The 72,089-nt window shown below is 34.7% G+C and overlaps 1 protein-coding gene across 1 annotated transcript; it reads right to left on the reverse strand.

Annotated features, from left to right (window-relative positions):
• Positions 1–51,275: 51,275 nt before the first annotated feature.
• On the reverse strand, positions 51,276–58,704 carry SYT4 (synaptotagmin 4; the record flags this gene model as incomplete). Its single annotated transcript, XM_082640910.1, has 4 exons — positions 51,276–51,857; positions 53,237–53,357; positions 55,051–55,865; positions 58,671–58,704. 4 exons carry the CDS (start codon positions 58,702–58,704, stop codon positions 51,550–51,552), a joined length of 1,278 nt encoding a protein of 425 aa, XP_082497036.1. The 3' UTR covers positions 51,276–51,549.
• Between the last annotated feature and the right edge of the window lie 13,385 nt (positions 58,705–72,089).

Here is a 72,089-nt window from a genome sequence, read left to right on the forward strand (position 1 = left end):
AATTATGTCTGTGCAGCACTAATAAAATCAATCGAATAAGAATACCAATTTTGCTGATAACATTACAGTATATCTCTGTTTCCCTGTGACAAGGTGATGGGAAAGATGAACTTAACTCTGCCCATACTTTTAAATATAACTGTTATTAGGGAGTTTTTACTTTAATGTTTGTAGATTTTACTTTCAAAGTCAATAATAACGAATTCCATTAGTAATTTATAAATGTCATTTTCACTGTAGGTTGATTCTGGATTAAATCCACCACAGTTCTATAACTGTCATGCCAAAGATGAACCCTTAGGAAATGTCCATCCACAAAGCTGTAAGCTATTTTCAATATAAAATTTTAACTTGCTGCTTCTCACCATTCTTTTCGTTAACTAGTAGTCATACTGCTTTTCAAACAAGCAAATAGGAGTATTGTAGGACAATGGACCAAATATTAACAGATATTACTGTGTTGAAATTTTATTTTCACTTTAAAATGTAGACAAGCTGGAAAAACTTAAAAGGACATTTCTGTTTTGAATCAACTTCCATCTGTCTCCATGAACTCAAGCTACATCCAACGTATTTGAGACCACTGGGAGAGGAGTTCAATTTAAATTAGAAACAATTTTAATTTGAAAACCACCTGATGGAAAAAAAAAACTTCTATAAATACACACTGAGACACAGATACACACATATAAGCTAATTTATTGGAATTAAGTGGTTATTGATTAACATAATAGAGTTGGGGGTTGATCTGGTCTACTGAAATGGTTAAAACCAATGTCTTTCAAAGGATTTCAAACTAACTTAGGTTACTTTTTCCTTTTTATTAATTTATTTATTACCTTTTACTTATATACTTAAACTTAAAAAACAGACTCATAGATTTTTATTCAGGTATATAAATGGATGGGATTATGAGTATTATAAATGCATGAGATTAGCATTTAGATTGTGGCAGATCCCTGGAAGCAGAATTATTAAGTCAACATTGTTAAAATGCCTATTTTCCTTGAAAATGGATTTCTTCACAATGGAGGTTTATCTCATGTCCAAAGAGTTGAAGCAGGTCTCTATAATTGCTTATTACACAGTTTGAAGTAATAAAATATTTGTGTGGATTCATGTCTTCTCCTCTAAAAGTAAACATATGTCCCTCATTAATAATCTACCAGTATCAAAGTCATGCTGCTACATAAATAAAAGAAAATACATAAAATTAAAATTCCAAAGCAGTTGTTCATTATGACTTACTGCACAAAGTCTCTAAAATTACCAGTTCATATGCCTAGCTCAGGGAAAATTCAATTTCCGAATCACAGAACCAAAGGTCTTGGTGTTTAATAGAAACAAAATAATCACCTGGTAATAAAGAGTGGGTCATCAAATTAGATGTTGCCTGTGAAGGATTTTGACATTATTACAACCACTATTAGTATCACCATCATCACCATTGTCATCATTACTAATATTTTCCAGACATTGTTTTGACACTCAGGAAGATTATCACCCTCATTCAAGAGAACAAAACCCTAAACTTTGATGTCTCATTGAACATTGAAATCTCATCCAAATCCTGGTTTAAAAAATAAATATCAAGCACAAGAATATAGTGTTACCAGATTCAATTGAGAAGAACCTGAATAAGTAGAGCTTTGTTCAATTATCACATTTTGACATATAGTGTACATCATTCCACTTACTGTTTATTAATTTATAGGTGATTTGTCTTCCTGATTCATTTTTCCTAGAAGACAGATGTAATGTTTTAAGCATAAATTATCAGATTAAATTCTCATATAGCCATGCTTTCTAACTATCGTAAAAATATTCCTAGTCATAGCCAGAAGTGTAAAGGGGCCCCATGAAACCAAAGTATAAGCTTGGTACATCATCCTGGAGCATTACTTTTAAAATGCTAAGTAATATGAACTATTATTTTGCTATTGTATTATGGGTTAGAATGCTAAGTTTATATGAACTCTAATGATAAGAGAAATTAAATCATCGTTCTTATGGATTATTTGAAAAACATAGAAGAAAATTAATTGTGTTGGTGACTGGTGAGTGTAGATAAGAGTCAAATTTTCTGAATTTATGTCTTCTCTGTGCCACTTGCTTTTGCTGTGATCTCAGGTAAATTAGTCTTTCCAACTTCTAGGTCCCTCATCCCCAAAAAGGGATTATATTAAGACCTAACTCATGGAGTTATTGTGAATATTACATTGTTTAACTCATGCAAGATGCTTAATATAGAATCTGGACAATACTAAGTACACATTCTTAGGCATTGTGGGTAATATATAGATCACAGAATCCATTTTTTTTATTTTTTTATTTTTTTTTTATTTTTTTGCTTTATAACAAATTTAATCAGTTATACATATACATATGTTCCCATATCCCCTCCCTTTTGCGTCTCCCTCCCACCCTCCCTATCCCACCCCTCCAGGGGGTCACAAAGCACCGAGCTGATCTCCCTGTGCTATGCGGCTGCTTCCCACTAGCTATCTACCTTAAGTTTGGTAGTGTATATATGTCCATGCCACTCTCTCGCTTTGTCACAGCTTACTCTTCCCCCTCCCCATATCCTCAAGTCCATTCTCTAGTAGGTCTTTGTCTTTATTCTTGTTTACCCCTATGTTCTTCATGACATTTTTTTCTTAAATTCCATATATATGTGTCAGCATACAGTATTTGTCTTCCTCTTTCTGACTTACTTCACTCTGTATGACAGACTCTAGGTCTATCCACCTCATTACAAATAGCTCAATTTCGTTACTTTTTATGGCTGAGTAATATTCCATTGTATATATGTGCCACATCTGCTTTACCCATTCATCCGATGAAGGACACTTAGGTTGTTTCCATCTCCGGGCTATAGTAAATAGGGTTGCTATGAACATTTTGGTACATGACTCTTTTTGAATTATGGTTTTCTCAGGGTATATGCCCAGTAGTGGGATTGCTGGGTCATATGGTAGTTCTATTTGTAGGTTTTTAAGGAACCTCCATACCATTCTCCATAGTGGCTGTACCAATTCACATACCCACCAGCAGTGCAAGAGTGTTCCCTTTTTTCTAAACCCTCTCCAGCACTTATTGTTTCTAGATTTTTTGATGGTGGCCATTCTGACTGGTGTGAGATGATATCTCATTGTAGTTTTGATTTGCATTTCTCTAATGAGTAAAGATGTTGAGCATTCTTCCATGTGTTTGTTGGCAGTCTGTATATTTTCTGTGGAGAAATGTCTATTTAGGCCTTCTGCCCTTTTTTGGATTGGGTTGTTTGTTTTTTTTGTTATTGAGCTACATGAGCTGCTTATAAATTTTGGAGATTAATCCTTTGTCAGTTGCTTCATTTGCAAATATTTTCACCCATTCTGAGGGTTGTCTTTTGATCTTGTTTATGGTTTCCTTTGCTGTGCAAAAGCTTTTAAGTTTCATTAGGTCCCATGTGTTTATTTTTGTCTTTATTTGCATTTCACTAGGAGGGGGGTCCAAAAGGATCTTGCTATTATTTATGTCATGGAGTGTTCTCCCTATGTTTTCCTCTAAGAGTTTGATAGTGTCTGGCCTTACATTCAGGTCTTTAATCCATTTTGATCTTATTTTTGTGTATGGTGTTAGGGAGTGATCTAATCTCATACTTTTAAATGTCCCTGTACAGTTTTCTCAGCACCACTTATTGAAGAGACTGTCCTTTCTCAACTGTATATTCCTGCCTCCTTTATCAAAGATACGGTAACCATATGTGCGTGGGTTTATCACTGGGCTTTCTATCCTGTTCCATTGACCTATCTTTCTGTTTTTGTGCCAGTACCATACTGTCTTGATTACTGTAGCTTTGTAGTATAGTCTGAAGTCAGGGAGACTGATTCCTCCAGCTCCATTTTTCGTTCTCAAGATTGCTTTGGCTATTCGGGGTGTTTTGTGTTTCAATACAAATTATGAAATTTTTTGCTCTAGTTCTATGAAACATGCCAGTGGTAGTTTGATAGGGATTGCATTGAATCTGTAGATTGCTTTGGGTAGTAGAGTCATTTTCACAATGTTGATTCTTCCAATCCAAGAACATGGTACATCTCTCCATCTATTTGTATCATCTTTAATTTCTTCATCAGTGTCTTATAATTTTCTGCATACAGGTCTTTTGTCTCCTTAGGTAGGTTTAGTCCTAGATATTTTATTCTTTTTGTTGCAATGGTAAATGGGAGTGTTTCCTTGATTTCACTTTCAGATTTTTCATCATTAGTATATAAGAATGCCAGAGATTGCTGTGCATTAATTTTGTATCCTGCTACATTACCAAATTCATTGATTAGCTCTAGTAGTTTTCTGGTAGCATCTTTAGGATTCTCTATGTATAGTATCATGTCATCTGCAAACAGTGACAGCTTTACTTCTTTTCCAATTTGGATTCCTTTTATTTCCTTTTCTACTCTGATTGCTGTGGCTAAAACTTCCAAAACTATGTTGAATAAGAGTGGTGATAGTGGGCAACCTTGTCTTCTTCCTGATCTTAGTGGAAATGGTTTCAGTTTTTCACCATTGAGAATGATGCTGGCTGTGGGTTTGTCATATATGGCCTTTATTATGTTGAGGAAAGTTCCCTCTATGCCTACTTTCTGCAGGGTTTTTATCATAAATGGGTTTTGAATTTTTTTGAAAGCTTTCTCTGCATCTATTGAGATGATCATATGGTTTTTCTCCTTCAATTTGTTAACATGGTGTATCACGTTGATTGATTTGCGTATATTGAAGAATCCTTGCATTCCTGGAATAAACCCCACTTGATCATGGTGTATGATCCTTTTAATGTGCTGTTGGATTCTGTTTGCTAGTATTTTGTTGAGGATTTTTGCATCTTGTTCATTAGTGATATTGGCCTGTAGTTTTCTTTCTTTGTGACATCCTTGTCTGGTTTTGGTATCAAGGTGATGGTGGCCTCGTAGAATGAGTTTGGGAGTGTTCCTCCCTCTGTTATATTTTGGAGGAGTTTGAGAAGGATAGGTGTTATCTCTTCCCTAAATGTTTGATAGAAGTCGCCTGTGAAGCCATCTGGTCCTTGGCTTTTGTTTGTTGGAAGATTTTTTATCACAGTTTCAATTTCAGTGCTTGTGATTGGTCTGTTCACATTTTCTATTTCTTCCTGATTCATTGTTGGCAGGTAGTGCCTTTTTAAGAATTTGTCCATTTCTTCCAGGTTGTCCATTTTATTGGCATAGAGTTGCTTATAGTAATCTCTCATGATCTTTTGTATTTCTGCAGTGTCAGTTGTTACTTCTCCTTTTTCATTTCTAATTCTATTGATTTGAGTCTTCTCCCTTCTTTTCTTGATGAGTCTGGCTAATGGTTTGTCAATTTTGTTTATCTTCTCAAAGAACCAGCTTTTAGTTTTATTGATCTTTGCTATCATTTCCTACATTTCTTTTTCATTTATTTCTGATCTGATTTTTATGATTTCTTTCCTTCTGATAACTTTGAGAAGTTTTTGTTCTTCTTTCTCTAATTGCTTTAGGTGCAAGGTTAGGTTGTTTATTTGAGATGTTTCCTATTTCTTAAGGTAGGATTGTATTGCTATAAACTTCCCTCTTAGAACTGCTTTTGCTGCATCCGATAGGTTTTGAGTCATCATGTCTCCATTGTCATTTCTTTCTAGGTATTTTTTAATTTCCTTTTTGATTTCTTCAGTGATCACTTCGTTATTAAGTAGTGTATTGTTTAGCCTCCATGTGTTTGTATTTTTTATAGCTCTTTTCCTGTAATTGATATGTAGTCTCATAGCATTGTGGTCAGAAAAGATACTTGATACAATTTCAATTTTCTTAAATTTACCAAGGCTTGATTTTTGACCCAAGATATGATCTATCCTGGAGAATGTTCCATGAGCACTTGAGAAAAATGTGTATTCTGTTGTTTTTGGATGGAATGTCCTTTAAATATCAATTAAGTCCATCTTGTTTAATATATAAAATTAAAGGTTGTGTTTCCTTATTTATTTTCATTTTGAATGATCTGTCCATTGGTGAAAGTGGGGTGTTAAAGTTCCCTACTATGATTGTGTTACTGTTGATTTCTCCTTTTATGGCTGTTAGTATTTGCCTTATGTATTGAGGCGCTCCTATGTTGGGTGCATAAATATTTACAATTGTTATCTCTTCTTCTTGGATCAATCCCTTGATCATTATGTAGTGTCCTTCTGTGTCTCTTCTAGTAGTCTTTATTTTAAAGTTTATTTTGTCTGATATGAGAATTGCTACTCCAGGTTTCTTTTGGTTTCCATTTTCATGGAATATCTTTTTCCATCCCCTTACTTTCAATCTGTATGTGTCTCTAGATCTGAATTGGGTCTCTTTTAGACAGCATATATATGGGTCTTGTTCTTGTATCCATTCAGCCAATCTGTGTCTTTTGGTGGGAGGATTTAGTCCATTTACATTTAAGGTAATTATTGATATGTATGTTCCTATTCCCATTTTCTTAATTGTTTTGAGTTCATTATTGTAGGTCTTTTCCTTCTGTTGTGTTTCTTGCCTAGAGAAGTTCCTTTAGCATTTGTTGTAAAGCTGGTTTGGTGGTGCTGAACTCTCTCAGCTTTTGCTTGTCTGTAAACGTTTTTAATTTCTCCATCAAATCTGAATGAGATCCTTGCTGTGTAGAGTAATCTTGGTGGCAGGTTTCTCTCCTTCATCAATTTAATTATGTCCTGCCACTCCCTTCTGGCTTGTAGAGTTTCTGCTGAGAGATCAGCTGTTAACCTAATGGAGATTCCCTTGTGTGCTATTTGTTTTTTTTGCCTTGCTGCTTTTAATATGATTTCTTTGTGTTTAATTTTTGACAGTTTGATTAATATGTGTCTTGGCGTATTTCTCCTTGGATTTATTCTGTATGGGACTCTCTGTGCCTCCTGGACTTGATTAACTATTTCCTTTCCCATATTACAGAAGTTTTCAACTATAATCTCTTCAAATATTTTCTCAGTCCCTTTCTTTTCTCTTCTTCTTCTGGAACCCCTATAATTCGAATGTTGGTGTGTTTATTGTTGTCCCAGAGGTCTGTGAGACTGTCCTCTGTTCTTTTCATTCTTTTTTCTTTATTTTGCTCTGCAGCAGTTATTTCCACTATTTTATCTTCCACCTCACTTATCCATTCTTCTGCCTCAGTTATTCTGCTATTGATCCCATCTAGAGTATTTTTCATTTCATTTAATGTGTTTTTAATCGATGCTTGATTCATCTTTAGTTCTTCTAGGTCCCTGTTAACTGTTTCTTGCATTTTGTCTATTCTATTTCCAAGATTTTGGATCTTTGAAATAGAATCTTGGATCATCTTTACTATCATTATTCTGAATTCTTTTTCAGGTAGACTGCCTATTACCTCTTCATTTGTTAGGTCTGGTGGGTTTTTATCTCACTCCTTCACCTGCTGTTTTTTTTCTGTCTTCTCATTTTGCTTATGTTACTCTGTTTGGGGTCTCCTTTTTGCAGGCTGCAGGTTCGTAGTTCCCGTTGTTTTTGGTGTCTGTCCCCAGTGGCTAAGGTTGGTTTAGTGGGTTGTGTAGGCTTCCTGGTGGAGGGGACTAGTGCCTGTGTTCTGTTGGATGAGGCTGGATCTTGTCTTTCTGGTCGGAAGGTCCACGTCTGGTGGTGTGTTTTGGGGTGCCTGTGGACTTTTTATGATTTTAGGCCACCTCTCTGTTAATGGGTAGTGTTGTGTTCCTGTCTTGTTAGTTGTTTGGCATAGTGTGTCCAGCACTGTAGCTTGCTGGTCGTTGAGTGAAACTGGGTGCTGGTGTTGAGATGGAGATCTCTGGAAGATTTTCGCCGTTTGATATTATGTGGAGCTGGGAGGTCTCTTGTGGACCAGTGTCCTGAAGTTGGCTCTCCCACCTCAGAGGCACAGCACTGACAGCTGGTTCCTCAATTTGGGACGATTTGTTGTCTATTCATGTATTCCTCAGATGAAGAGTAAATCAAGTTTATTGTGGAGCTTTAATCCCTCCTTCTGAGGCTGCTGGGAGAGATTTCTCTTTCTCTTCTTTTCTCACAGCTCCTGGGTCTCAGCTTTCGATTTGGCCCCGCTTCTGCATGTAGGTCACCAGAGGGTGTCTGTTCTTCACTCAGACAGGACAGGGTTAAAGGAGCAGCTGCTTCAGGGACTCTGGCTCACTCAGGCTGCTGGGGGAGGGAGGGGCACGGAGTGCGGGGCGAGCCTGCAGTGCCAGAGGCTGGCGTGATGCTGCACCAGCCCAAGCAATGCCATGCGTTCTCCCAGGGAACCTGTCCCTGGATCCCAGGACCCCGGCAGTGACGGACTGCACAGGCTCCCGGAAGGGCGGCGTGGACAGTGACCTGCGCTCGCACACAGGCCTCTTGGCGGTGGCACCAGCAGCCCCAGCGTCCCACGCCCGTCTCTGTGCTCCGCGCTTTCAGCCACGCCTCGCGCCCGTCTGTGGAACTCCTTTAAGCAGTGCTCTTAATCCCCTCTGCTTTCGCACCAGGAAACCAAGAGGGAAGAAAAAGTCTCTTGCCTCTTCAGCAGCTCCAGAGTTTTCCCGGACTCCCTCCTAGCTAGCTGTGGTGCATTAGACCCCTTCAGGCTGAGTTCTCACCGCCAGCCTCAGTCCTCTCCCTGTGCTCTGACCGATGCCCGAGCCTCAGCTTCCAGTTCTGCCCACCCCAGCGGGCAAGCAGACAAGCCTCTCTGGCTGGTGAGTGATGGTCGGCACCAATCCTCTGTGCAGGAATCTCTCCGCTTTGCCCTACCCAGGTACGTGGGGAGTTTCTTGCCTTTTCGGAGGTCTGTGGTCTTCTGCCAGTGTTCAGTAGGTGTTCTGTAGGAGTTTTTCCCATTTTCTTAAAGAGGAGATAACTTCATAAAAACACATTATGTGGAGAAACACAATGTCATACACAAAATAGAGTGAAGTGCCAGAGAAGCCAAGTAAATGTCTATATTATAAGAAGTCATCTTCTCCTCTCCTCGAGCTAAAACTCCAGAATAAAGTTCAATTCATTCCCACACCAGTCACTGGGAATTCACTGGTAAGGAAGTAAACAAGAACTTTGTTCTTCCTTCTAGAGGGAGAAGACACAAAAATACACATAAATATCAATGACTAAATAAGCACTACCAGATGCTGATATTCCCTTGTTTGATCATAAAAAACAGAGTAATTAATCAGGGCTTCCCTAGTGGTGCAGTGATTAAGAATCTGCCTGCAAATGCAGGGGGCATGGGTTCGAGCCCTGGTCCGGGAAGATCCCACATGGCACAGAGCAACTAAGCCCATACACCACAACTACTTAGCCTGCTCTAGAGCCTATGAGCCACAACTACTGAGCTTGCATACCACAACTACTGAAGCCTGCATGCTTAGAGCCTCTGCTCTGCAACAAGACAAGCCACTGCAATGAGAAGCCCATGTACCACAAGGAAGACTAACCCTCACTTGCCGCAACTAGAGAAAGCCTGCATGCAGCAACAAAGACCCAATGCAGCCAAAAATAGATAAATAAATAAATCGATGTATTAAAAAAAAACACACACAAAGTAATTACTCATACAACTACACTAAAATATAATATTTTGAGTGTGCCTGTGAATATATCTTGAGAAATGAGTAGCTACACAAAGATTTAACTTAGTGATGTACATCCAAATGGGCTCACCTGAAGAACCTCTAGGATTACAAATTTTCTAAAATGATTATGGATTTATCAAAGGACATAAGGAAGCCAACCAGAGTTAAAACATTTCAACTTGAGTTTATTAATTTACCAGGAAGGAAATACATACTAGTGAAGAAATAATTTATCAGGTAGTCCATCATGGACCACAAAAGTCACAATTACTTTAAATGTTAAAAAGTGGAAATTCATGGTGGTCATACATATTAGCACCCTGGATAGGATAGAATAAGTCCATAGATTTGCACACAGTTAGTTAAAAGTTAGGCCCAATAAAAGTCGGGTGTCCTGTAGTGAATCAAATGCATTGTCCTTTGTTAATCTCAGCTGTTTAGAAGCAGTTGTGATGAATAACAATATTCAATTTTTATATCTCCTAGGCTAGTGGTTATTAAATTGTGTTCCTGACCTGCACCATCAGCATCACCTGGCAACATGTAGCAAGAAATGAAAATTCCCGGACCCCACCAAACACCTTCTTAACCAGAAACTCTGGGGTAGGACTCAGCAATCTGAGTTTACACAAGTTCTGTGGATGATTACGATGCAGGAAAATTTTTGAGAATCACTGTCCTAGGTAAACATTTCTGGAAGTGATTTTTTCCCTTTTATAGTCATTTTTGTTGTTGTTGTTGTTAGATAACACAAAATAGTACATTAAAGAAAAAATCTAGAGTTTCAGTTTGTCAATAGCCTTTAGTATCTGGGACACATTCATTCAAATGATAGTTGGTTCCTTTTGATTCTGATTTTCAAAAATCGGTGTTTCTGCCTTAACCTTGTCCTACGGTTTTCATTCTGATGACACCCCAGCTAATTCTCAACTGTCAGGTATCAACTTTGTGTGGGAAATCTACCATATTTATTTTGAAAGTTTTGATCACTTTCTTCTGGACTAAATTATCCCATTTCCAACATTCTACTCACATGCATTCCAATACAGGTGGATATAAATAAATCTAAATCTGAAATAAGAATATTTAAACAGAGTTTCTAACTTTCAGCAACCTTGGAAATAACTGTTTTAAAAGAGAAAGAGGGCTTCCCTGGTGGCGCAGTGGTTGAGAGTCCGCCTGCCGATGCAGGGGACGCGGGTTCGTGCCCCGATCCCGGAAGATCCCACATGCCGCGGAGCGGCTGGGCCCGCGAGCCATGGCCGCGGAGCCTGTGTGTCCGGAGCCTGTGCTCCGCAACGGGAGAGGCCACAGCAGTGAGAGGCCCGCGTACAGCAAAAAAAAAAAAAAAAAAAAAAAAAGAGAAAGAAAGGCTGTTGAAGGAGGCTCATTGAATACTCAAACCAATAACCTTGAGACCAGTGAAATCTTGGTCAACCTGGCTCATATTTTTGGGGATTTTGACTCTTCCCTCACCCTTTCACAGTTTTCATAAAGCTGTATTTTTTAAAAATGAAGAACATCTTTATAAATATCTCATTATGATTATCATATTCCTTGAATAAATTTCTAGAAGTATAATTTTAGAATTTCTTGATCTAACAATCTGACCGATTTTACCTCATTTATGTGTGGAAATTATGCTGATGTATTCTTGCCAAAAATTACCTACCTAGCAAGCTATCCAGTGAAAACAGAACAGAAAAACTTATAGACCAAATTAAGATACTCAAATCACACATGTTTATTACATCAATTTAAAACATACAACAAGAATCAAGGAAAACAAGATGTGGTAACTTAATAACTTTGGAGTAGAGTACATGTATTGTATAAACACTATTCTGCTTATTATGGATGATTTATGCTTCCCACCACCCACAGCCCCGTGATTAATATGTTGAAATCCTAACACCCAAAGTGGCTGGAACTGGTGTATCTAAGGAATACTTATTTGACTTTATCTAAGGTCATAGAGGTGGTGTCCTGATCCAATAAGATTATTGTATTTATAAGAAGAAACATCAAAGAGCTTAGGTACCAAGGAAAGATCATGTGGGCACACAGCAAGAAGACAGCCATCTGAAAACCCGTGAGAAAGCCATCACAGGGAACCAAATCGGCTATCACCTTAGTATTGGACTTCTAAGTCTCCAGAATTGTGAGAAATAAGTGTCTGCTGTTTAAGCCACTCAGTCGGTGGTATTCTGTTATAACAACCTGAGCAGACTAATCTACTGTCTGAATCTTGTGTCATGAAATTGTCACAAACCTTTTCACTCTCAGCCTACCACACTAGTGGTGTGGTGACAAGAATCAGAGCTGATGTTTAACATAGGAGGCTCACAGTTGCAAGAGGCTCTATTGCAGAATAGAAGGACAGAAACACCTGCCACAGCTATAGCTCACAGATTAATGTGCTTAGAAACTCTAGGTTTTATCTGCAGGAAGAAGAATTGCACCATTATAGATGTCACAAGTATAAGTTTGCCAGGTAAAATACAGGTACCAAGTTAAATTTGAGGAAAAAAATGACAAAATATATATTTTTACTATAAGTTTATCCCAAATATTGCATCATTGTTTATCTTTATCTTAAATTCAAATCTAATAGGTTGTCCTATATGTATTTTTATTTGCTAAATCTACAACCTTAAATCAGTGGATGTCTATTTTGGCTTAAAGTTGTCAATCTTGAGCTGTCATGATCTGCTTCCTATAATTAAGAAGTACTTGGTATTTCTATCTTTTTATATTTATAAGACACTTTATTGTTCCATCCTTTTATCTATATTAAAAACAAGTGTGCTCCATTTTTTCTATTTATGATAATATGTCTCACAAGCTACTAACATATCTATTATGTATATTTATCACTTCTCATGAGGTTCATCTATCCAATTGTGTTTTGTCCTTAATACATATGAATAAAATACTCTCAAAGAAAACAACAAGCACATGTTGTACAAATTTATATGTATTTTATGATGATGATTATGCTGAACATGTCATTTCCATCCCCAACAATAATTAACTTAGGAACAGAATACATGTTTGACTCATATATTGCAGGCAACCCTGTCCTACCACAGCATCACCCTTTGTTGAAGCCTAAACTTTCTTTCAAGATTCAGCATACCAAGTTTGGACCAATACCTGCAAAAGCAGGTGAAGGCTTTCCTTCTCCATGGGGGAGGAATATGGAAATATAGAAATAAAACCATTATCAGGTGGGCCTTGAGCCTACAAAATCAGTGAGACTTTTTCTCCTAATTGTCCACCTGTTACTCCCATCTTAAAATACATTAGTGGAAGTAACAGATCTTAGTAGGAATATGACTATCCTTGCAGCTTACAAGTCAGCCCAAGGATGCATTCCTTAAATACACAGCACTTTTCAAAAGGTAGACACTTTATATGACTTACCTTCCAGTGGAATTTTTATCTTGCATATCCTCCAACATTACAAAGTTGTCTTCTATACATCCCAGGGAAACATCACTTTCCTCATTCTAAATTAGGTCTAACTGTTATATACTTTCACACCACTATGTACTCTTCTTTATAGCATTTACCTAAAAGGAAGATTAGGGCTTTTTAAAAATTAATTGCTTAACTTCTTTGTCTGACAATAGTATATAAATGTTTATTGCAGCATTATTTATGGTGGGAACAACAAAGTACAGAATGTTCATTTGTGGACTATTGTGTTTTTATATCCTCTACACCTAAGACTGCTATGTGGTGCATGCATAAAGCTAAGCTGAGATATATTCCTATTAGGCCTGACAAAAGTAGGAATCCAAATAAATTAGATTAATGTTCTTATACAATTTATAGTCTTATTTTAAAGATTATCTCCAAGAATGTCTCTAATGTGTTTAGACAAAGCAGCACCAATAGAATAAGTATGCCCCCTCTCAAATGGAGTTTTCTGAAGACTTTATTTTAATTTAACGTTTGCATGTCTACTTAAAAATATTATTATTTTCTGATAATAGTATATAAAAGTTATGATTCTTTTACATTTGGGCTAATTTTAATTTTTATTGCACTAGAGACCTGAACTTAAGTGGTGCTTATTTATGCATTTCAGAAAAACCTAATTCACTGGTGATGCTCTCCAAAAACTCAACAAAACAAAACAAAACCTAATTTGAGCAAAACTTCAAGAAACTAGTACCTTAACTACTATGAGTTGATAACAAGAAGAGATGCCATATGCAGGTAAAACTACAAATGCTTCAGAATTAAGTGAGAAGACAGGTGCAGTCAAGTTATATCATCATCAGTTCCCAAGATATTTTACATTTTTCTAAACTTGACTGCCTGAAACATAAGTTAGGAACAAAATAATGTCATTAAAATTTTGTCAGCATGTCAGGCTATAATTTCACCCTGTGTTTAACACAAATCTCTGGTAAAACTTTTGGATGCCATTTCTGCATAATTCTCAAATGTCCTTGTTTCTACCAGAGTTGCATATTTCTGTTTTCTGCTTCCAAATCACTGCTAACAACAAAATGACAATGGAAAAATGAAAGAAATTTGTACATCTGAATGAGAATTAAACCATTGTAATTCACCATACCAGGTAATAATATTCAACATATTTTCCATACATTCCTGTTAGCTTCCATAATAGGAATAATCAATATAAATAGACAGAAGAGGTTGATAATGTAAATATGGGCCACAAAGAAGAAACTGACTCTAAAAAATTAGTGAAGACAACATTTATACTTCCTGAAAATCCATCATAATTTTTAACCATTTCAAAGACACCTAGCTGATGACATGAAGAACAGGTTAGTTAAAGCTCCCTAGCTGCCGACATTGCCAACAACTCAACAATGTCTTCCACAGATGGCCCTGCTATTAGTTCATTGAGAACTGTATGAGCCATTTATCCTCCTACACACAACTCATCACTTGGATTGAGGAACAGAATAATAAGCTAATGTGCTCTGTGACAGGAAACCATGTCTATCCTAAGTGGCATCCAAACATCCTCTCTGCTTGAGTGCAACTATTATAATGAATAAAATTAATGATGTAAGACAAAACTCAGCAAAAATTGGTAATAAAGTTTTGGAGGGTTGCAGTCTTATATTCAAGAGGATGAGTATGTGTTTATACATATGTATGTGCATGATTTTGTGTAGGAAAGAGATAGAAAGAGAGACAGAAAGAAATAAAGACAAGAATAACAGACAGGGAGTTCTTCAATGGTAGAGATCTAATGTAATTATGTTTTCAAGCCAAGAACTGTGCTTGGCACACAGGAAGTTATGGAAGTAAAATATTGTTGAAAGGATAGACCATAGGTGATTTATGAGATAACAGAGGCATTACTGATTCAGTCATTTACCATGGAAAGATCACATCTTAAAACAACATGGTTTTGTTGTTCAATAAAACAATTTAAAAGCTAAAAGATTAATGCTTTGAGTCTGTAAATTAAGATTTTTATGATGTTTAAGTTTCTTTGAAATTAAGTTGCAATAAAAGCTGTGTAAAATGAACATAACACTTCAATAACAAATGAAAAAAAAGTAACTTAAATCTGGCTGCATTTCAGTGATGATTCCCGTGTTAAAGAGTTTGTAGTATTTTAAGTGAAGCTATTATCACTAGGAACCTCACAAATGAATATAAACAGGGTATTGCCCCTAAAGACTGTTTTTTAAACACCTGACAAATGTTCTTTATTTACATTTTCTTCACTGAGTAAGTTATTCCAGCACTAAGCAATATCTGTATCGTGAATATTAGTCTGCTAGTCTCAAAAGGGTAATAATTTTCTAATTTCAGCTCTGTTGAAGAGGTATACTTAATGTGTCAGGTGTTAAGTAGATTGATGAACTTTACCAATTCTTGCTTATAATTAGTAGAAAATGATTATAGAATCATTGAATCTTAGAGTTGGAAAATGATCCAGTGTGATCATTTTCATTAGAGAAACAATTTATGCAAGAAAAACTTAGGCAGTAATGCAATAAAAGAGAAGATAAGTATTTGATTAGCATAGATACATTTTACTTGTTTAAATTAGTAATTATTTATTATAAGACTAGTCAATAGGAAGAATGAGTCTATTTTATGCTCACAAAAATTTCAAATCTAGAGGCTTATACATAAAATATCAGGTTTATTATTCACTTCTATAATTTGTTTAGGTTGGAAATCCTGATTTAACAAGCTGTACTATAACAATTGGTGACCTTTTTAATCTATTTGAAATATGTGATTACCACTTCAAGGAATCTCATAAGCAACTGTCCTCCATGAGGTGATACAGTGGTTCTGCTACTTTGAACTTTTGGTCCTGTTATCTCAACCATTCGCCAACTGCATGATTACTGCAGTAAGTGAAGAGAGACTGAAGAATCATATCAGTGGCTAAATGCTTTAGTGTATAGATGATACTTATCACTTCTGCTCCCAACCCATTGGTCAGAATTAATTGTATGTCTGTCTTAATGCCAAGGGATATAGAATGATAATTCTCTCTTTTGTCCAGAAGTGGATATGTGAGGGCAGTAGATACATTCTAGAATAGATTTATTTATTTAAAGTTCATGTTCAGTTGACTTTAATAGATGTTTCCAAATTATCCTCCAAAGATGATGTATTCTATATTCTCATCAATAAACTTAAAATGTAATCTTTTGAAATGTCAGATATCTCAGTGCCCTTATCTGTCAGATATTCCTTCAAAATTTCCAAAGAGTAAATTTTATTTAGTTTTGCTAGTTGAGTCTAATTTTAACCAAATTACTTATAGACCCAGCACATCTTAATGGTGATATTTTAAAATTTACTAAATTCTTATCAAGAAGTACCCCAAATTTAACTTATTATAACATGCTATTATGAAAAGGAATCTGGTTCCATGTTCACCTGTTATTGTACAACAATCAAAGACAAGAGAGAGCCTAGAAGGCACACCTGAGCCTTTTTCCATGTTCAACATATGTGAGTTTTCCTTGTGGTCTCAGATTTCTTCAGTTAGTTGGCCTGAAGAGGCAAAACCAATAAACAAAAAAAAGAAACAAAAGACAAAAACAAGTAGAGAGCTGAAAGCTTTCTTACACAATGAAACATTTGCAAGAAATTCAAATGCATCTACAGGGGTAGTGAGAGAAGTTTTATTCTATAACCTATATGGAAAAAAAATAAACCTGGCATCTAAATCAATCTGTCAGTCATTTCTTGTTTATTAACTTTAACGCATAACACACTTGTAAATTGATCTTATTAATTCAATGCCCTAAATTATTAGGAATACATTAAAAACTGTTAAATAAGCACTTGTGGGTAAGCATATGAAGGAGCACTATTTGAAGAGTGTTACCTAAGGATTTTATGGAGAGATGTTCATTTCATTAGAATATAAAAATTTAGAGGTATGGAATAAAAAAAAAAACACCCAAGAGGTCAAATAGATTTTTAAACAGCATAACTAACAGATGTATTATCAGAAATTATTTAAAGTAAGATCGAATTGGGGTTTTGATGTCATTTGAGTGGATTTATTTTCACTTTCCAATTTGAAGTATTTCCCTTTGTGGCTAAGACAGAAACAAACTACAACATTTGCATAGTTCAACTTTTTCTTAATTTATTCTCATTGTTTCTTCTTTCTCTGCCTCTGAATCTTCATTTGCCTCTTTATATATTTCTTTTTCTTGAGATATACCACAACATAAGACATATAAAATTAAATGATTAGGCAGTTATCTTGAGACCAATGATTATTTTTCCAATTATTTTAAATGTCACTTTATAATTTATTAAAATGTTGAATATTTTGTAAACATTTATAGATAGCATATTTTGATGCCAGTATCATAGCATGTTGAGTATTGTGACATCAATTTTAATATATTAGGTAATAGTCTAGTTCAAAAACTTTGGAAATTTTTATGTATATATTATTCTTCATGAAATTTAGGTTTTATTTCATTAATTTGAAAAAGCTTTTACTGACATGTAAAGATATTATTTAGTAGATCAAGTTAAACATAAATGTATCTATAGTATTCTTACTATCTTAGAAACAACATTATTTTTTCCAATATTATTTTATATTCCTGGATATAGTGTAATTTTCTTCACATATGTAGAAAAAAATTAAATAAAAATGCACTGTGAATATTATATGTCATAGAATATAGTATATAATTGTATGCTATTCAAAGAAATATATGTCATATTGACATAATAAATTATCAGTTTGCATAATTTTTTCCCATAGCTTATAAATTATACCCTGGAAAGATAATGATTTTGATAACTGCATATTTTTGACTGTTTGATCACATTACTTAACATTTTTATCATTTAAAAAATTTTTCAGTGATTTTATTAAACTTCCCAAGTGAACAGTAATGGTTATTTTATCATCTTCTTTTCCTCTTTTTACTTTTTTGTGTCTAATCATAGATCTTCCACTAGAATGCAAAATAATAGTACATACATTTTTCTTTTCTCTTTGATTTCATGTCTGCCCTGTTCAATGAATCTAGTCATTTAGAAAAATTATTCATATTAAGAGGACATTTTCTTATTGCTATATTTGGTAGATATTGAAGTTTATTAAATATCTTTCTAGCTTCTAAATATTATCCTGAAAACTTATTTTCCTTTTCCAAAGTTTGAATGTAAAGAATTATAATAATATATTTCCTAATATTCAGTCTTTCATTTTTTGTAATAAGTCCTAATTGATCTTGCAACACTATTCTAACATTGAATTTACTAATATTTTTTTATGAAATTTGCATCTCTAGATACAAAATTGACATTACATACATTTTAACTTAGTAAAATGATTTGTGCATTTTATTTTTTAATTTTCCAGGCTCTTAAGCACTGTAAAAGGCAAATAAATTATATGGTCTTCAAAGACGTTATAAAGAAACTTGCCTCAATATTATCTAGTATTGTCTTTTTAATTTGTTTTCAATTGGTTGATCTAGTCATTTTGTTTTTGATAACTCTTTCTTGAATCAATGTTAATAATTGATATTTTTCTATACAATTCTTAATTGTATCCATATTTTCAAATTTATTACATATAGCTGAATATGATCATTTAAATTTTTCTATCTTTGCTTCATTGGTAAACTATTAATTTTTTTACTATTCAGTGTTTTATTTTCCCAATTAAAAATATAGTAGCCTCTTTTGTAGTTTTATCTATCTATTCAAAGAACTAGCTCTTGGATTGAGTATCAAGTCTTCTCTTTGTTCTGGTGAAAAACCATTAATAATAAAATATTTAATTTGCTTAATTAAATTAATTTGCCTTTAAATTTATTATTTTATGTTCCCAGGTCTTCTAGGATAATGATAAATGGGATGAATTGTCTTTTATTGCACTGATGTATTCTGCCAATACATAGATTTAAATGTTCTTTCAAACCGCAAAATCCTTGCCATTCACCATTTGGTTTTCCATTGAACAAAAACTTATCAGTATCTTGGTGTTCCATTTTTAACCTCCATTCTTTTCTTACTTATGTTTTTACCTTTTTAAAAAAATATTTTCATCATTTATTTTTTTGAGGAAGAAGAGATAAAACTGTCTTTACAGTCTGTAATCCTGTACTGGAGTTTTATATAAACATCACTTGATTTTTTCCTACATTTTATGATTATTTTTCCTTAATCATCTTGTTTCAAACTGAAATTAAAAAGTGATTTTTGATTTCTTATCTACCATTTACAATATTTTGTTCAAAGTTTTGTCCTTTTGATATTAATTTAAATTTTACAGACATTTCCTGTGATTAATGTTTCTTTTTCACCTTATATTTATTTTTATTCTCTTTTTACATTTGGGCTTTTCATAGTGCTCACTGTTTAAATAAATGAATAATGAAGAACAGACCCATTACTGGCTTTCTTTGTTTTACTTATTTATATTTGGTGTGTTTCTTTTTCTTTTTTTTTTTTTTTTGCGGTACGTGGGCCTCTCACTGTTGGGGCCTCTCCTGTTTTGGAGCACAGGCTCCAGACCCGCAGGCTCAGTGGCCATGGCTCACAGGCCTAGCCATTCCATGGCATGTGGGATCTTCCTGGACTGGGACACAAACCCATGTCCCCTGCATCGGCAGGTGGACTCTCAACCACTGTGCCACCAGGGAAGCCCCTGGTGTGTTTCTTTTTAATCAAGTTATTTTAAATATAATTTACACTAGATTAAACACACACATTTGAAAAGTAGAAACCAAATATAATAAAATTTCTGGTATGCAACAAAAGCAGTACTAAGAAGGAAACTTATAGTCATAAATGACTACCTTAGGAAAAAAAAAAAAAAGGTCTCAAATAAACCACCTACATTTACACCTCTAGGAACAGGAGAAAAAAACAAACTAAGCCTAAAGTTAGCAGAAGGGAGGAAACAATAAAGATTAGGGCAAAAGTGAATGAAATTGAGACTATTAAACACAATAGAAAAAGTCAATGAAACTAAGAGTTTTTTTAATTTTTTTAATAAGCAAAATTGACAAAACCTTTGGCTAGACTAAGTTTGATGAATTTTGTCAAATGTATATCAACATATAACCACGCCCATTCAAGATACAGAACCTTTCCACATTTCCATCAACCAAAAAAGTTCCAAATATGACTTTCAACCTATTCCCAATCCCCTCAGCCACCCAAATTCACTTCTGGCTCCAGGCAACAACTGATTACTTTCTATGATTGTTTACTAGTTTACCTTGCTGTAGGACATAATATAAATAGAATAATATACTCATTTGTAACAATTATTTTCACTTATTTTAGTGTTTTTGAGTTCCACCCCTGTTGCTCTATGTATCTGTAATTTGTTACTTTATTGTGGAATAATCTATTGTCTGGCTACATGACAATTTGTTTATCCATTCACCTATAAATGGACATTTGTTTTTGTTACCAGGTTTGATATTATGAATAAATTTACTAAGAAAATTTACAAACAAGTATTTTTGGTGGACAGATATTTTTATTTGGGGGTAAATATGTAGGAGAAAAATTGCCGGCTTATGTGGTAAATGCATGTTTAACTCCATATGAAACTGCCAATCTGTTTTCTAAATTGGTTAATTTTACAATTTTATAGATACAGCAATATATAAAAATTCTTGTTGCTCCGATTTCTCACCAACATTTGTCATGCCAAGCTTTTTTTAAAATGTTAACTACTATAATGGTGTCTCATGACACTTTAATTTGAAATGACCAAATGAGTAATGATATAAAGCACTATGTCATGACTTCCATATGTCTCATTTGTTAAGTATCCCTCCAATACTTCAGCCCATTTTTTAAATTGGTTGTTTGTTTTCTTATTATTGAGTTTTCAATGTACTTATATATCCTGGTTTCAAGTATTTTGACAGATATATATATTATGAATATTTTTCTACTCTGTGACATGTATTTATGTTTATAACAGTGTGTTTTGATGAGCAAATTTTGTTTTAATGAATTTCAACTTATCATTTCCTTTTGCTTTTGTTTTCTTCCAGCATTTTTTATATTTAGGGCTATTATCCATTTTGAGTTAATTTTTGTTTATGGTATGTGCTAAGGGTCAATTTTCATATTTTAATATGAATATTCAGTTTCTTTTTTTAATGAATGTATTATTTTTCTGATTAAATTGCCATAATGCCATAGTTCAAGAACAGATGTACAGAGTTTGGGTCAAACGGAGGAATAGGAGGACCTGGGGTTCACCTCTCCCCACAAGTACATCGAGAATACATCTACAAGTGGAACAATTTGCACACCACACCTTCTGAACACTAGCAGAGGACCTCAGACACTTAAAAGGATAAGAAAAGATGCTTGCATAACTAGATACGACAAAAGAGAGAAAAGGAAGAAAAAGAAAAGAGGAAACGAGATGGGACCCACAACCCTTGGGGGGAGATGAAGGAAAGGAGAGGTTACTGCACCCAGGGAAGCCCCCTCACTGGTGGAAAGCTCAACAGGAATAGAAGGGGAGCTCTGGGGGCTATCAGAGGAAAGTGCAGCAGCTGGTCTGTGGCAGACAAGACAGAGTGAGACTTATACAGGTGTTATGTGCCACAGCTCTGTGCACCCCAGCCTGAGACGGGTGTCTGCCAGTGATAGCAGGGGCAGGGTGCTGAAGCATGGGGTTTGGAGAGTGGACCCAAGGGGAGGACTGTTGTTGGCTGTACAGAGAAAGCCTGAGGGAATGGAAGTGAATAGCTCCACAACCAGGAATGCTCCTGGAGGAAGCACAGACTGCCATTGAAGTGAGGCATGATTGTTGAGTGGAATGTGAAGGGTCGGGAGGCCATTATGTCCTCTCTCCCCACACACCAGTCCCTGTCTCTGCAGGCACTGGGTGGAACTCCTGCCTGAGAAAGTGTGTGTATGCCCCATTTGCTGCCTTGTTCCCCTCAGCTTGGATGAATGTGTGTCCTCCGGTTGGTCACCACCTCCTGCCAGTCCCTGCCACTGTGGGTTCTAGAGGGGACTCCCACTGGAGAAAGTGTGTACTCCCCAGTCATTGCCACCTTATCCCTCTCCCACCTAAATGAGCAAGCATGGCCCACTCAGTTGCTGCCTTCGTCCCCTCTCACCTGGGTGGGGAACAGATGCCTGAGGATGGCCACATACAGAGCTGGGGCCAAAACCAAAGCTGAGCCCCAGGGGTTGTGTGACTAAGGACAAAGAACTGAAATCTCTCCATGCAGTGGCACAAGCCGCTGATTAAACCCCTGTGATTAGCTTGGGAAATCCAGCACCTGAGGAATATCTGAATGGACAGTGATGCTCTCACAACACAGAAGTGTCTAGCTTAAGCAGCTGTGGACTTTGTGGGCATGTACACATGGGAGTTGGGCCAGATCAGAGTCTGAGCCACCCCCACAGTGCCCACAGTGGGTCCAGAGACCTACCTAGAAGTCTTGGAGAGCCTTCTGAGGAGGTGGAGGTTGGGTGTGGCTCACCATGGGTGCAAGGACACTGATAGTGGAGGCCCCAGAGAATTTTGTTGTTGTTCTTTTTGTCATTGTTCTATATATTTATTTTATTTAGCTTTATTTTAATTTTTAATATATTTTTTACTTCTCTCTATGTAATTTTGTTTGTTTTGTTATTTTGATCTTATTTTTTTGTATTTTTTTGGTATTTCTTTGCTATTTTTGTTTTTTGTGTTTTTTTTGGTTTTTGTTTCTGTTAGTTTTGTTTTTATTGTTTGTGTTGGTTCTTGGGTTTTTGTTTGGTTGTTTCCTTTGTTTTCTTTATTTGTTTGGTTTTGTTTTTATTGTTTGTTTTGGGTTTTGTTTGTTTGTTTTCTTATTTTTTTGGCCATACCATCTGGCTTGCAGGCTTGTGGGGTCTTGGTTCCCTGGTCAGGGTTTGAACCTGAGGGCCCACAATGGAAGTGCCACATCCTAGACCCTGGACCACCAGGGAATTCCAAGCCTCAGGAAATAGTAATTGGCATGAGCCTTCCCAGAGGTCCCTAGCTCAGCACTAAGACCCGGCTCTACCCAACAGCCTGCAAGCTCCAGTGCTGGAACACCTCAGGACAAACAACTAGCAAGACATGAACAGAGACCCACCCATCAGCAGACAGGCTGGTTAAAGTCATACTAAGCACACATAAACCAAAACACACTCATTGACACAGACCTGTCCACCAGAGGGACAAGACCCAGCTCCACCCACCAGAGGGCAGGCACCAGTCCCTCCCACCAGAAAGCCTACACAAGTCCCTGGACCAAACTCACCCACCAGGGAGCAGAAACCAGAAGCAAGAGGAACTACAACACTGCAGCTTGCAGAGAGGAGACCATAAACACAATAAGTTAGACAAAATGAGATAAAAGACAAATATGTGACAGAAGAAGGAGCAAGGTAAAAACCTACAAGAACAACTAAATGAAGAGGAGATAGAAAATCTAACTGAAGAAAAATCAGAGTAATGACAATAAAGATGATTCAAGATCTCAAAAAATAAGAATGGAGGCACGGATCAAGGAGATACAAGAAATGTTTAACAAGACCTAGAAGAACTAAAGAACAAACAGTGATGAACAATACAGTAACTGAAATTTAAAAATACACTAGAAGGAAACAATAGCAGAATAAGTGAGGCAGAAGAACAGATAAATGAGCTGGAAGATAGACTGGTGGAAATCACCATCACAGAAGAGAATAAAGAAAAAACAATGAAAAAACAAAAATGATGACAGTCTCAGAGACCTATGGAATGACATTAAACACACCAACATTCCCATTATAGGGGTCCCAGAAGAAGAAGAGAAAGAGAAAGAGATAGGGAAAATCTTTGAAGAGATATTAGTCAAAATCTTCCCTAACATGGTAAAGGAAATAGTCACCCAAGTCCAGGAAAAACAGAGATCCCCATACAGGATATACCCAAGGAGAAACAAGCTGAGACACATATTAATCAAACTAACAAAAATTAAACACAAAGAAAAGTATTATAAGCAGTAAGTGAAAATCAACAATTAAAACACAAGGGAACTCACAAAAGGTTATCAGTTGATTTTTCAGCAGAAACCCCACAGGTCAGAAGGGAGTGGCATGATATATACATGGTATATTTTAAGTGATAAGATGGAAAATCTTACAGCCATGAATAATCTACACAGGAAGGCTCTCAGTCAGATTTGACAAAGAAATCAAAAGATTTACAGACAAGCAAAAGCTAAGAGAAATCAGTACCACCTAACCAGCTTTAAAACAAATGCTGAAGCCACTTCTCTAGGTAGGAAGCATGAGGAGAGAACAAAAGAAGAAGGGAAGAAAAAAAACCAAAACACAAAACAATTAAGAAAATGGCAGTAAGAACATACATATTGATAATTAAGTTAAATGCTCCAACAAAAACACACAGCCTGCCTGACTGGATATAAACACAAGACCCATATATATGCTGTCTACAAGAGACCCACTTAAGACCTAGGGACACATACAGACTGAAAGTGAGGAGATGGGAAAAGATGTTCCATGCAAATGGAAACAAAAAGACAGCTGGAGTAGGAATACTTATATCAGACAAAATAGACTTTAAAATAAATACTCTTACAAGAGACAAGGAAGGACACTACATAATGATCAAGGGATCAATCCAAGAAGAAGATATAACAATTGTAGATATATGCACCCAACGTATGAGCACCTCCGTACATAAGGCAAATGTTAACAGTAATAAAAGGGGAAATCAACAGCAGCATAAGAATAGTGGGGGATTTTAACACCCCATTTACAACAATGGACAGATCATTCAGAGAGAAAATTAATAAGGAAACACAAGCCTCAAATGACACATTAGACCAGATGGACTTAACTAATATTAATAGGATATTACACCTGAAAGCAGCAGAATACACTTTCTTCTCAAGTGCACAGGGAACATTCTCCTGGATAGATCACATCTTGGGTCACAAATCAAGCCTTGGTAAATTTAAGGAAATTGAAATCATGTCAAGCATCTTTTCTGACTACAACACTATGAGATTAGAAATCAATTGTAGGGAAAAAACTGTAAAAAACACAAACACATGAACACTAAACAATATGTTACTAAATAATACATGGGTCACTGAAGAAATCAAAGAGAAAATCAAAATATATCTAAAGACAAATGAAAACATGATGATCCAAAACCTATGGGATACAGCAAAAGCAGTTCTAAAAGGAAAGTTTATATAAATACTACCCCAAGTCCTACCCCAAGAAAAAAGAAAAATATCAAATCCTATCCTTACACCTAAAGCAATAGAAAGAAGAACAAACGAAACCCAAAGTTAGTAGAAGGAAATAAATCATAAAGATCAGAGCAGAAATAAATGAAATAGTGACAAAGAAAACAATAGCAAAGATCAATGCAACTAAAAGTTGGCTCTTTGAAATGATAAACAAAATTGATAAATCTTTAGTCAGACTTATCAAGAAATAAAGGGAGAGGGCTCAAATCAATAAAATCAGAAATGAAAAAGAAGTTACAATGGGCACCACAGAAATACAAATGACCATAAGAGATTACTACAAGCAACTATAAACTAATAAAATGGACAACCTAGAAGAAATGAACAAATTCTTGGAAAGATGCAACCTTCCAAGACTGAACCAGGAAGAAATAGAAAATATGAACAGACTAATCACAAGTACTGAAATTAAAACTAATTAAAAAGCTTCCACAAACAAAAGTCTAGGACCAGATGGTTTCACAGGTGAATTCTATCAAATATTTAGAGAAGAGCTAACACCCACCTTTTCAAACTCCTCTAAAAAATTGCAGAGGGGGCTTCTCTGGTGGTGCAGTGGTTGGAAGTCTACCTGACGATGCAGGCTACACGTGTTCGTGCCCCAGTCCAGGAAGATCCCACATGCCGTGAAGTGGCTAGGTCTGTGAGCCATGGCCACTGAGCCTGCTTGTCTGGAGCCTGTGCTCCACAACAGGAGAGGTCACAACAGTGAGAGGCCTGCATACCTCAAAAAAAAAAATTGCAGAGGAAGGGAGACTCCTAAGTTCATTCTATGTGGCCACCATAACCCTGACACTAAAACCTGACAAAGATATCATTAAAACAGAAAATTACTGACCAATATCACTGGTGAACAAAGATGCAAAAATCCTCAATAAAATATGAGCAAACCAGATCAAACAACACTTTAAAAGGTTCATACCTTATGATCAAGTAGGATTTATCCCAGGGATGCAAGGACTTTTCAACATATGCAAGTCAATCATATATTGACTTATACATATATATATATATATATATATATATATATATATATATATATATATATATATATATATCATACAGTATATCAATATATATTGTGTGATAAACCCACATCAACAAATTGAAGAATAAAAACCATATGATCATCTCAATAGATGCAGACAAAGCTTTTGACAAAATTCAACACCAAGTTATTATAAAAACTCTCCAGAAAGTGGGTATAGAGGGAACGTACCTTACCTCAACATAACAAAGGCCATACATGACAAATCCACAGCAAACTTCATTCCCAGTTGTGAAAAACTGAAAGAATTTCCTCTAGGCAATCAAGGATGTCCACTCTTACCACTTTTATTGAACATAGATTTGGAAGTTCTAGCTATGGCAATCAGAGAAGAAAAAGAAATAAAAGGAATCCAAATTGGAAAAGAAGAACTAAAACTGTCACTGTTTGCAGATGGCATGAAACTATACATAGACTATCCTAAAGATGCTGCCAGAAAAATGCTAGAGATCATTAATAAATTTGGTAAAGTTGCAGGATAAAAAATTGATACACAGAAATATTTTACATTCCAATACACTAGCAGCAAAATGTCAGAAAGAGAAATAGAGGAAACAATCCAATTTACCATTACATCAAAAAAATAAAATACCTAGGAATAAACCTACCTAAGGAGGCAAAAGACCTATACTCAGAAAATTATAAGATATGATGAAATAAATAAAAGATGACAGAAAAAAAAGATGGAGAGATATATCATGTTCTTGGATTGGAAGAATCAGTATTGTGAAAATGACTATACTACCCAAGATTCAATGCAATCCTTATCAAATTACCAATGGCATTTTTCATAGAATTAGAACCAAAATTTTACACTTTGTATGGAAACACAAAAGACTGTAAATAGCCAAAGCAATCTTGAGAAAGAAAAATGGAGCTGGAGGAATCAGGATCCTTGACTTCAGACTATAGTACAAAGCTACAGTCATCAAAACAGTATCATACTGGCACAAAACCAAAAATATAGAACAACGGAACAGGATAGAAAGTTCCAAGATAAACCCATGCACCTATGGTCACCTAATCTATGGCAATGGATGCAAAAATATACAATGGAGAAAAGAAAGTCTCTTCAATAAGTGGTGCTGGAAAACCTGGACAGCTACATGTAAAAGAATAAAGTTAGAACACACCTTAACACCATACACAAAAATAAACTCAAAATGAATTAAAGACCTAAATGTAAGACTGGATACTATAAAACTCTGTGAGGAAAACATACACAGAACACTCTTTGACATAAATCACAGCAAGATTTTTTTGATCCACTTTCTAGAGTAAAGAAAATAAAAATAAAAATTAATGGGACCTAATTAAACTTAAAAGCTTTTGCACAACTAAGGAAACCATAAACAAACAAAAAAAAAAAACAGCCATCAGAATGGGAGAAAGTATTTGCCAACCAAGCAACTGACAAGGGATTAACCTCCAAAATATACAAACAGCTCATGCAGCTGAGTATCAAAAAACAAACAACCCACTCAAAAAATGGGCAGATAATCTAAATAGAAGATTATGTCTTAAAGAAGACATACAGATGGTTTAACAGCACATGAAAAGGTGCTCAGCATCACTAAATATTATAGAAATGCAAATCAAAACTATAATGTGGTATCACCTCACAAGTGTCAGAATTGCTATCATCAAAAAATCTACAAACAATAAATTCTGTAGAGGGTGTGTAGAAAAGGGAACACTCCTACACTGTTGTTGGGAATTTATACTGGTAGAGCCACTCTTGTTAGTATGGATGTTCCTTAAAAAAACAAAAGTAGAGGTACCATTTAATCCAACAATCCCACTCGTGGGCATATATCTGGAGAATACTGTACTTCGAAAAGATACATGCACCCCAGTGTTCATTGAAACACTATTTTTAATAGCCAGGACATGCAAGCAACCTAAATGTCCATCAACAGAGGAATGGATAAAGAAGATGTGGTACATATATACAGTGGAATATTAGTTATAAAAAAGAATGAAATAATACCATTTGCAGCAACATGGATGGACATAGAGAATGTCATACCTAGTGAAGTAAGTCAGACAGAAAAAGACACATATCATATCCATTATATGTGTAATTTTTTTTAAAAAGCTACAAATGAACTTATCTACAAAACAGAAATAGAGTTACAGAAGTAGAAAATAAACTTATGTTTACCGATGGTCAGGGGTGGGGAGGGATAAATTTGGAGATTGGGATTGACATATACACAGTACTATATATAAAATACATAACTAATGAGGATCTACTGTATAAAACAGAGAACTCTACTCAATACTCTGTAATGACGTATATGGGAAAAGAATCTTAAAAAGAGTGGATATATGTATATGTATAACAGATTCACTTTGCTGTACACCTGAAAATAACACAACATTGTAAATCAACTATACCACAATAAAATTGTTTAACAATAAGAAATAAAAAAAATAAAGTACTTGCATCAATAACTTAAAAATAAGAAAAAAATATATATAGATATTACTCAATTATTTGTTCCACTGACTTATATGTGCATTCCAATATAAATATAATATTTTTAAATTTTTATAACTTTATACTGTCTTGAACTTTCTGTTATTCTGTATATACTTATTTTTTGAATATAATATAAAATATAATTATACATTTATTACATATTATTTTTCTTAGAGCAATTGTCATTTCTTAAACATCCATTTTGTTCTTATAATTTTATTTCCTCTGTTAAAATTTTCTGTTTCCTCATTGAAAGCATATTTTCCTTTAATGATATGAACTTATTTTATAATAGCTAATTTATAGTGTTTGCTAAATCCAGATTCTGGTTACTTCAAGGTCGATTTTTATTTACTGACTTTTTTCTGAATTTTTTGTATATTTAGTAAATTTTTCTTTGCATAATGGACAATGAAGATATTATGTTGTAATGTTTTGGATTCTATTATCCTCCTCTGAAGAATGTTGAATTTGTAGTAGGCAGTATAATTACTCAGTGATTACCTTGTACAGCTATAAGCTTGTTTTGATGAATTGTTAGGGCAGCTCTCTGGAAAACATAAAATGTTTCCCTCTAGCTGGATGGTAATCAAACTCCAAACTATGTCTTTCTTGCATATCTTGTAAAGGTTTAAACTTGGACTTTGTTAGAGTGGCTCTAGAGTAAGTCCTAATCTAGGGTACAATTCTTGCTTCTTATAGAATTTTCTGGTGTCTCAGCTGGAGGTCTGTGTGCTAATCAGGTACTAGAAATTTCTCCCACACTGCTTAAAAATATAATAGCCCCTTTCCAGAGTCACTAGACCTCTAGTATCTCTGTTCTGCTCTCAACTTCTATTCTTTGGTCACTCTCTTAGGCATTCTCATTCTGTACATGTTTCTGCCTTCCCTCAGCTAAAGACTCACATGAGACCCAAAGAGGCTTCGGGAGATAACCTTATTCAATTCTCCCTTCTCTGCTCTATTGCAGATACCAACTGCTTCAGCTTCTCCTCAGATATATCTGTGCCTCCTTGTCTCAGCATACTGCTGTGTTCTGACTGGATTCTAGCTCATTATGCTGTAGTCAATTATCTTTCTCTAAGCAAAGACCTGGAACAATTTGGGGACTTATTCTTGAGTTTTCTATCTCTCAGGATTTTCAATCTTACTTTTTTTCCTGTTGGTGATTTTGGCTTTTCTCCTCTGGTACCCAGTTTTCCAATGTAAAAAATGAAAGCTTTAATCCTGATTGATGTCTAAATTCTTTCCCAATTCTAGTCTTTCATGAGTCTGGAATATATGAGTGACTTTGTTTGCAATGTAACTTTTGTTTTCCATATCTAGCAGTCCCTACAGTGTTTGAAAGAAACATTAAAATATATTTATGATAAACTATACACAAACATATAAAATCAACTTTCATAAATTTAAAAATATGTTGCAATTTCTTGAAATCTGTGTCTAAAACTAATATTGAAGAGTAAGTTACATTAAAGATTTATAAATCATGTCTGTAAGTAATATCCTTCAGCATTTCAGGCAAGTTCAAAAAACATTACAACTAAGAGGTTGAAGAATCTACTTCTCCAATTACTTGAGTACACTTGGAAAGGAATAGAAAAATTTCCTTATAATCATAGCAATTCAGCCTCTTTTATCCAAGAGTATAATTATCAGAGATGTTTTTGCACCTGGATTCACACTTAATATTGGACTCACCATGGAGAAAACACTATCTAAATTATTCAAATTAATGAAGTAACTACGTTAAAAAGCACCTTATAGAGGAGAATTTTTTCATTTCTTATTACAAGTCAAAAAATTTGAAAAAAGTTAGTCTTTCTTAAATAGTATACCATTTTTATTAAAGTATAAGTAACTTAGAGTAATATTTTAGTTTCAGGTGTACAACATAGTGATTCAATATTTTTATATCTTACAAAATGATCACCAGGATAAGCCGAGTTATCATCTGTGACCATACAAAGTTATGCCATATTATTCACTATATATTGTATGTTGTACATTACATCCCATGACTTATGATTTATTTATTTTATAACTGGAAGTTTATACCTCTTAAACTTTCTCACTAATCCGCTCATCCCCCACTCCCCTACTTCTGGCAATTGCAAGATTATTCTCTGTATGTATGAGTCTGTTTCTGTTATGTTGTTTCCTTCTTTTGTTTTTTAGATTCCACATATAAGTAAAATTTTATGGAATTTGTCTTTCTCTGACTTATTTCACTTAGGATACAACCTCTATGTTCATCCATGTTTTCACCAATGGCAAGCTTACACTCTTTTTGTGGCTACTATTCCATTTTATATGCATACCAATTCTTCTTTGTCCATTAATCTATTGATTGACACCTAGATTGCTTCCATATTTTGACTATTATCAATAATGTTGCAATGAACATTTTGGTGCATATATCTTTTCAAAGTAGTATTTTTGCTTTCTTCAGAAAAACATCCAGAAATGGAATTGCTGATCATATGGTAGTTCTATTTTTAATTTTTTGAGGACTCTTTATACTGTTTTCCATAGTGGCTACACCAATTTACATTCCCTCTAATAGTACACAAGGGTTTCCTTTTCTCCACATTGTCACCAACTCTTGTTTTTTGTTGTCTTGTTGATGATAGCCATCCTGTATGGTGTGAGGTGGTATCTCATTGTGGTTTTGACTTGCATTTCCCTGATGATTAATGATGTTGAGCATCTTTTCATGTGTCTGTTGGCCATCTGTATGTCTTCTTTGGAAAAAAAGGTATATGCAGGTGGTCTGCCCATTTTTTTTTAATTTGGTTGTTTCTCAGATATTGAGTTGTATGATTTATTTGTATATTTTGGACATTAACTCTTTACAGGATGTATTGCTTGCAAATATTGCCTGGCATTCAGTAGGTGGCCTTTTTGTTTTGTTGGTACTTTTTTTTTTTTTTACTTTGATGTGGTCCCATTTGTTTATTTGTGCTTTTGTTGCCCTTACCTGAGGAGACATATCTAAAAAAATATATTTCTAAGACTGATACCAAAGAGTTTATCTCCTATGTTTCCTTCTAGGAGTTATATGGTTTTAGGTCTTACACTTAATCTTTAATTCATTTTGAGTTTATTTTTGTATATGGTGTGAGAAAGTAATACAATTTGATTCTTTTGCATGTAGCCATCCAGTTTTCCCCACAACATTTCTTGCAGATGTGGTTTATTCATTGTATATTCTTGCCATTGGTAAATTGATAAATTGACCATATATATTTATATATATACAGAGAGAGAGAGAGACAGAGACAGAGAGAGGTCTGGTCTAATATGTCATTAAAGGCTGATAGCCTATGGGTGTTTTCTTGTATGTAACATTTTCACCTTGCTGCTTTTAATATTTTCTCTTTATCTTTGTCATTTTAATTATAATATGTAATGTGTCTTGGTGTGGTCCTGTTTGGGTTGTTCTTTTTTGGGATTCTCTGGACCTGGAGGTCTGTTTCCTCTCCCAGGTTAGTTAAGTTTACAACTTTTATGTCTTCAAATATGGTTCTTGTCCCTTTTCTCTCTCTTCTTCTGAGAACCCTATACTGTAAATGTTAGTATACTTGAAGTTGTCGCAGAGATCTTTAAACTTCTCATTTTCTTTTAGTCCTTTTTTTTTTTTTTTTTTCCTGTTCAGATTGAGTGATTTCCACCACTCTGTCTTCAGGTCACTAATCCATTTCTGTATATCATCTAATCTACTGTTTGTTTCTTCTAGAGTATTTTTTACATCAGTTATTGAATACTTCATCTCTGCTTAGTTCTACTTTATATTTTCTAACTCCTTGTTAAAATTTCTAATTTCTTACTCTGTTCATCCAGTCTTCTCCCAAGTATTTTCAGCAACTTTATGATCATTACCTTAAACTCATTAACTGCTAGAGTGCTTATATCTACTTCACATAGTTTTTTTTTTGGGGGGGGGTATCTTTTTTCTTCATTTGGAACATATTTCTCTGTCACTTCACTTTTCCTAATTTTCTTTTTTTATTCTATGGGTTTTGTATGTTGGTTACTTTTCCTGATCTTGACGAAGTGGCCTTATGTAAGAAGTGTCCTATGGGACCCAGCAGCACATTACCCACTGCTCAACAGAACTATATGCTTTAAGGGTGCCCTCTATGTAGCTATGTGGGTCCTTCCAGTGTGGCAGACTGACTACTGTGGGTATACTGGTAAGCTGTGAGGCTGCTGGTATGGTTGGTTGCCAATGTTTCTGGTTACTGGTGGGTGGGACCAAGTCATGCATGGCTGGTTGCATGGAAGGGGAGTCCTGGTCCTGGTGATTGCCCACAGGTGGCAGGACCAGGTTATGAGGCAACTGGTTATATGCCACAAGTGGTCCTAAGGCTGCTGTTAGTGTCCTGGTGAGTAGGACCAATTCTTGACACAGCTGGCTACTATGTCTGGGGTAACCTAGATCTGATGACAGCCTGCTTGTTTGTGAGGCTGGATCCTGACATGGCTATCAGAGGGGCCAAAGATTTTCTGGAGCTGATGTAGACCCATTTTGGGGAAAAGCCAGGATCCAGGACATCCCAAGGTCTTGCCGATCTGCTGGTGAATGAGTCAGGTGTTTACATAGCTGGCTGGGGGCCCTGCTTGTCCTGGGACTGTTGCTCATTGGTGGGCAAGGCTGGTACCCTGGGGGTACCAGGCCTAGTACTAGCCTTCTGGTTGACAGACCCTGATCCTGGGGTCTCTGGCTGCATGGCCCTAGGGTTCCCACAATTAATGTCTGCCCAATGTGGGTAGGGTTAGGACCTAATGGATCCCAGGGAGGGTGTCCACATAATGGTGGGTGAGGTTAAGTCCCAGGGCTAGTGTCAGTCTGTTGGCAGGCAGGGCTGTATCTGGCAGCTAGTTGCAGGACCCCTGTGGGTACTGGAGCTGGTGATGGTGCACTGCTGGGCAGGGTCAGTTCCTACACCTGCTGATGGGTGAGACTGTGTCCCAGGGCAGTGAGGGGCTCTGTGGGTCTGCTTGTGGCTAGAGCTAGGTCCTGGCACTAGAGAGAGGATGAAAATGGCACTTACCAGTACCAGCGTCTTTGTGGTGGGTCATGTTCCCCCAAATACTGATGCCAGTGCCAATGTCCCCAGGGTGGGTCTCAATTGCCTCCTGCTTCTCCCAAAGGCTCTCCAAGATCAGCAAGTGGGTCTGGCCCAGGCTTCAATCAAATTACTGCTTCTGCTCTCTGTCTCAGAGTGTTGATATATTGTGTTTGCCCTTTAAGAGTGGAGTCTCTCTTTTCCACAGCCCTCTTGCTATCCTAAAAGTAAGCCCTGCTGGTGTTCAAAGCCAAACATTCTGGATGTTTGTCTTCTGGAGGTTTGTCTTCCTGGTATAGGACCCCTGAGCTGGGGAAACCAACGTGGGACCTGGACCCCTTGCTTGTTTGGGTGGACTCTGCAATTGTAACCATCCTCTCATTTGTGGGCCACCTCCCTGGGGCTAGGGTTAGGGGTCTCCTAACCCTAATACCACATCTCCACCTCTGCTCTCTGTCTTGTTGTGGTTACTTCTTTATATCTTAGCTGTAGAAGATGTTTCTGCTAGTCTTCAAGTCTCTTTCATGGAAAATTGCTCTGTAAATAGTTATATTTTGGTGTGCCCACAGGGGAGGTGAGCTCAGGTCTTCCTACTCTACCATCTTGGTCACTCCTCCCTCAACTTCATTCCTTTTATCAACATCTAACAGTTTTTTCAGTACAGGTCTTTTACCTCCTTACATATATTGATTCATTTTAGATAAAATTTTAACTGGGATTATTTTCTTAATTTATCTTTCTAATAGTTCATTGTTGGTGTATACAAATGCAACTGATTTCTGTATAATTTTTTAATATTTTTATTTTATTTATTTATTTCCTTTCTTTCTTTCTTTCTTTCTTTTTGGATGTATTGTGTCTTAGTTACAGCACACGGGATCTTTGTTGAGGCATGAGAGATCTTTTGTTGTGGTGCATGGGCTTCTATTTGTGGTGCACAGGCTCCAGGGTGCATGGACTATGTAGTTTGTGGCACATGGGCTCTCTCGTTGAGGTGTGCAAGCTCAGTATTTGCAGTGTGTGAGTTTAGCTGTACTGCAGCATGTGGGATATTAGTTCCCTGACCAAGGATCAAACCCGTGTCCCCTGCATTGGAATGGATTCTTTACCACAGGACCACCAGGGAAGTCCCCCTGTGTATTAATTTTGTATCCTGCAAATAAACAGTTTGTCAGCTCATAATCTTATTGGAATTCCCTTGAACACATCTAGTGGCTGTTCTCCTGCTGCTCTTAAGATCCTCTCTTTATTTTAATTTTTGCTATTTGAATTATATGCCTTGGTGTTTAACTCTTTGGGTTCATCTTGTTTACTACTCTATGTGCTTCGTAGGCTGGATATCTGCTTCCTTTCCCAGGTTAGGGATGTTTTCAGCTATTATTTCTCTTTTTTTTCTATGTAAAAATTTTAACTTTTATTTTATATTGGAGTATAGTTGATTTACAATGTTGTGTTAATTTCAGGTGTACAGCAAAGTGGTTTAGTTATACATATATCTATTCTTTTTTAGATTATTTTCCCATATAGATTATTACACAGTACTGAATAGAGTTCCCTGTGCTATACAGTAGGTTCTTGTTAGCCATCTACTTTATATATAGTCATGTGTATATGTCAGTCCCAATTTCCCAATTTATCTCTCCCCCTCACCTTTCTCCTTTGGAACCATATGTTTGTATTCTAAGTCTGTAAGTCTGCTTCTGTTTTGTAAATAACTTCATTTGTATCATTTTTTTAGATTCCATATATAAGTTATATCATATTATATTTGTCTTTCTTTGTCCGACTTAGTATGATCATCTCCAGGTCCATCCATGTCACTGGAAATGGCATTATTTCATTTTTAATGGCTGAGTAATATTCCACGGTAGATATATACACCACATCTTCTTTATGCATTCATCTGTCTATGGACATTTAGGTTGCTTCCATGGCTTGGCTTGCAAATATGGCTGCAATAAACATTGGGGTGCATATATCTTTTCAATGTATAGTTTTCTCTGGATATATGATCAGGAGTGGGATTGCTGAATCATATGTTAGCTCTATTTTTCTCTATTTTTAGTTTTTTAAGGAAACTACATACTTTTCTCAATAGTGGCTGTACCAATTTATAGTTCAACCAACAGTGTACGAGGTTGGTTTTCACCTTATACTCTCCGGCATTTATTGTTTGTAGTTTTTTTTTTTTTTTTTTTTTTGATGATGGCTATTCTGACTGGGGTGAGGTTATACCTCATTGTAGTTTTCGTTTTCATTTCTCTAATAATTAGTGATATTAAGCATATTTTATATACCTCTTGGTTATCTGGATGTCTTCTTTGGAGAGTATCAACTTAGATCTCCTGTCCATTTTTTGATTGGGTTGTTTGATTTTCGATATTGAGCTGCATGAACTGTTTGTATATTTTGGAGATTAAACCCTTGCTGGTTTATTAAAAGTTAAGTTGTTTATCTGAGATTTTTCTTATTTTCTGAGGTAGGATTGTATCACTATAACCTTTCCTCTTAGAACTGTTTTTTCTGCATCCTATAGGTTTTGGATCATTGTGCTTTTGTTTTCATTTACCTCTAGGTATTTTTTGATTTCCTCTTTGATTTCTTCAGTGATCCATTGATTATCTAGTAGCATTGTGTTTAGCCCCCATGTGTTTGTGTTTTTTCCAGTTATTATTTTTATTATATTTGATTTCTAATCTTAAAAAATTTTAGTCAGAAAAGATACTTGATATGATTTCAATTTTCTTAAATTTATCAAGGCTTGCTTTATAGCCCCACACATGATCTATCCTGGAAAATATTCCATAGGTACTTGAAAAGAATGTGTATTCTACTGCTTTTGATTGGAATGCTCTATAAATATAAATTAAGTCTATCTGGTCTAATGTGTCATTTAAGGCCTGTGTTTCCTTACTGATTTTCTGTCTGGATGATCTGTCCATTGATAAAAGTGGGGTGTTAAATGTCCTTCACTATTATTGTGTTACTGTCAATTTCTCCTTTTATAGCTGTTATCATTTACCTTATATATCGAGGTGCTACTTTGTTGGGTGCATATATATTTACAATGCTTATACATACTTCTTGGATTGATCCCTTCATCATTATGTAGTGTCCTTCCTTGTAACAGTCTTTATTTTAAAGTCTATTTTGTCTGATATGAGTATTGCTACTCCAGCTTTCTTTTGATTTCCATTTGCATAGAATATCACTTTCCATCCCCTCACTTTCAGTCTGTGTGTGTCCCTAGGTCTGAAGTGGGTCTCTTGTAGACAGCATATATATGGGTCTTGTTTTTGTATCCATTCAGGGAGCCTGTGTCTTTTGGTTGGAGCATTTACTCCATTCATATTTAAGGTCATTATCGATAAGTATGTTGTTATTACCATTTTCTTAATTGTTTTGGGTTTGCTTTTGCAGGTGCTTTTCTTCTCTTGTTTTTCCCACTTAAGGAAGTTCCTTTAGCATTTGTTGTAGAGCAGGTTTGGTGGTGCTGAATTCTTTGAGCTTTTGCTTGTCTGTAAAGCTTTTTATTTCTCCATCAAATCTGAATGAGATCCTTGCCAGGTAGAGCAATCTTGGCTGTAGGTTCTTCCCTTTCATCACTTTAAATATGTCCTGCCACTCCCTTCTGGCTTGTAGAGTTTCTGCTGAGAAATCAGCTGTTAATCTCATGGGAGTTCCCTTGTATGTTATTTGTCATTTTTCCCTTGCTGCTTTCAATGATTTTTCTCTGTCTTTAATTTTTGCCAAGTTGATTTATCTAACTCTCAGTGTGTTTCTCCTTGGGTTTCTCCTGTATGGGACTCTCTGTGATTCCTGGACTTGGGTGGCTATTTCCTTTCCCATGTTAGGGAAGTTTTTGACTATAATCTCTTCAAATATTTTTGGGGTCTTTTCTCTCTTCTTCTTCTTCTTGGACCCCTATAATGTGAATGTTCTTGTGTTTAACGTTGTCCCAGAGATCTCTTAGGCTGTCTTCATTTCTTTTCATTCTTTTCTCTTTATTTTGTTCTGCAGCAGTGAATTCCACCATTCTGTCTTCCAGGTCACTTATCCATTCTTCTGCCTCAGTTATTCAGCTATTGATTCCTTCTAGTGTAGCTTTCATTTCAGTTATTGTACTGTTCATCTGTTTGTTTGTTCTTTAATTCTTCTAGATCTTTGTTAAATATTTCTTGCATCTTCTCCATCTTTGCCTCCATTCTTTTTCCTAGATCCTGGATCATCTTCACTATCATTATTCTGAAATCTTTTTCTGGAAGGTTGCCTATCTCCACTTCATTTAGCTGTTTAATGTTCCTTCATCTTGTACATAGCCCTCTGCCTTTTCATCTTGTCTATCTTTCTGTGAATGTGGTTTTTGTTCCACAGGCTGCAGGATTGTAGTTCTTCTTGCTTCTGCTGTCTGCCCTCTGATGGTTAAGGCTATCTAAGAGGCTTGTTCAAGTTTCCTGATGGGAGGGACTTGTGGTGGGTACAGCTGGCTCTTGCTCTGGTGGGCAGAGTTCAGTAAAACTTTATTTCACTTGTCTGCTGATGGGTGGGGCTTGGTCCCCTCTCTGTTGGTTGTTTGGCCTGAGGCAACCCAACACTGGAGCCTACCTGGGTTCTTTGGTGGAGTTAATGGTGGACTCTGGGAGAGCTCATGCCAAGGAGTACTTCCCAAAACTTCTGCTTCCAGTGTCCTTGTCCTCACAGTGAGACACAGCCACCTCCTGCCTCTGCAGGAGTCCCTCCAACACTAGCAGGTAGGTCTGGTTCAGTCTCCTATGGGGTCACTGTTCCTTCCCCTGGGTCCTGATGCACACACTACTTTGTGTGTGCCCTAGAAGAGTGGAGTCTCTGTTTCCCCCAGTCCTGTCGAATGCCTGCAATCAAATCTCACTAGGCTTAAAAGTCTGATTCTCTAGGAATTCCTCCTCCAGTTACTGGACTCCCAGGTCGGGAAGCTTGATGTGCGGCTCAGATCCTTCAATCCAGTGGGTGGATTTCTGTGGTATAAGTGTTCTCCAGTTTGTGAGTCACCCACCCAGCTATTACAGGCTTTGATTTTATTGTGATTGCACCCCTCCTACCATCTCATTGTGACTTATCCTTTGTCTTTGTATGTGGGATATCTTTTTTGGTGAGCTCCAGTGTCTTCCTGTCAATGATTGTTCAGCAGTTAGTTGTGATTCTGCTGCTCTCACAAGAGGGAGTGAGAGCACGTCCTTCTATTCCTCCATCTTGAAGCAATCTGTTTCATTGTTAATTCTGTTTTGGGTGTGCTAAATTTGAGATGCCACTTTAAAATTACAGAGGAATTCCTATGTAAGATGGACAGAAAGAAATGTCAAATGAAAAAAAGAAAAAAACCCAAAAACCTTTAATCTTCAGAAAATGAAAAGAATATTCTTCACATCTCAAAAGAATATACTTTAAAATATATTTTCTATAGCATGCTATTGAGGAATGAATATGAAATTTAAAAATAAAAGATTTAGGCTCAAATCTTTGAACAATTTATATAGTGTCTCTGCTCCTCAGTGTCCTTAGCTGTAAAATGGACTCAAAAATAACTTTCTTAAATAATTCACATGACCTTCCTGAAGATTTGATGAGTTAAAGTATATCAAAGTACTTTATAAACTCTATATCAATGTTGCCTAAAAGTTGCTGACAATAAGAACTGCCTGCTGAAGTTTCATTTTGATTTGGGTTTGTTGTTTATTTGTATGTTTGTTTTTAAAACATAGTATGGTCTTTCCAGAAGTGTACTGAGACAGAAACTTCAGGAGTAGAGTTTGTTAATCTATCTTTCCAAAAATTCAAGTTTCCCAGTTTCTACTTTAAGATGTTCTATCTTAAGACTTCTTGCTCCAAATCTATCAAATAAGTATTGGATATTTTAATTTTTTTATTCATTTATATAAATGGCTTTGTGGCTTCAAGTCAGTATGAAATATAACTTGATGCACAAAACTTTGTTTTGTTCAAAATTTTCCAATAGGTAGTTCAATTGGTGTAGTGTAAGCCCTGGCAGTTGTCTTTTTCTTTTGTAATGTAAATGCTGAAGGATCCACTTCAATAAACACATTGCCAGCCACACAACTAGATAAAGAGCTAGGCTACCCAACACCACTTCCTCCTTGTTTTAGAGATCTTGTTTGATTTTGATAACTGACATTTTGGGCCACTTTTTTTTTTTTCTCTTCCTGTGCTTTAAATACCTGTTCTTATGTTTTTTGTTTGTTTATTAATTGAATATAGTTGATTTACAATATAATGTTATTTTCAGATGTATAGTACAGTAATTCAGTATTTTTACAAATTATATCCCATTAAAATGTATTACAAGATAATGACTATAATTCCCTGTGCTATACAGCATATCTTTATTGGTTATCTATTTTATACATAATAGTTTGTATCTCTTAATACTACTGGGCTGGTCCAGCCACAACATTGGTTATCCATAGGCTGAGACTGGCACAAAACAATGAAATAACACAACTTTATAACTATTCTAATGCTAAACCTACAGGGTAATTTAGAAGAATATCAAGTTTATCTTTAGAATCAACCATTCTCTTGAGCACCCTTCCTTTTTATTTGTCATCTTACACTCATATATAGGAACCACGGTTGTCTTGTCCAAGTTACAAGATTGGTTTACACTCATTCAACTCAGTTTTTAACATATTAATGTAGTATGCCTCTTAAACATCTTAAGTAATGTTAAGTAATATGTCAGCATATTCCAAAGTGGACATTTCGAAGAGGTAATATTGAGACTTAAAGAATGAATAGTACAGACAGAAGCATTTACAGCTGGATGGCTCTTTAATGAAAGGCACTATTTCTGTAGAACTTGTTATGCCAATGTGTTTAGAAAGTATCTCTTTTACCTGCAGGGAAGATAGATCTCAATCAGTTTGCAAGAACCTACTGAGGGGACGTGGCAGCCGCAGAGACCACAAATCAGTCTCTGAAGAAGTCAACTGATTTTTCTACTTCTCATCTGACATGTGTGAGGGTGATGATTAAGCATGGGGGAAAGAACTAGTACTGAAGGAAAAAAAAATCCATACTGACCAAATTATGTATTTGTTTTAACATTGTTGCTTGAAATTTCTCTACTGTCTTTTAGATCCAGATAGTCCTTCCTGAAAAATGTGGATAAATTGAATTGACCAGAGTTGTTAAATGACTAAATGAGATCACAATAAAACTAAGTTATCCTGGGTTGTACAGAATTATAGAACCTTAAAATATTAGAAGAAAGCTGATTTCCCCATATTAAAAGTAAAACATAGATTGGAACCTTGATATCCTAACTGCCAGCCCTATCACAATGCAGCTCTGTTTCACACTGCCTGTTTATAATTTTTTTCAGTGCACATATTTCTATGATAATTAACATGAACAAATTATGAACATGATTTTTTTCATATTTTATAGCAAATTCATTATCACTTTCAAGCAAAAATCTAGTCTATAGTTCTTGGAATATCTAGTTTTTGTTATTTCAGTAGTGAAAGAGCCAACTAGCATGATATTTGCATTTTCTTTTTTATTTTACTAAAATTTTTATTATATATACTGATAATAGTGAAATACTTCTTACTAGTTTCATCCCACAAAATATGTTTTCAGAAAGAGATTATGATGTTTACAACTTTCTCTCTCTGGACAAACATGTCTGTAGCTGTGTCTGGCTTTGGGAGTAACTAAATAAACACTGTTGCCCACATACATAAAAGGAAGGAGCAGATAGAGTATGAAACGTCTTGATATTAATGTGGTATCTGGAAGTTCTTTATTGAATATAAAATATCTTTTCAGTAAGCATTTCGGGAAATAAATTTCTTTCTCTCTCACTTTCTCTCCACCTATTATGACTAAATGGTGCCTCCCCTCTCCAAAATGCATATGCTGAAGCCCTAATCCTCAGTACCTCAGAATATGACCATATTTGGAGATAAGACCTTTTAGAGAGATGATTAAGGTAAATGAGCTTATATGATTATATAATTCAATATGACCAATGTCCTTGCAAGAAGAGATGAGGAAGCAGAATGCACACACTAAAGACCAGGTGAGGACACTGGAAGAAGACAGCCATTCACAGGCCAAGGAGAGAGACCTTAGAAGAAATCAACCCTGAACACACCTTCATCTTGGACCTCTAGCCTCCAAAGTTATGAGAAAAATAAATATCTCTTGTTTAAGGCACCCAAGCTGTGATATGTATTACAGGAGTCCTAACAAACTAATATACCATCCATCTTTTTAAATATATTCCTCAGAGTGCAAATCTAGGTATTGTCACTCTATAATTCTTTAAGTTGCATTGTTTGTTTCATTTATAATTATTTGAATAAAATTATATGCTAAAATAATGATACTAAGTAATTATCATCCTTACAAATATTCTAGCCTTAGTATAATTCCTTTTACGGCTTTTGAAACTTAATAAAGTTGAAAATTTTACTTTTGCTCTTAATAACATGTTTTATACTTAGGTGTATGCAAAGCACCCAGGATTTTGCATGTGTATATTAATATGCATGAATGAAGGCAGAGCTGCATAGCATAGCAATAAAGTAGGTTAACCAAATACAATTGTAGTTTCAATTACTCCTAAACAAAACGTTTTTCTAATTTTATTTTTATATTAATTTCATCTTTTATTTTTATTTTTTAAAGATTGATTTTTGGCTGTGTTGGGTCTTCGTTGCTGCACACGGGCTTTCTCTAGTTGTAGCGAGGGGGGTTACTCTTTGTTGTGGTGTGAAAGCTTCTCATTGCAGTGGCTTCTCTTGTTTCAGAGCATGGGCTCTAAGCACGTGGGCTTCAGTAGTTGTGGCACATGAGCTCAGTAGTTGTGACTCATGGGCTTTAGAGCACAGGCTTAGTAGTTGTGATGCATGGGCTTAGTTGCTCTGCAGCATGTTTTATCTTCCTGCACCAGGGCTCGAATCCATGTCCCCAGCATTGGCAGGCTGATTCTTAACCACTGCACCACCAGGGAAGTCCCTAATTTTATTTTTTAAAAATAAAGCATTTTTCATACAGTTGGTATTGTCCACTTGTCCCCTGTACCCCATCCAATCTCCTCATCATTCATGCCATGTCCCCATCATGAATGGTTTGGAATTTTCCTAATTCAAAATACTTTTTCTCTGTTTTCTAGAAACAGTTAAATTAGTAAGAGATATCAATACCTATTTTTAAAACCTTGCAGTTTAAATTTTTGTTACTATTTACTTGTTATATGATCTGTGTTAAAAAAAAAAAAAACTAAAACAAACCTGAGGAGTTAATTCAACCATAATTTCCTAGTATTTTCACTATTTGCCAGAGGTCTGACTTATTATAAGAACTGGAGTGAAAGAAGCAAAACACATGGTTCTCTGCCAGCTTAAATCAGGTCAGTGTGATGCCATACACACAGTAGGGACTTTATATTCAGGAGGCCTTAAATTCCATTCCATCTTCAATTGTGTGGTTTTAAATGAGGTAAAAATCTGAAATTTATCTTTATCATCTATAGATGATAAGAAGAGAGGAACTAGAGGAATATTTCTTATAATTTGAGTTGTGCTGCACATTAAATGAGATGATATCAATTAGAAAATGCATTATATTATTAAATTTTAAATTTCAATCCAATAAATGTTTGAGTTACCTTCTACCATGAACAGATAGTTGGGATACAGCAATGTCTATTACAGGAGGTTTCCCCATCAAGAGGGAATATAAACTTTAGGCAAGTAATTCCAAGATGGTTGTTGTTAGTACTAGAGGTAATAGAACACTAGCATCACTAGCATCATCACTATTATCAGCAACCTAGGCCAGGGGAGCAATTTGAGGTTGAGAACTCAACTTATTTCACAAAGGTCGTTTGTCTTTATGGATTTTCCGCTGAAATTATAAGTGACTTATGAATGTAACAGAGACTGAAGCAATATTTTCATTGTGCTCTTGCCTTCTCTCCCTGAGCCATGTGGACATTTGAGGTGTAGGCCTGGACATCTACTTGCTTGCTGTGATTTCCCAATTGCTCTCTACATGACTTTGTGTCAGCCATCTAAATAGGTCCCTTGGTAATTCTATGCGCTTAAAAATCTTTTGCTTAGCTGAACTTCAGCATTTCAGTGAGTCATATTTCATGTGTGCTATATGACCTCAGTGTTAAATTTCAAGTCACCCACAGTAAATTTTCAAGTCAAATTCATATCTTAGTTGCTTTTATTTTTATTTTTTTAACTTTTTATTTTATATTGGAGTATAGTAGATTAACAATGTTGTGTGAGTTTCAGGTGTACAACAAAGTGATTCAGTTATACATATACATGTATCTATATTTTTTCAAATTAATTTCCTATTTAAGTTGTCACATATTATTGAGCAGAGTTCCCTCTGCTATACAGTAAGTCCTTGTTGGTTATTCATTTTAAATATAGCAGTGTGTATATGTCAATCCCCAAATCCCTAACTATTCACATCCCCCCACCAACCCCACTGGTAACCATAAGTTCATTCTCTAAGTTGGTGAGTGTGTTTCTATTTTGTAAATAAACTTCACTTGTATCATTTCTTTTTAGATTTCACATACAAATGATATCATATGATATTTCTTTCTCAATACACAGAAATCTGTTGCATTTCTATACTTTAACATTGAAAGGTCAGAAAGAGAAATTCAAGAAACAATCTCATTTACCATCACATCAAAAAGAATAAAACACCTACCCAAGGAGACAAAAGACCTGCACTGCAAAAACTATGAGATGCTGATGAAAGAAATGGAAGATCACACAAACAGATGGAAAGCTATACCATGTTCTTGGATTGGAAGAATGAGTATTGTCAAAATGACTATATTACCCAAGACAATCTACAGATTTAGTGCTATACCTATCAAATTACCAATGGCATTTTTCACAAAATTAGAACAAAAAAATTTAAAATTTGTATGGAGACATAAAAGACCCTGAATAGCCAAAGTAATCTGGAGGAAGAAAAACAGAGCTGGAGGAATCATACTCCCTGACTTCAGACTATACTACAAAGCTACAGTCATCAAAACAATGAGATACTGACACAAAAATAGACACATAGATCAATGGCACAGGATAGAAAGCCCAGAAATATACCCACACACCTATGGTCAAGTAATCTATGACAAATGAGGCAAGACTATACAGTAGTGGAAAGACAGTCTCTTCAAATAGTGGTGCTGGGAAAACTGGAGAGCTACAGGTAAAAAAAAAATGAATTAGAACATTCTTTAACACCATGCACAAAAATGAGCTCAAAATGGATTAAAGACCTAAATGTAAGACCAGATATTATAAAACTCCTAGAGGAAAACATAAGCAGAACACTCTCTGACAGAAATTGCAGCAAGATCTTTTTCAATCCATCTCCCAGAATAATGGAAATAAAAACAAAAACTAAAAAGCAAATGGGACCTAATTAAACCCAGAAGTTTTTGCACAGCAAAGGAAATCATAAACAAAACATAAAGAGAACCCACAGAATGGGAGAAGATATTCCCAAATGATGTGACCAACAAGGGATTAGTCTCCAAAATTTACAAACAGCTAATTCAGCTGAATATCGTCAAAACAAACAACCCAATCCAAAAATGCACAGAAGATCTAAATAGGAATTTCTCTTAGTTGCTTTTAAATGATCTTTCCCTAACTTCAGATGACATCCTGTCAAGGAATACAGAATCACTTTAGTACTAGCTTAATGCTAAAAGCTGGAGTATAAATCCAATTTTAAGAAATAAACAGTGAAACACAATTCACCCCAAAGCTAATTTGAAAAAGTTTGGGATGTCTATTATATGTATAGCACATTGGACTTCTCTAGCTTCTAATATAGTATGAATTACAATAACCCCCCCCATCTGAAGTTTCACTTTCCTTGGTTTCAGTTACCCTCAGTCAACCACAGCTGGAAAATATTAAATGGGAAATTCCAGAAATAAACAATTTATAAGTCTTAAATTGTGCCCTGTTCTGAGTAATGTGATGAAATCTCACACCATCAAGCTCCGTCCTGCCCAGCATTCCAAACTTTTGACATCATCTGTTCCTGACATTCAACAATTGACATTGTCATAACTCAGTGATCCAGGATCACTCAAAGCATGTGATCCTCCTTCTGACATAATTTCAGAAGGTCAATAATAGCTGTCATTCATCTCACTTCATCTTATCATGTAGGTATTTTATCACATCTTCACAAGAATAAGGGTGAGTATGGTAAAATAAGATCATTCAAGTGAGAGAGAGACCACATCCAGATAACTTTTATTACAATTATTGTTATAATTGTTTGATTTTATTATGAATTATTGTTATTAATCTTGTACTATGCCTAATTTATAAGTTAAACTTTATCATAGGTAGGTATGCATAGGAAAAAAACAGAGTATATATGGGATTCGGCACCCACTGAATGTCTTGGAAAGTATTCCCTGAGGAAGGGGGACTACTATACATCAAAATAACAACAACAACAACAACAAATTCTTTTATATATTTGGAACAACTTTTTCTACTGCTATTCTTGAACAATTGTGGTTTTCACAATGCTTTCCCATCTAATCATCAATTAAGTTTGATTTAGTTAAAGAAATATTTATTGAGTTTATTATGTACAACCTAGCTACTAGTGAAAATGTAAAGATCAGTAAAAAACACATTTCTTATTTATAAGGGCATTATCTTACAATGGGAGAGTAAATACTTCTTCCCAAATAACTTTTTAAAAATAATGCTGCAAAGGAGTACTATAGAGCTGTAAAAATGAATAAGGACTATATATGCAGCTAGAGAATGATATCCAAGATATATTGTATAGCATGCTTTTGTTCATCTGATACACAGAAAAATGTGAATATATCTACATATGTTTATATTAAAAATGAGAAGAATTAACCCAAAGCTTAAATGTCATTATGTATGGGAGAGGAAGGAATAGTTGAGTGTAGAAATAAATGGGCTTCTGTTAATATATTTTGTTTTGTAAATTTATTTTTATAAAATATATTTCATATAACTATAAATCAAAATTAAATTCAAAAATCAATTTCTTAAAAATAGAAGCAATCAAAAAATCTATTTGAATGAGTTTGTGGCATAATTACACAGAAACCATCACAAAAGACTTTTAAAAACATTCATCCAACTATACATTCATGGGGAAAGGTACATTAAGAAAAAAAGAACTGCTCCCAACACATGTAAATTTTTTTTTAATTTTCAGAAAAATATCGCTGGTAATAGTGTTAGTATTGTTATTTATTTTTCTTTAAAAAGTTATAAATAGTTTCTATCTTGTACATTTTTTCCTTAACAGCTTTATTGAGGTGTAATTTGCATATAATAAACTGTACACACTTAAAGTGCACAATTTGAAAATTTTTGATACATGAATATACCCGTGGAAACATCATCACAATCAAGAAAATGAACTCATCCATCCCCCCCAAATTTCCTACAATTCCGTTTTAATCTCGCTCACTCACACATGTCCAGACTCCCTACTCCAATCGCAAGCAAACACTGATCTGCTTATTATCACTACAGATAAGTTTGCATTTTCAAACATTTCTGATAAATTAAATCATACATTATACACTCTACATTTTGGGGGTTCCAAGGGAAAATAACTAGCTTCCTTCACTCAGCATAATTATTGTAAGCATATATGTTGTTGCAAGTATCAATTGTTTATTCATTTTTTTATTGTTAAGTAGTATTTTATTCTGTAGATACAACACAATTTATTTATCCATTCACCTGTTGTTGAACATTTAGGTTGCATCCAGTGTTTAGTTACTACAAAAAAAAATCTATGAAAATTAATGCATGAGTCTTTGTTCAAATGCATGCTTTCTTTTCTCTTAAGTAAATACCTAGAGGTGGAATGACTGGGTCATTTGGTAGTTGTATATTTAACTTTTTAAGAAACTGACTACTTGCTTCTCAAAACAGCTATACATTTTATATTCCTACTAGCAGTGTAGATCAGTGTAGGATTATCCCTCCAAATCACCAACACTTGTCATGTTCAAACTTTTTGATTTTAGCCATTGTAATAAGGCATGCAGTAGTATCTCATTGCTGTTTTAATTAGAATTTCCCTAATGACTAATTCCCTTAGAAGATCTCTTCAGTGTCTCTGGTTGCTTTTGGCAGGGAGGTCTACAATATATTTAAGCACTTAAATGTAATGACCAACTCGTTTAACATAACTGTGCACAGTCTTAATACAATTAATATGGTTTAAAACAAAAATACAATGTCAGCAGATTTTGGTTGCAACCATTTGCAAGGTTGTTTTGCCAAGTGTGATAATACAGAACACATCCATATAGATTAGTGCTGTAAAAAATGGCTGATCCTCCTGGTGGTGGATCCCATAGTTCCCATTTACCTTAGCTGGTGTCTGATGGAAACATTGCAGATGTTCTGGGTCTTTTTTTCCTACATCTTTAAGAAGAAATAAAGACTTCCATTTCCATTCCATTTTACTGAATAAATCTATCCAATGCAAGGATATAGGAAAAATGAAAAAGGAAAGACAGTAATATAAAATAGGTAATGAAAGAGACTAAAGTGAGAAAGAAGATCATGAAAGACAGTAAAAGGAAGAGTAAATTAAAAGTTGTGATTGAAAATGGTGAAAATGGTAAACTAACACACCATTGTAAAGCAATTATACTCCAATAAAGATGTTTTTAAAATGGTAAATAAAATATGGAAAAGTGACCACAATATAGAAAGGAGAAGTCCAAGAATGTGGGCATGAAACATTTTAAGAATCTAGTAGAGCCAATTGATGAGGATCCCTGGAGGAGAGTGGCCTGGCATAGAGAGAAGAGTGAGGTATGTAATGAAATCTATTCACATAACATCCGTGTGTACTTGAGTCAATTGCCAAAGCTCCTTGAGTTTCAGGTTTGCTTCTGAATAGGGATAATATCTTTCCTGGATGAGTGTTATGAGGATTTAGCAAAACACAACAAGGTGTGTGGGAGACCTTGGTGTTGAATCTTTATGTTTCTTAATATATGCCAGATGATCTATTAAGGAAACTCGAGAGCTTAGAAAGAAATAAGAGAATCCATTAACAGAAAACTTTGAGTTGAAATGAGTTGGTCAAAAGCAGCCATTTATTCATGTCTTATAACATGATCTTACAAACATCATACAGAGCTGGCACGAAAGAACAGACACCATCTCATATACCATGCTTCCTCCCAAATCACTTCTATTAAGTTACAACATCAGAACAAATCTGTTACTGAGTTACACAGTTCTTCAAATATGGATACCTCCCCATTAGGGTGGTTAGATTCGCTAATCAGACAAACAATTAATTTACATGTTTAATACAGGGCAGAATGTGTAACAGAATTCAAGATATTCACACAAATATTGTAATACAATATAAAACAGTACAATTTTCAGAAGATGATGAGATCACTATGCCCCTGCCTGTTTCAATTCCTTTCTAGTTTTTCTTCTTTCTTTTCTTAACAGCAGTTGCAAATAGTTTTACTAAACTTTTCACACCGAAAAACACTTTAACTTTTAAGAACTAAAAACTATTTACAAATTAGTTATTGTAATTTTGTAATTATTTGTTGTTGGTTTCACTGTTCCCCTAAAAAAAAATCACCCTCTTCCAACAACACTTTGCTTGGTACCGTCATTAACTTCTGGCAGCTCTGAAGGATATTTAGGGTTGACTTCTTACAATGTTTCAGAGCTCCAAAATATATTATATCCCTTGACCCATGATACCAAATATACAAACATTAAAAGGCCATATGACTCCCCCAACCCATATACTGACTACAATTCATTTCACATTGCTTTCACAGAAATACTGAGTGGACCAAGATGCTATGAGTTGATTTTGTGATGGCATGAAGATGATGATTGGACAATATTCTTGTTTAATCCCCAAATCATCTTAAAGCACAAGAAGAGAGGTTGATTTCAATCTTTGTATATAGAGTGTAAAGCATTTTCTTTACATTAAGAATAGTCATAAAAAGCATGTATCAGGTTTTTTGAAAATGAATTGTCATAGATTTTACAAACACTGTGATATCAAACACATTCTCAAAAACTGCTAAAACACTGACACAAAACCTGACTCAAAATGTAAATTTTTCAGTAGACTTCATTTCTAACTTGCATATTTAAAATTCAACTGTACCTGAGTTTCACTCATACTTTTCTAAAAGCTCAAATACAGTGACATTACCTCAAGTAAATTCTTTCCAAATAATCACAGGGTTTAATGGATTTTTAATGAATTTCAGAGCCCTAGCACTGGAAAGCAGTATAAGATACAGGTTTATAAACTGGTCAACAGACAACAGCTCAAGACAAATTAGCCTAGAAAAGATAGTGAAACATACTTGTGCTAACTTGACAGCCTAAATATATTATGTATGAACATATATAAAGTATATTAGGCTTGCCATGTAACTATTTTTTATTATTTTTTTGGGGTTAAGTAACACTTTCTATCCAGCAATGATTACAACTTCACAACTTTTTTGTCTTCATTTCTTTTCAAATAGTAGATTAGTCCTCGCTGTGGGAGAACAAGCTGAATGAAGACTTGTTTACCCATGCCCTTTCTGTGTTCAAGGGATAACCTTGAATGTACACTTGCATACTATATATATTTCCTATAAGAAAACGGCATTTCTAACTGGATTTCTCAATGAAGTTTATTTCTTTACCCACTAGCTAACTCAGTAACTTCACAAAACTATATAGGGCTTTCTTAGGCCACATTGACGTTTGTCACAAGCAGTGAATAATTCAACACCATGGTTCTTATCTGAGATTATATTTTATTTTTGACTCACATGTAAACTTAGAGAGGGGAAAACATATTTCGGCTATAGTATTCTCAACTTAGCTCTTTGATAAAATGATTTCTCATTTTGTTCACTTTTTTTTTCAACAAACCTAAGTTACCCTTCTTATGATAAAATTGTGTCAAATAATCACAGACCAAAAAGAAATAATCATATACTATTATATGCAGGACAACCATTTGCACATGACATAATTAATAAAATAATCTAGAGAACATTTCTTTAATATCTTTGGGTTTAAAGAAAAATTGATTTCTCCAGTTGATGGACAATGGATGAATTTTCACAAGAGAAGACCTGCTTTTCATTTCTAAATCCTAACAACCACATTGACTTCCAGTGACATGTTCCAATGAGATCATCACCACAGCCATAACTCGGGACTGCAGAACAGTATTCCTAAAAAGCTTGGCTACTCTTATTTATATAACTGGTAACTTGCAGGGGAAATTGAATATCTTATGAAAATTTATCCAACTTCTCTAATAAAGAGTAAATTATCATGATACACATTTACAGTTACTTTCTGGTCTGATAATTCAATCCATTTCTAACAACAACAACAAAAAAGCTTTCACAAGCTTGCAATCATGTATAAGAAAAAAAAAGAAAGAAAATTTCTCCTTGCCTAGTAAAAATCATCAAGTTCCAACTCATCACAGCTAGGATGCTAACCATCACAGAGCACATGCCACTTGGCAATTTGTCTCCTGGGATAGTCACAAATCTCCTTCCAGTGCTCTCCACTGGCTCCTTCTGCTGCTGCTCCCAGGACCAACCGCCCAATCACCTCATTTCGGGATCCCCTTTCAGAATCCAAAACCAGAAATTCAACACTTATCTCTTCAAGACCCTCACAGGGAATGTCAAAGACAAAGAGTTCATTGAACACTGCATTGGGGGTGCATTTCTTCACATGAGTCTTCTTTTTGGAGATTCTCTTTTTGGCATGGTACAGGTTCACTTTGACATAAGGATCTGCAATGGGAAACAACACACATTGTACTGACAAAACTTGGCGGGAAAGCTGATCTCAAGATAATGGTGCCTTAGAGATGCTAATAAAATGTGATTATAAGGAATATGAGTCAGAACAAAGTGAAAACATGGATAAAGCTTGGCTTATCTATTGTCAATAAATTGAAAATAAGTATAAGAATGTACAACATAAGAGAGAGTGGAGGACGGGAAAGAACTGTAATGGAAGGATGAAGAGATAGCGTAAAGGGGAAGAAAATAGAATGTTCTAATGACACATTCTGATTACTAATAATTCATTCCAGAGAATGGAATACAAGGAAAAAATATTACACAACATCTATCCTTACTGAGTTGTATGACTTTGGATAAATCTCACTAATTCTCTGAGCATGGGCTGCTTTCTCTTTTGAATGGGGGAATGGGCATTTAGAATTCACGATGGCAATGCCTTTTTTGGCTTTAATTTTTTTTTTTGTCGTTCTTTAACCACTTGCTGTATTTGTTTCCTGTTACCCAGTATTGATGTTTCCTGTGTCACCTGTATTCTGTGAATTTTAAGATAATACTACTTTATCACACATTTAATTATATTATTTTGCCCTTTTCTGGTTGCATGAGTTAATTTTAACTTCCTAACCTAAATCTTTGAGACCATGTTTTTAACCTCCATTATCTAATAATAAAACTACAATTAATTATAGCACTGGATGATATTTAATGAAATATATATTTCCAGACCTCATAATCCCCTTCAAGGTAAGTACTATTATATCCAGCTTGTATAGAGTTTAAGAAACATACCCAATGTTATGATGCTAAGAAATGGAAGGGTTAGGATTTGAACTCAGATCGTTTTAAACCATAGGTCATGTGCTCTTTCTCATTGTACTATACAGAATTTTTTTTGTAAAAATTAGTCACAAAACTAAAAACTAATTCTTAAAGCAGACACCAGACACATAAGGAATTAAAGGAAAGATAAAAATAATAGAAATGTAAGCGTAGGCAGGCTCATTAATTTTAAAATAGTAAAATTAAGAACTTTTCCTAAACCTTAATTTTATTTCCATCACTGTGTTTTTGGCAATGGCCTCACTTCTGCATTTATCACTGCTTTCTGCTTCGACTCCATTCAGTCAGACATCTATGACATACTAGCTTTGTATTGGATCTTAGAACTATGCAGTTTTCTTCTTGATAATGGCCTTGGCTCACATTTTTATTCCATAAAATGAGAAACAGAAAAACAATCACATAATTTGTGATTGTGAATAAAAGGTGAATCTAAATCATAGTCCAATGTTAGTTGTTAACTATTTTGCCCAATATATTGCTCATTTCTACACTGAGCGTGAGTTTTTCAAAAACATTCTTACCTGAAAGTCCAGACACATCAGATTTAGGCAGGTGCCGAGCTTTTAAAACAACCACAGTGAGAGTATTTGTGATGGACTGATAGCAGAGAGAGATCAGTAACTCACCACGTCCTGAAGACTTCTAAACAAAGAGAGATATGAGATAAATAATGTTTTTATTATTCTTTAGTGTTGAAATTTATACTTATATTAATTTTTAAAGCACTATAATAGCATTGTTATTTAACTGTAATTTTCCTAGTTATTTTACTTTAATATGCTAAAGAATCAAAGAGTAACTAAAAGCTTTTGTGCAGTACCATCACCTTCTAAAACAACTACCTGCCATCTTGTGGTCTTTTTAGGTACTACAGAATGTTAAAATTCGTAAGGAGTTAGCCACGCCCATTACTAGAAATGTTTTAAAGGGGGATTTTAAAATATATCTTACACAGAGGTACTTTTAGTTTTTGCTTTTTAATTAACTCTCCACTTTTTGAAGTTATTAATGGTAATGAAAATTATCTAATTATTTGAATGGATCTGTATATTGTAAAGTGACTCAAGTTTGATTTGATTTCAAATTCTTTAGCACAGACATTATTAGAATTTCAGAAAACTTGAAATTTAGTCTGACACCCATCACTCTCTTAGCCCAGAGGACGGATGGAGTTAAAATTCTCTTCTCCCACCCCACCCAGAGTCCTCCTTTAATCCAAGGAATGAATTAAGTATTGGAGAGAATTGATTCAGAATAGTTAATGCTTTGTCTCTGAACAGTATCATAGGGTTTTTCTTTGCATAATACTTAGATCTTATTTTTACTTTAACATTAGATAAGATGACCAAGAACTCAAAGTACAAGTTCTAACTGAAAGTAACAAGAAGTAAACTTGGTATAACTAAGAATGATGGTTGCTCAGAGCTCCTAAAGCTTCAATATGTATTTATATAAAAGCTGACATGGGGTAACTGTATGAATAAGCACTCCAAGAAGAATAAGAGTAGTGAACAAATCTTTATTCCCACTGTGCCACTAAACAGTTAGATGACTCAAACTACTTAATATTTCTGGATCTTGACTTTCATTAAATTCAACAGAAAAAGGTAAGGCTGTGGTCAAAACAAACTTTAGGGTATTCTATAGAATTATGCGTTATAGACACCAGTTATTCTGAAATCCCACAACTGGAATCAAATGAGCTCCATATTTAAAGGGAAAATACATTTAAATTTGATTAATTGATGTCTTATCGTTTTCTAATAATTCCAGAACTACCAAAGTAGCATAACTGCAAAGGCAGAGTAACTCACTTCCTGTTATACAACATATAGGTGAATATTTGTAATTCAATATAATGAGATATCTCTTCCTTAAAAAGCAATTCTATGAAGATTCACTAGAACTTCAAACACTCAAAATGAACTGACTTAATTTTCAATTTCAATTTGAATTTCAAATTCAATTATGTTGACATTGAAATATATTTTTAACTTTCTTATGAATAAGAGATATTTGTCTGCATTTTAGTGGTAATCTTAGTCAACATACTTGTGACAGAAATTAATAAAAATATTTATATAAATGATATTTAAATAAATCCATAAAGGGTTCCTATTTATTTTATATCATTAAGATACTTTATGCATTTCAGATGTGGGTTAAAATTTCTTTCATCTACTCTATCCCCCTGCTCCTCATTTGATTATGATTAATAATAGTTAAACATGGTAAAGATGATATGTATGACATCATTTTAATAAAAATCCCCTAGATACAAAAAAGCTACAGAAAATATTGTTTATAAATATGTTAAGCACTAAAAGTGAATTACCCTAACATTTCTCTTGATAATCTCTCTGTTCATTAACATTTTTCCATCAGTTAATTCAATTCCTGTGAGAGGAAAAAGGACTTCTCCAATTATATCATCTCTTGAAAACCTGTCAAAACTCAAGATTGTGAAGTGCAAGGCCAACTCTTGGATCTGGGTGTAGGGTATTCCATAGAATGTAAAGGTCTCATCAAAAGCTGGGTCCAAGGTCTTTCTCAGAACTCTGGTTTTCACTTTATGCTTCTTCTCTGGGAGAATCATCAGTTTGATGTATGGATCAGAGGTCATCGACAGCTCATCCATGGCTGGCAAGCCACGGGCTTCTTTAATATTTACCACAAATGCTTTCTTCTCAAAGTTATACTCTAAGGAGAAGAAGAGGGTTCCCAGCTTCTCTTGTTTCTCATCTGAAGTAAGAGAAGTGCTGGACTTTAAGCTATCAGGGGAAACTGCCTCTTTTTCCCCTTCTGAAAAGAGCTTTGGGGTCACATTCTCCAGGTCAGAAGGACTGCCAGCTTTGAGGTTTGTTTTGGGAAAATTGCCATTTAGATCTCTCTTCTCAAGATCAAGATGCAAAGAATTCTTTGGCCCAGCTGGTTTATTCTTTACTTCATTTTTCTCATCTGCTCCAAACTTCTTTTTGCTGTTTAGGTTTTCAGGATAAATATCAACTCCCTTTAGCACATGCACAAACTTATATGGAGGAGTCTTGCTAGATTTGGATGATTTTCTCTGACAGCAGATCCATGCAAACAGAGAGACTGTGAAGACCAGGCCAAATGCACTGAAGATCCCCACCACTGTGGGGATTTCATCTGAAAAATCAAATGACCAATAACATGCATTAATTGGGCAGAGTTGGAGACACCCTATTTGAAAAGCATCCTAAAGCTGGCAGTTGCTTGAATTATGTACCTATTTCATGTCACTTTCAAGAATAAACACATATGTAACACATAAAGAATAAATACAGTATGATAGAAAATCCTTCATTGTAGTAATTTTTCACAAATAAAATGAAAAGATGAAACTGGGCCTGGGCCAGGGATGGGAGAATGCTAAATGACCCTGACCTACCTTCGTTTTCTCAGATAACATGAGTCAACTACAGCATGATGAGTCAGTACTAATTTCATTATGTTTTCATTGACATTTTCAGGGTTTCCAGAAGCATCAATTCTTACTATGTAGCTTTAAGTGCATATTATTCAAATACTGACAGAAATTATGGAAAATTACCTGCAGTTGTCACAAAGTCATTAATAATTTCTATCCAAATTAAAGAACAGTGGTAAAAGAAATGTACAAATATTAGGGAAAAAAGAACAAAATTATGAACAGTTTATTAATAGTATACAACTTATAAGACTACAAACTCATAGGCTGACCCAAAATTCTTCAAACACTGAATCATCCAAAGTACAAATTAATACCTAAATAGAATAAAACCCAAACAATGGTTATAAATGAATTATCATCTTTAACATGTAATGAGAAGAGTGCGTAGAGATAATTTAGAGTTCAATTTTATCCATAACTGATTTTTTTCCTAGCACATTTCCACATGGCAAATGGCAATCAAATTGAAACTGGCATTTGTTCCTTGAATGTGGGCACGTTAAATTACTGACATTAGGTAACACTGATTATGCATGAAGCTCATCATGTTCCATATGTAAGTATATTCTCCAACAAATAATAAGTAACACTGTGTAAGTAAAAGCAGTATTACTATATCTGGACACAATGCATCAGTTGAGTCAATGTTTAATATAATCAAAACTAATATAATTAATGTAATAATATCTGCCTTTAGCTCCATTCCAGTCTATTTTTTTTAATCCCAAATAATGGATAATAAAGTTAAAAGTTCCAGTCAGGAAAGGGTTAAGGCTTGTTTAACTAACCTTGAAGGAGCAATCTTTTGTTTCTCCTCTCCCCAATCCTCCAAACTTCTGCCTATCTACTTCATAATCGCAAAACTGAACTCAAATAATATAAGATTAAGAAATGACAAGAGCAAAAATGCCTAAGAAGATAAAAAGCAAATACAACAATAAAAAATTCTGTAGTTTAATTATATCAAAGAACTGAATTGTGTAGAGGTGAACTTTGAATTTCCCAGATAGAAAAAACAAGGAATGCCACAGAAGAAGAATGAGGTGAGAGCTAAAAATCATCAGCTAAACTTAGTACCAGCTTTTCAATTTTTCCTTCTATTTAAGTCTTTGTGGGGAGAAGAAAAAGAAAAAAAAAATAACACTCCTGGACTACCTAATAATCCAAGGCCAGGGAGCTAAAGCAAAGTCATGAACTATTCTTGATTCTTTAGTCAATGCAGGAAGAATATTTTTTTTAAAAAAGGAATAGAAAACAAATTTTTTCCTAAATAAACAATGTCAACACTAGAACATATTTTTAACTAGCATAGCCTCTGAAAATTCCTCAGTATTCAAATATTTTTCTGATTTTCAAATCAGAAATTGGGAATACATATCATATCACAACAATATAAACTCAATCACTCAAATGGACAACTGTGAAAGAAATTCATTTCTGAATATAATATCACAAATTTTCTGTATTTAATATTCATGTCAAATGGCAAAATATTCAATATAATACAGAAGTGCTCACCTACTCCCTGTGTATTCTCTACTGTTAAGGTCCTAAGCTTTTGAGAGCAAAGATCTCAGTCATTTCACTCAGTTTCATAACAAACTTCTAAAAATTCCCTGATATTTCCAAATATATGTAAAGTAAAACTCAAATCTCTTGCCTTTGGAATATAATGGGACCTAAAAATACTACTTTTCTATGTGAAGAAGTACATCTGATTTTTTCTCCTTTTCTTTTTTTACTGAAAAAGAGGAGAGTAATGGTGCTAAAAATCTGTTATAGGAAAAAGGAAATTGAACATGAAAATATAAGCCCTAAGTATAGTTTCCAGTAGCTTTTAGCTAACTGACTTGCAACATTTCCCTTATTTCTCTGGGCTCCTGTTACCTCACCTGTGAAATGGAATGGGCTCAGCTAGTTAATTTTGAATATCCATTTAACCCTAGTATCATAGGATTCTGTGTCTTTCGCTAGCAAAATATTTCAAGGATACAAGAAAAACGTAGCAGAGAAAAAAAAATACTTATGGTACACTCTGCAATAAAGTATACATTCTAAATGCCCGATGTTCAAGTTATTTTATGCCAAGATAAAACCCTTATGTAATCACAGAAACATCTGGCTTCCCCCAATAAGATAAATAAAGGTTTACGTACAAATAGAAATCACCTGCAGAATTAATGACACCAACAAGCAAACAGACCTGTTTACTTAGCGCGTGCTGCAATTTACAGGGCTACCTGAATGATTAGGAACTTCTTGGATGTAAAATCGCCCTGGCAGAAAGCAATTTTAAGGAGAAAGATATCAAGGAAGGGAGAAACCACAGAGATATTGCCCTTTTACAGTTCTCATTTTCCTACCTGGGAAATCTGTGTTCAACATCCCGCGAACACACACACACACGCACACGCGCGCGCGCACACACACATACAAACACAACACATCACCCCAGAGTATTTAAGGAACAACCGCAGTTATAAGCGGAGTAACTTGCTTACCAAATTCTTCCCGGCTGGTAGCGATCGGAGCCATTTTTTGCTGCGTATTCTGTCCGAGGTGCTGAACGGAAACTCCCTATCTTGGTTCACTTGCCTGGATGTGAAGCGACAGGGCTTTTCCTAATGCTGAAAATAACGGCGCAAAGCTCAGGGAACCTAAGCCTGGAACAGGGAGGAGGCAAAGAGGGAGGTCCACTCGCCCTCGCACAGTGATTTGCCACCCCTCTTCCTGTTTTGGCTCTTCAGAGACGCTTGTCTCTGAGACTCTAGAGGTGGCTGAAACCCGAATTGACGCAATCCTGACGTTACAGGGTTGAAATCAGCACCTCCCTCCTCCAAGCCTCTCCTCTACCCTTCATTCTTTCTTCTTCCCTTTCCTCCTGAGAATTCAACACACATTCATCAATTATTTTAACTGTTGGACTACGTTTGCTATTCCGTGAGGGCTCAGAGGTACATAAATATGTCTTGAAACTCATCAATGTCAATTCCTGATATAAAATCTGATCATCTAGATCAGTAAAAATGTGTCTGTGTTATCAGAATAATATATTTTACAGAGGCGATTTGAGGAAAGAGTAAAAAGAGAGAAATTTCTGCATCAGTGATCCACTGTAAAATGCAAATCTATATTTTCTTGCTATTTAAAATTTTGTTTGATATATTATACTTATATTAGAAAAAAAAACTCCCTGCACATTGATCCATTTGAAATAAGATAACAGTTTTCCTATCATTATCACTTGTTTTCTAATAAATTATTAGTCTAAACGTTTTGTTGATTCTGTTGCTCAATCTGTCTCTTAGCTCTCTTCCATTAATATCTGACATTGGGTCATTTAAAGTACTTAGGGACAGATGGGAATAATCCTTTCTGTATTCCAACTCACAGTTTTGACTTTTACATATAATGAGATTGTTTTTGGAATGCCATTTCTGGTTAAAAGTCTAATATGTTTGTGCAAAATAGTTACAAGAATCATACCAAAATCTAAAATGACATTGATAATTATTGGTTATTTTCAAAGGAAAACAAATTTTTTTCTGAACTGATGATATTCCCAGGGTTGAGGAACTAGGAAAATATGGTGTCAGATTCTGATTAATTTTAGTCTGAAGAGTGTGACTTTTTAAAACAAACATTAGCAATTTTCCAGAGAAGAGAACTGAGGCTGTAACTTCAACTTTCAATTATTGGTCCACAAAGAATTCCTCTTCTCTGGAGCTCAGTGAGCAAATGACATTCAGTGTGTGCTGGGATGGGGGAAGAATGGGTATGGGGTGAGCCCAGAAAGATACTGTACAAGTGACAGTTTCCTGCATACTGGCAAGCAGCTGCTCTGAACGTCAGGACTGTGTCTGGGGAGAAATTGGCTTTAGTCTTTTACATCATGGAAAATTTTATAAACCTAAATCCCTCTTCTTTCCCTTTCTACTCACTCCCACATACTTGGCATTTTAACATTATTCTAACAGATTTTTTCTTTAGCTTATATCTTCCTGCTATGAAAACATACAAACTAACTTACTGTGTTCAATTTTTCCATTGGCAAAATCTGTGTTTTCTGTCCTCATCTTTCCATTTAATTCAGATTACTTGCTTTCTTGATTTTGCATGCACTGGTGAGATTGTCCCTATGAATAAATATCCATTAGACAGATGAAAGAGAGAGTGGCATTTTTGTGTGATATGTATCACAGGTAAACAAAATATATGGTGTGAGGTTTACTAAAATATATTTTCTAGCTAAGTTATTGCTACATACGGTTATACTCACTTGTAGACATAAGTACCTTATATATGTGTTCTATATAAATTAATGTCTTATTAATTTTACCTTCAGGTGGTAAAATTCTATCATCCAAAACCTCTCTAGATTGTTTAAACTCTGTTTCTACAGAACCCCACCTTACCCTGGACTGTCTCATTTCTGAGGACACATTGTGATAAAATTTCCTCTTGCCCAGAGCTAATGCTATTATGGAAATAGTAACCCTTTCATTGTTTGCTTTAAAAGCAAACTGAAAATAAATATTATTAATTAAAATGTCAGATGTTTCCTTCATTTTCATATGATGCATAGCATATTATTCATTTTTAAGCTCTTTAGACAAACTTCCAGCAGCACCAGATGAGGAGTGGGAAGTTGACCCAACGTAGAGGAAAAAAACCCTGTAAGTTTCCTGTGATTGAGATTCATACCCTACCACTGTATTACATTCTCTTTGGATCCAGCAAACAAGTGATCAATTCGCTGACGTAAACAATACCACTCTTGCAGCATTGATTTGGGAGGAGGGGTAGTTGCTAGGTAACCACGTTATTGCCACCCAAAACACACAGTCTCAAGCAAGTTCCTGCCCTGGGAAACAAACGCATCTGTACAAGTGGCATTGTTTACTTCAAAGTGATTCTTTGACTGTTGAAGTGCTTCAGCGTTTACCTTGTTTTATTTCTGATTGCAAATATGTATAGATATTTTGAGAAACAATGAGCAGAACACTTGAATTCAATTTGGCCTTAAGAAATCCAGTTGATTTTAGAGATTATTGTTAAATAATTACATGATCATTTTTATTCATTTTACTTATTTTTCTTATTTCTATTTAATATATAGTTTAATTTGTAAACTTTATTTTATGGTTTATTAATTATATAATTTTGTCTATATTTTCTCAATTTCTTTCCTTAAAAATATTATTGGTGGATGTATTTAGAACTTCCTGCTAAGCAAAATAAAATTTCAAAAAGTTTTGAAAATGTTTCAATGATCTTCAGTATTCAGTAATCTTTAGTAATACCCAGGTTAGTAATACAAAGGCATTTTACTGGTCTGCAGGTAGAGTAGAATGAAGTATATGATAATGGATAATGGATAATTTTCTTAATGTTCCATATCATTCTATTAAGAATGCTAGCTCTAATGTTAAAGGAATAGGTTTGTATCACAAGCATACCCAAGTCAAAATTCTACAAGACAAATCTTTTCCCAATTGGTATGACAGAAATCCCTTCACATGCACAAGTTCTATATTTGTTTTTCTTCAAACTATTCAGCACTTACTATGTACCAAGCTAAATTGGGCTCTGATGGCTCATGAGTGAAAAACTCATTAGTTAAAAAAAAAAAAGCCAATAAACTTTCTTCCTTTCTTCTTTTCTTCTTTCAACATATCCTTATGAAATATGTAATACCTCCTAGGTTTTACCTAAGTAGGGGAATTATGCTGGTCAAGATGATAAAAATGAACCTTGTCATCATGGAGCTTACAGACCATAGAGAAAATAGACAGCCCTTCCTTTAGAACTGGGCAGAAACTTTTCAGATCATAATTGTAATCATATTTCTTTTACTTGGTACTTCCTACCAAACTTGGTCAGCACTATTCCACAGCCATCACTCTCTATCCCATTCAGTCTGTCTTTATTGATCTTGTTCTTCATAACTGTAGATTCATTATGATACACTCAGATTGCATTCTTCCTTATCCTATGAACTGTCCACATCTTTTCTCCCATTTAAGAGAGTTTCATTTATACTATGAAGTTTCTGACTTACCAGCACTCATGGATCTATTCTGATTTAAATTTTTATAACACTATCTCTAGTGAAGTCCTTTAATTCAGCTTGACATATCCTTGGTTACATGCCAAGAATTCCCAGAAAGGCAAACCAGAGGCCTCCACTAATTCTCCCCTCAAATATTCCACAAGTTTCACATTTGTTCATGATCTTGGCACCAATTTTTTCATATCTCTTGGCTTAATTTTATTTTTACACTCCAGGCCTGTTTTTAGGTTGTGGTCTTTGAAGCAAGTTCTCCAGTTGTTGGATATTGGTTCTTCAACAAGAATTTGACCTGGAGCCATTCTAGAAGTTTGTCCTGTTTCCATTTAATTTAAAGGTATTTCTTGCAAGCTCCTCACAACACATCCATCTTCCCTATTCCAATCTATTACTAAGTGAGACTTCTCTTAGCCTTCTTTCAACAATAAACATATATATTACCTTAAAAAGCAGCAGTAACATTCATCTGACATCTCAATACATATGAGAGAAGTCTGAAGACAATTGAATAACTCTAAAATGATAAAAGAGAACCGTCAATCTAGAAATTTATCCTAGCAAAAATCAAGATGAAAGAAAGAAATTTCTAGAAAAGCAGAAGACGAGAGTATTTATTGCCAGCAAATGTTAACTAAGTGAAGGAAAATGATCACAGACCAAAACACTGAAATGCAGAGCAAAACAAAGAACACAGAAAGGGTTAATATGTGTCTAAGTATAAATGAATATTAACTGTTTAAAAGAATAAAAATGTATTGTGATATACAAAATATATGTAGAATTGTAATGTATGGCTAACAATGTTTCAAAGATTAAAAGAGAGTAAGTTGAGTTCTCATGTTTTAAATCTTGGAAATGGTAATAGTAATAATTTATATTTAACTTTCAATCTCCAGGGTAACTCCAAATGAGTATCAGGGGAAAAAATGTACATAAGAAGTTAGTAAGTGCCAAAGAGCTAATAAAAAGTAAAAGAAAAAAAAAAAGGTAGAAAAAAGAAAGAAACAGGTGGCCCAATAGAATACAAATGAAAATTTGGAGGATAATAATAAAAACATTAACTGAAATGGACTAAATATTCCTATTAAAAGATGGGGGGTTGAATTGTCAGACTGGAGAAAAAGATAGAAACCTAACACATCACTCTATGATTTTTATAAGAGACAATTGTAAAAGACAGAAAGTATCAAAGTAGAAGGATAGAAAATATATGTCCTGTACGCTAACTGAGAGAAGGTGGTATATATTGATTTTTCTACTTATGTACTTTGAATAAGTAGATTCTTAAGTCAGACAAAAAGGTATTTGGAAGATAATAATGGATATTTTATAATGATAAATTTATAACTATGCCAGGAAGATATAAGATGTCTAAATTTATATATGCTCATTAATACAGCTTCAAAATCTATAAAGTTTAGGTTGGTAGAATAATATGAGAAATAGACAAATCCACATCATAGAGGAAATATTTTCAAAACTTTTTCATAACTGATAGCAGCAGACAAAAACCAGTACAGAAACACAGTACCTAAACAAATTAATAAATTTGAGCTAATGAAAAATACCTAGTAATTTTTACAAGTAAATATGGAACATTTAGTAAAATTGATCATGAAGTAGCCATTAAATGTTTCAAAACACCTCAAAAGACTGAAATAATTCAGTTTGTTCACAAAGATATTAAGCAGGAAATAGTACAGTAAGCTATCTAGAAAACCACTTATTGTTTGAAAACTAAGCATGAAACATGTAAATAGCCCATGGGTCACAAAGAAATCTCATTAGAAATTAGGGGAAAATTTTCAAATGAATGATAATTACAACATATATTAAATTATGTGGAATACAGCTCAAAAAATGCTGAGAGAGTATGTGGTCTTAAATGCACATACTAGAATAGAAAAGATTCTGGAAAACAATAATTTAACTATTTATTGGGAAAAAATATAAACAAAAGCAATTCTATGCGAGAAATGTTGTGAAGGAAAATAGAAAATAAATTAATACAATTTTAACAATACTACATAAAGAGAGCTAAAAAATCTAAAATAATTTATTTGAGAAAATTAATCTTATTGATAATTCCTGGCAATATTGATAAGAAAGAAAAGAGGGAAAAATAAAAGTTACAAATGAAACAACAGAGCAAAAATGACAAGCCATAGAGCAGGACTTAGAGAATATATTCGCAATGAATATTTCTGACATAGGTATTTTATACAGAAATATGTAAAGAAAAATCCATTTTAAAAACAAACATTCCAATTTAAAATGGACAAAAGCCTTATTACAGGCACTTCACTAAGAAGGATACATCTTAATGGCTAATGATCAATGAAAAGAGCTTTGCAGCAGCAGTCATCAGAAAATACAAAGTAAAACCTCCCACAAGAGATAGTACTACACACCCACCAAAAGGCCTGACAGTGTAAGGGAAGATGATACAAAGTGTTGATAAGAATGTGGGGTAATATGAAATCTTATTCACTGTTTTTTTGGCTTTTATATTGTTACAAATATTTTGAAAACTGACAATACTTACTAAAGCAGAACATAGACATGTGCTATGGCCCTGTAATTCCACCTGTGGTTAAATTCTAAACTGAAATTACTACACCCAAGTACAAAAATCTTCATAACAGTATTAGTTGCAGTAGCCAAAAATTGGCAACATCTTACCTTCCCTATCAACACTAAATTGAATAAACACTTTATACACTATAATACTATACAGAAATGAAAAGGAACAAAATGCTACTATATATAACAAGGGTGAATCTCATAAACATTATGTTGAATGAAAGAAACCAGATAGAAAATTAGAAACACTATAAGATCTACTTATTTAAATTTCAATAAAATAATAACTAATCAGTGTTAATAGAAGTCATATGGTGATTATCTATGAAGGAGGCAATAACTGATATGGAGCACAGACAGATTTCTTCGGCATTAATATTCTATATCTTGATCTGGGCAGTAGATGGTGAATCTTTTTTTAACTCATTGAGTTACTCAGTTACAACCGGTGTTCTATTTTTTAAAATTTTTATTGTAGTTGATTTACAAAGTTGACTTAATTTCTGCTGCACAGCAAAGTTATTCAGTTATACATACATATATATATATATATATATATATATATATATATATATATATATATATATATATATATATATTCTTTTTATATATATAGTCTTTTCCATTATGACTTATCATAGGATACTGAATATAGTTCTCTGTGCTATACAGTAGGACCTTGTTGTTTATCCATTCTATATATAATAGCTTGTATCTGCTAACCACAAACTCCCACCCCATCCTTCCCCCAAGCCCCTCCACCTTGGCAATGACAAGTCTGTTCTCTATGTGAGTCTGTTTCTATTTCATAGGTTCATTTGTGTCATATTTTAGATTTCACATATAAGTGATATCATATGCTATTTTTCTTTCTCTTTCTGACTTACTTCACATAGTATGATCATCTCTATTTGCATTCATGCTGCTGCAAATGGCATTATTTTGTACTTTTTATGGCTGAGTAGTATTCCATTGTATATATGTATCACGTTTTCTTTATCCATTCATCTGCTGATGGACATTTAGGTTGTTCCCACGTCTTGGATATTGTGAATAGTGCTGCTATGAACATGGAGGTGCATGTATTTTTTTAAATTACAGTTTTGTCTGGATGTATGGCCAGGAGTGGGATTGCCAGATCATAATTCTATTTTTAGTTTTCTGAGGAAACTTCATACTGTTTTCCATAGTGACTGTACCAAATTACATCCCTGAAAACAGTGTAAGAGGGTGCCCTTTTCTCCACATCCTCTCCAGAATTTTATTTGTAGAATTTTTAATGATGACCATTCTGATCAGTGTGAGGTGGTACTTCATTGTAGTTTTGATTTGCATTTCTCTAATAATTAACGATGTTGAGCATCTTTTCATATGCTATTGGCCATTTCTATTTCTTCTTTGGAGAAGTGCCTATGTAGGTCTTCTGCTGGTTTTTCAATTAGGTTGCTTCTTTCTTTGTTGTTGAGTTGTATGAGCTGCTTTTATATTTTGGAAATTAATCCCTTGTCAGTCACATTATTTGCAATATTTTCCCCCTTTCTGTATGTTGTCTTTTTGTCTTGTTTGCGGTTTCCTTTGCTGTGCAAAAGCATGTAAGTTTGATTAGGTCCCATTTGTTTAATTTTGTTTTATTTCTATTGCCTTGGGAGACTGACCTAAGAAAACATTGGTATGATATATGTTAGACAATGTTTTGCCTATGTTTTTTTCTAGTTCTATGGTGTCATGTCTTTTGTTTAAGTCTTTATATGTTATATGTCAAAAAAAAGTTTACCCAAAAATCTGTGTGTGTGTGTGTGTGCACTTAACATTGCTACATATCTTACAAGGGCAATTATATTTTCAAGGACATATACACAAAAAATTAGGGTAGATATTAAAGTTGATTTATGTAAGGGAGGAAACTATGACTGGCAATTGGGCATAAGGCAGAAAAGTAAATTAAATTGGAGATAGACTGTGTATACTTTATTATGCATCTATGTTTTAAATTGTTTTCCAAAAATTGAGTATTCCTTTGAACTTTAACTTTTCAACTATCTAGTCAGTTTCACTTCTATCTCATAGTCAAAGAGCTGCACTTCCACCTCGAATTTAGAGAGAGCCATCAATTCTGAACTATTTCCTTACCCAGGTACAGATACTATAAAAATAGATGATTATTATGAGAATTGAAAGCATTAGGAATTGGCTCTGCATAAAGATTATGAAAATAAAATGTATGTGAAATGTGAACTTCTTGAACTTCTACATAAGATGAATACACATTTTAAATGTTTTTATATATATATATTATATATATGATATATATATATACATACATATATAATACAGTTAGGGTGAAGTGAAGTTCAGGGGGCTGGAACCATTATCTAACATCAGATTGGAAAGGTAAGGTTGGGAAGGTTTAGAACTCCATGACCTTTAAGCTTCCTTCCAATTATTCCATGCTAAGAAACAATTCATTACCCCAGCAGAAATAGCTCTAATCTCCATTTTACTGAACCTATTCTGCATAGAGTACCATTTCCACTGCCAAAAGTCAAGTATAGCAATACAAATGTGCAAAATAAAAAATTGACATTGAAATGTGACATACTTATCCTTGCCTTATGCAAACCTTATGCAAACCTTTTCCATACCTTTCAGTACTTTCAGTACTCACTTTTTCACAAACTTAGTATTCATCTGCTTATCTGTTTTACCCTCTCCCTTTCACAAATGCATACTTTCTCTTGGGTGAAAAACTAATAGCAATTTATCATAGCATACTTTTAAGTAAAATCCTTTTGTGACTTCTCTTGAGGAGATAGATTTTTTTTTTCTTTTTTTTGCGGTACACGGGCCTCTCACTGTGTGGCCTCTCCTGTTGCTGAGCACAGGCTCTGGACACACAGGCTCAGCGGCCATGGCTCACAGGCCCAGCAGCTCCATGGCATGTGAGATCTTCCCAGACCGGGGCACGAACCCACGTCCCCTGTATTGGCAGGCGGACTCTCAACCACTGCGCCACCAGGGAGGCATGAGGAGATAGATTTTTAAAATACTTATATGTGTGAATATAACCAAAGATCCTTATCTACTACAGGAAATTAATAAAAGAGTGAAAAATCACCTGTCTGCCTACCTGAGCGTCTAAAATCATGTAATGACTATGCTGTTTTGTTTCTCCTCTCAGTATCTCCCCTTGGAAAGCAGGACACATACTGATGAGAAATATTGGTGAAATTAAGATAAGATTTTGATGGTATTGATTTAATAGTGGCAAGGAAGAAAAAAAGAGAAGAAACTATAAAGTTTAACTTAATAACTATCATTTGATACCTGAGAAGGTATCCATAATCTGGAGAAAGAAAAAGTCAATGGTAGTTTAGTATGTCAAATCATCACTATTAAAATGCTACATTTTTAGGTAACAGTTCACAATAACACAGATTAGTTAGAAATTATGAAATTAATTTAATCTGGTTTGCATATTTTACTGCTCCTCATCTTTCACAGGAATCATTTTTTTTTTAAATTTAAGTATCAATATAACCTACTAATTAACTTTGGACACCAAACCACATTTAGTCCATTTGATGTATAGTCATGGCTCCCAGAATTGCTGATTAGCCCTTCTAGAAAATTATGAACTTCATCAAAATATTTGGTTAATGTCCAAAGAGTCAAAGTATAAGAGAAGAAGAAAAGGAAACAACACAGTGAAGAGGTGAAAAATTGGGAAAAGAATAACAAGACTATAGAGAAAGGAATAAGGCAGAGATGAGTGAGAAAGGAGGGAAGGAAGAGAGGTGACAGAGAAGAGAAGAAAGCAAAAAAGAAATTATTTTGAATAGAAAAATTTAAAAACATATAATTTAGTAGTCTACTAACAAATTGCAGTCACAGAAATTTGCTTCCTTTTGAGTCTTTTTGCTGTTATCACTATTATATTATCCCTCTATCTCCTCCGTTTGTCTGTGATCTTTTCTTATCCTGGGCTTTTTTTTCTTTTTCTTTTATTTTTAAGCATCTTTATTGGAGTATAATTGCTTTACAATGGTGTGTTAGTTTCTGCTTTATAAGAAAGTGAATCCCCTATACATATACATATATCCCCATATCTCCTCCCTCTTGCGTCTCCCTCCCACCCTCCCTAACCCATCCGTCTAGGTGGTCACAAAGCACTGAGCTGATCTCCCTGTGCTATGTGGCTGCTTCCCACTAGCTATTTTACATTTGGTAATATATATAAGTCCGTGAGACTCTCCCACTTCGTCCCAGCTTACCCCTTCCCCCTCCCCATGTCCTCAAGTCCATTCTCTATGTCTGCATCTTTATTTGTGTCCTTCCCCTAGGTTCTTCAGAACCTTTTTTTTTTTTTTAAGATTCCATACTGTTAGCACACAGTATTTATTTTCCTCTTTCTGACTTACTTCACTCTGTATAACAGACTCTAGGTCCATCCACCTCACAAAAAATAACTCAGTTTCCTTACCTCACAGAAAATAACTCAGTTTCCTTTCCTTTTATGGCTGAGTAATATTCCATTGTATATATGTGCCACATCTTCTTTATCCATTCATGTGACGATGGACATTTAGGTTACTTCCATGTCCTGGCTATTGTAAATAGAGCTGCAATGAGGGCTTTGTTTTCATTTCTCTCTCTCTCTCTCTCTCTCTCTCTCTCTCTCTCTCTCTCTCTCTCTCTGTTGAAGTATAGTTAACATACAAGTTTAGGTTAGGTTCAGATATACAACATAGCAATTCAAAAGTATTATTGACCATATTATATATGCTGTATACCCATGAATTATTTATTTTATAGCTAGAGGTTTGTACCACTTAATCTCTTTCACCTATTTTTCCCAATCCTCCACATAGCTCCCCTCTAGAAACCATCAGTCAGCTCTCCATGTCTACGAGTCTGTTTTTGCTTTGCTTTGTTGTTTGTTTTGTTTTTTGTATTCCACATATAAGTGAGATCATAGGATATTTTTCTTTCACCGTCTGACTTATTTCAATTAGCAGAATACCATCTAGATCCATCTATGTTGTCTCAAATGACAAGATTTCATTTTTGTATGGCTGAGTCATATTCTTTTGTATATATACCACATCTTCTTTACTCATTCATCTATCTTTGGACACATACAGGGACAAAATGTTGGCCATTGTAAATAATGCTGCAATGAACAAAGGGTTGATATATCTTTGAATTAATATTTTTATTTTCATAGGGTAAACACCCAGAAGTGGAATTTCTGGATCAAGTGATAGTTCTATTTTTAATTTTTTGAAGCAGTGGCATACTGTTTTCCATAGTAGTTGCACCAATTTACAATCTGTCCAACAGTGCAGGAGAGTTCCTTTTTCTCTGCATCTTCACCAACACTTGTTACTTGTTGTCCTTTGATGATAGCCACTCTGACAGGTGTGAGGTATTATCTCACTGAGGTTTTGATTTGCATTTCCCTTATGATTAGTGATGTTGAGCATCTTTTCATGCAACTTTTGTCCATCTGTATGTTTTCTTTGGAAAAATTACTGTTCAGGTTCTCTGCTCATTTTTTTTAACCAGGTTATTTGTTGGGATATTGAGTTCTATAAGTTCTTTGTAAAATTTGGATCTTAATCCTTTATTAGATATATATATATAATTTGCTAATATCTTCTTGCACTTAGTAGATAACTTTATATTTTGTTGATGGTTTCCTTCTCTGTGCAAAAGTTTTTTTTTTTTAATTTGATGTAGTCTCATTTGTTTAGTTTTGCTTTTGTTGCTATTGCCTGAGGAGACAGATCTCCCAAATTATTGCTAAGATCAATGTAAAGGTGCATACTGCATATGTTTCCTTTTAGGATATTTATGGTTTCAGGTCTTACATTTAAGTCTTTAATCCATTTTGACTTTATTTTTATATATGGTGTAAGAAAGTAGTCCAGTTTGATTCTTTTGCATGTAACTGTCCAGTTTTCCCAATACCATTTATTGAAGAGCCTGTCTTTTCCCCCACTGAATATTCTTACCTCCTTTGTTGTAAATTAAATGACCATATATGTATAGCTTTATTCCCAGGCATTCTATGATTGGGATCTTATGTGTCATTGATCTATGTGTCTGCTTTTGTGCCAGACTGATTTGAATATTATAGCTTTTTAATGTGGTTTGAAATCAGGTAGAGTGGTACCTCTAGGTTTTTCTTCTTTATCAAGATAGCTTTTGTTTTTTGGGGTCTTCTGTGATTCCATACAATTTTGAGGATTATTTGTTTCAGTTCTATGAAAAATGTCATTGGTATTTTGATAACATTGAACTGTACATTACCTTGAGTAGTATGAATATTTTAGCAGTATTAAATCTTGCAAATTATGAAGACAGTGTATCTTTCCACTTATTTTTGTCACTTACAAGTTCTTTCATCAATGTCTTATAGTTTTCAGAGTACAGAGCTTTCACTTCCTTAATTAAATTTATACCTAGGTACTTTATTCTCTGATGCAATTGTAAATGGGATTTTCTTAATTTCTGTTATGTATAGAAATGCAGATTCCTATACACAGATTTTCCATACAGGAAAGAACAGATTTCTGTATGCTAATTTTGTATCCTGCAACTTTACCAGATTCATTTATTAATTCTGATAATATTTTTATTGGAGTATGTATATTTTCTATATATATAGTATTATGTCATTGGCAAACAGTGACAGTTTAACTTCTTTCTTTCCAGTTTGTATTTTTTCTATTTCCTTTTACTGTCTGATTGCTATGGATAGGACTTCCTATACAATGTTAAATAAATGAGGCAAGAGTGTGCATCGTTGTCATGTTTCTGATCTTAGAGGAAAGGCTTTCAGCTTTTCACTCTTGATATACAGTTGGCTGTGGGTTTACCATATATTGTTTTATTAAGTTGAGGTGTTTACCTTCTATACCAAATTTCTGGAGAGATTTTATCATAAGCTGATGTTGAATTTTGTTAATAACTTTTTTTTTCTGTACCTATTGAGATGATCTTATGATATTTATTGTTCAGTTCCTTGATGCACTCTATTACATTGTTTAATTTAGTGTTTCTGAGCCATCCTTGCATCCCTGAGCTGTTTTACACTTGATCATGGTATATGATCTTTTTAATATATTATTAGATTTGGTTTGCTAATATTTTGTTGAGAACTTGGCATCTATGTTCATTAGGGATACCAGCCTGTAATTTTCTTGGTGGGGGAGAGTCTTTGTCTGCTTTTTGTAGCAGGGTGATGCCTCCAAAGAATGAATTC

The sequence above is a fragment of the Mesoplodon mirus genome (genome assembly GCF_964341445.2).
Source record: "Mesoplodon mirus genome assembly, chromosome: 13".
Taxonomy (NCBI): domain Eukaryota; kingdom Metazoa; phylum Chordata; class Mammalia; order Artiodactyla; family Ziphiidae; genus Mesoplodon; species Mesoplodon mirus.